Raw genomic sequence first — 72,089 nt, forward strand, 5'->3', positions numbered from 1 at the left:
ATTGGGCTGGACAAGGGCAGAAGTCACACGGCACCAGGTTAGAGTCCAACAGGTTTATTTGAACTCACGAGATTTCGGAGCACTGCTCCTTTGTCAGTGAAGTGACGAAGAAGCAGCATTGAAGAAGGAGCAATGCTCCTAAAGCTTGTAATTTCAAATAAACCTGTTGGTCTGTAAGCTGGTGTTGTGTGACTTCTGATGTCTTCATCTGTGGGTTTGTGTTGAACGTAATGGGATATTTTGTCCAACACGGCATTTTTAAACAGTATCACTTGGAGGGATTCATTTGAAACCTTTCAAGAGGTGAGTTCAACAAGACTGAAATTTTCAAAGTTACTTGGACTCCATTTTAAAACTTACATCAGGACCGGTAGACATAGAGATATACTGCACGGAAACAGACCCTTTGGTCCAACTCATCGATGCTGACAAGACATCCTAAATTAATTTGGTCCCATGTGTCAGTATTTGGTCCATTATCTTTCTAAACCCTTCCTGTTCATGTTGGAAACCAGATGCCTTCTAAGTGGTATAATTGAACCAGCCTCCACTTTCTCTGGAAACTCATTCCATACACGCACTACCCTCTGCGTGAAAACATTGCCCCTTACGTCCGGTTTAAATCTCTCACCCAGCCAAATAACCTCTCCCTGCAGCTCAAACTCTCCAACCCCCGGCAACATCCTGGTAAATTGTTTCTCATACAGAAGTCAATGTTTTGGGAAGAACCCTTCTTCAGTCCTGAAGGAGGGTTAATACCCGAAACGCTAACTTCACCTCTTAATGCTACCTGGCTTGCTGCATTCTCCCAGCCTCCTGCTTGCCGACTTTGGATTCCAGCAACCTCAATTTTTTTTGTTTCTAACAAATGGCGGAGCAGACTCAATGGGCTGAATGACCTAATGTCTGCTCCAGTGGTCTTAGCTTTCTGCGGATTGTTTCAATGGGAACGTGCAGTCCCGGACTCCGAGTAGTGTCGCAAAGTTTATGGAATCACAGAAATTCTACACACTGTAAACAGGCCCTTTGGCCCAACAAGGCAACACCAACCCTCCGCAGAGTTACCCACCCAGACCCATTCTCTTAACCCTATTACTTTACATTTACTTGGAGAAAGTGAGGACTGCAGATGCTGGAGTTCAGAGTCGGGTGTGTGGTGCTGGAAAAGCACAGCAGATCAGGCAGCATCCGAAGACCAGGAGAATCAACGTTTCAGGCATCATTCCTGATGAAGGACTTCTTCCCAAAACATCGATTCTCCTGCGCCTCAGATGCTGCCTGACCTGCTATGATTTTCCAGCACCACACTCTTGACGAGTCTACATTTACCCCTGACTACTGCACCACACTTACACATCCCTGAACACTATGGACAATTGAGCTAGGCTAACTCACCCTAACTTGTGCATCTTTGTAGTGTGGGAGCAAAACCGGAACACCCGGAGCAAATCTTTGCAGACACGGGAGAATCAAACAGTAGAATCAAACCCGGGTCCATGGCTCTATGAGGCAGCTGTGCTAACCACTGACCACCACGTCGCCCCGAACCACTTTAGGATTGCACTTGGGGGTGCAAGGCGGTGTGCAGTCCAGAAAACGTTTTTAAAAGCCCACCAACTTTCCCACTGCACCCATTGTCAGAGTGGGGCACAAGGTTTCGTCCACAGTAGCGTCACTGGCAGTATCTGATTGTTGGGAGCACTGGTGCCCCCGCTGGTGTCTTCGCAAGTTGCTGGAAAATGTGAACCTCTTGCCGCACTCAGGGCAGCTGAATGGCCTCTCCCCTGTGTGGACCCACCGTTAGGTCAGCAAGTTTGAGGAATTGCTGAAGCCCTTCCTGCACTCAGGGCAGTAGACCGGCTACACTCCCGTGTGGACCCACTGGTGGGCCAGTAGGTTGGAGGAGCAGTTAAAGCATTTCTCGCTCTCTGGGCAGGAGAATGGCTTCTCCCCGGTGTGAACCTGCTCGTGCCTCAGCTGGTGGGAGGAATTGCTGAAAGCCTTCCCGCACTCGGGACAGCTGAAGGGCCTCTCCCCCGTGTGGACCAGCTGGTGGGCCATGAGGTTGGAGGAGACCGCAAAGCCTTTCCTGCACACTGAGCAGGAGAATGGCCTCTCTTCAGTGTGGAGCCGCTGATGTGTCAGCCGGGAGGAGGAACTGCTGAAGACCTTCCCACACACAGGGCAGGCTCTTTCCAGGCTGTATAATTGTTACAGGCTGCATACTCAATGCGCTGCCACAGAAGCGTCTCTCACTGATGCTGAAAACGTACTGAAACAGAAAGCAAAGAGTTTTGCTCCTTCTCACAGAATCATATTCGAAGATCGTTACAGTCCCAATGGATTGATTGATTGTCTGTCATTGACGTGAAAATGAGGACTACAGACGCTGGAGAGTCTGTCAAAATGTGTGGTGCTGGAAATACACAGCAGGTCAGGCAGCATCCAAGGAGCATGAGAATTGCTGTTTCGGGCATAAGCCCTTCAACTATTGAATTTGAAACTTCAGTCTTCAGATCTTCAAATGCACTGGAAAAAAATGATAATGAAAGCCATCACTGGCAGTCAGGGTAGAAATTCAGAACAAGCAATTCTACTTTATGCGGAACATTCTTTTCTTTTGTAATTCCATGAAATTGAAAGCACCATTACCCTACTCCGATTGCTCTACATTTACAACTGATTAATGCATCTAACCTATACATCCTGGACAATTTAACATGGTTAATTCACCCAAACCTGCACATCTTTGGATAGTGAGAAGAAACAGGTGCACTGGAAGAAATCCACTGCAAACACCAGTTGGAGAATGTGCAATATCCACACAGACAACGGCCCCGAGGCTGGAATTGGACCTGGGGCCCTGGTGCCGTGAGGAAGCAGCACTAACCACTCAGACACCGTACCTTCCTTTCCCAGTCCCGACACCAAGTCACTCAGCTTGAGCTCAAGCCAAGCACTACGTTTAATTTTCGCTTCACATTCACTGAACTTTCAGCCCGTCCCCACTTCCCCTCCGGGAAATGCAAAGAGCTGGGGGTTGCCACTTAGAATCCCTACAGTGCAGAATGAGGCCATTTGGCCCAACAAGTACATACCAACACTCCGAAGAGTAACCCACCCACACCGATTTCCCTACTCCTATCACTCTCCATTTACCTCCGACTAATATACCTAACCCACACATCTCTGAATACTATGGGGCAATTTAGCATGGCCAATTCACCCTAACCTGCACATATTTGGACTGTGGGAGGAAACCGGAGCACCTGGATGAAACCCACACAGCCACCAGGCGGGGGGGGGGGGGGGGGGGGGGGCGGAGGGGAAGGACAATGTGCAAACTCCACACAGACACAGTCACCTGAAGCTGGAGTCAAATCCTTATCCCTGGTGCTGTGAGGCAGCAGTGCTAACCAGTGAGCCACGTGCTGCCCCTGTGTGCTGAAAGAGATGCAATATGGAACTTTATTGACTGCACCGCACAGTGGATTGTTGAGTAAGGTCGAGTCTCAAAGGATCTGGGAAGAGGTAGCCAACATTTAGGAGCGCATTGCGACAGATGCTGGAATCCGTCCTGTAAACGACAAATGCTGGAGATCACAGCTGGTCAGGCAGCGTCCACAGAGAGAGAGCAAGCTAACATTTCAGGTCTTCTTCGAGATTTATAAAATCTTGCTGGATACAGAGAAGACGAATCTCAGGAGTCATTTCCCTGGAATGAGAGGCTCAGGGTGAAGGAATGCCCTTCAGAACTGAGTGGAGGTCGAATTTCTTCAGCCAGAGGGTGGTGAATCTGTGGACTCATTGCTGCAGAGCGCTGTGGAGGCCAAGTCATTGAGGGTATTTAAGACAGGGATAGATAGGTCTTTAATAAATAAGGGGATCAAGGGTTATGAGGAGAAGGCAACAGAATGGGTTTGAGAAACATATCGGCCATGATCGACTGGTGGAGCAGACTCAGTGGGCCAAATGGCTTCATTCTGCTCCTGTATATTGTAGTCTTAAAACTGGGCAGATTACTGAAGTGGTTTTCATGAACAGTTTCAAAGTCCTGAAGTAAAGTCGTAGAGGTGTACAGCATGGAAACAGACCCTTTAGTCCAACTCGTCCATGCCGACCAGTTATCCTAATCTAATCTCGTCCCATTTGCCAGGACTTGGCCACTATTGCTCTAAACCCTTCCTATTCATATACCCATCCAGATGCCTTTTAAATGCAGTAATTGTACCATCCTCCATCACCTACATCCCATACATGCACCACCCTCTGCATGAAACACTTGTCCCTGAGGTCCCTTTTAAAATCTTTCCCCTCTCACTCTAAACCGATGCCCTCTAATTCTGGACTCCACAACCCAGGGAAAAGACCTTGTCTGTTTATAAAATCATGAGGATTATGGATAGAATAAACGTGTGGAAGGACACCACCACCACCTCAAAAGCCACTTACGCTCCGGTAAATCAGCCCGAGTCTATTCTGCCTCTCCAGATAGCTAAAATCCTCCAAACATGGCAACATTCTTGTAAATCTTTTCTGAACCCTTTCAAGTTTCACAGCATCCTCCTGATAGGATGAAGACCAGAATTGCACATAATATTCCGAAAGTGGCCTAACCAGTGTCCTATACAGCTGCAACGTGACCTCTCAACTTTACCACCCAATGCTCTGACCGATAAGGGAAGGCATACCAAATGCCTCCCTCACTGTTCTATCTACCTACGACTCTACTGTTAAGGAGCTATGAACCTGCACTCCAAGGTCTCTTTGATCAGCAACACTCCCTCGGACCTTAACTGATTTGCTTTTCCAAACTGTAGTACCTCTCATTTATCTAAATGAAACTCCATCTGTCATTCCTTAGCCCATTGGCCCATCGGATCAAGATCCTGTTGTGATCTGAGGTAACCTTACTTGCTGTACACTACACCTCCAATTTTGGTTTTATCTACAAACTTACTAATATACCTCTTCTGCTCACATCCAAATCATTCATATAAATGATGAAAAGTAGTGGAACCAGCACCAATCCTTGTGGTACAACACTGGTCACAGGCCTCCAGTCTGAAAATCAACCCTTCACCACCACCCTCTGTCTTCTACCTTCAAGCCAGATCTGTATCCAAATGGCTAGTTCTCCCTGTATTTCTCGAGATCTAACCTTGCTAACCAGTCTGTCACGAGGAACCGTGTTAAATGCCTTTCTGAAGTCCATGGAGATCATGTCAACTGCTCTGCCCTCGTCAATCCCTTGTTACTTCTTCAAAAAACTCAAACAAGTACGTGAGACATGATTTCTCACGCACAAAGCCATGCTGACTATCCCTAATCAGTCTTTGCCTTTCCAAATACATGTAAATCCCGTCCCTCAGGATTACCTCCAACAACTTGCCCTCCGGCAATGTCAGGCTCACTGGGTTGATAGTTCCCTGGCTTTTCTTTGCAATCTTTCTTAAATATTGGTACCACGTTAGACAACCTCCAGTCTTTCATCACCTCACTTGTGACTATCAATGATACAAATATCTCAGCAAGGGACCCAACAATCGCTTCTCTAGATTCCCACAGAGTTCTAGGGTACACCTGATCAAATCCTGGGGATTTATCCACTTGCATGCATTTCAAGACATCCAGCACCACCTCCTTTGTAGTATGGACATTTTTACATTTTTCAAGATATCATCATCTGTTTCCACACATTCTATTTCTTCCATGTCCTTCCCTACAGTCAACACTGATGCAAAATACTTGTTTATTATCTACCCCAACTCCTGCAGCTCCACACATAGGCTGTCTTGCTGATCTTTGAGGTGCCCTGTTCTCTCCCTAGTTACCCTTTTCTCCTTAATGTATTTATAAAAACCCTTTGGATTCTCCTTAACTCTACTTGTCGAAGCTATCTCATGGTCCCTTTTTGCCCTCCTTAGTTTACTCTTAAGTATACTCCAACTGCCTTTGTACTGTCAGGATTCACTCGATCTCTCCTGTCTATACTTGTCATATGCTTCCTTCCTTTGCTGAGCCAAAAGCTCAATCCCTCGAGTCATTCAGCATTCACTACACATACCAACCTCCCCTTTCACCCTAGGTTCTAGATTAGAGTGCTGCTGGAAAAATACAGCAGTTCAGGCAGCATCCGAGGAGCAGGAAAATCGATGTTTTAGCAAAAGCCCTTCATCTAATCTAGAATCTGGTTTCCAGCATCTGCAGTCCTTGTTTTTACTTAGTTTTTCCCCTTTCACCCTAACAGGAATATACTGTCTCTGGACTCTCAGTTTCTTATTTTTGAAGGTTTCCCATTTTCTAGCCATCCCCTTACCTGCGAACATCTGCTCCCAGTTAGCTTTTGAAAGATCGTGTCTAATACCAAGTGAGCCATCCTCCAATTTAGAGCTGGTCTATACTTTATCATCATTCTTTTATAGCTCATAGAATTATGGTCACTGGCCCCAAAGTGATCCTCCACTGCCAGCTCAGTCACCTGCCCTGCCTTATTTCCTTAGAGTAGGTCACGTTTTGTACCTTCACTGGTCAGAACATCCATTTACTGAATCAGAAAATTTTCTTGTACACATTTAAATTCCTCTTCATCTAAACCCTTAACACTATGGCAGTCCCAGTCTATGTTTGGAAAGTTAAAATCCCTGACCATAAAACACCCTATTATTATTACAGATAACTGAAAGCTCCTCAATTTTTTTCTCAATTTCCCTCTGATTATTAGGGAGTCTGTAATAAAATCCCAATAAGGTGATCATCAGTTTTCTTATTTCTCAGTTCCAACCAAATAAGCTTCCTGCATGTATTCCCAGAAATATCCTCCCTAAGCACAGTAATATTTCCCTTCTCAAAAAAGCCACTCTCCCTCCTCTCCTGCCCCCCCCCCCCCCTTTCTACCCTTCCAATACCATGTGTGTTCTGGAACATTAAGCTGCCAGTCCTTTCCATCCTTGAGCTATGTTTCTGTAACTGCCATGATATCTCAGTCCCCCAAGTTCCTAACCATCATCTGCCTTCCCTGTTCGGCCTCTTGCAATTGAAATAAATGCAGTTTAAATTTACCAGTCCTACCTTGTTCTCTGCTTTGTTACTTCCTGCTCTGATTGTTTGACTCAATCCCTTTCCCATCTGGACCAGTCACTGATTGATCTCTTTCCTCACTATTTCTCTGGGTCCCAGCAATCCCTGCCCCCCACCCACCCCCACCTTACTAGTTTAAATCCTCCTGAGGAGCTCTCACAAATCTCCCAGCAATATATTAGTCCCCTTCCAATTTGGGTGCGATCCATCCTTCTTGTACAGGTCTTTTCTACCCCAGAAGAGATTCCAATACTCACATTTTTGGACCCTTTCTCCCATGCACCAGTTCCTCAGCCACACATTCATCTGCCCTGTCCACCTATTCTCACCCTCACTAGCAACATTCCCTATTAACTGGTTAAGTCTTGGATTGCTTTCCTAAAATGAAACACCTCACGTTCGGCTAAAGTAAACTCCATCTGCGAATCCTCGGTCCGTTATCCCGTCCGTTCGATTATAATTTATAGAAAACTCTCTTTCCTCCCTTATTCCCTAAAAGCTGAAAATCTCCATCCCACACACTCTCCTTTCCTTCTCATTTTACTGAACCTAATCCCTGCTCTGCCTCATCCTGAAAAGTCTGGTTCATGCTGATTAACAGGCTAACACTCGGGGTGGGGGGGGGGGGGGGGATTTAATTGAAACATAAGAATGCTGAATGGCTTGGACAGAGTGCATGTTGGGGGAGATGTTTCCAGTGGTAGGAGAGATGAGGACTCGAGGGCACCGCCTTCGAGTAAACGAAAAATCCTTTCAAACCAAGATAAGGAGAAACTTCTTCAGCCAGACAGTGGCGAATCTATGAAATTTACTGCCACAGAAAGCTGCGGTAGCCAAGTCTCTGAGTATATTTAAGACTGAAACAGACAGGTTCTTGAGTATCAAGGGGAGAAAGCTGGAGAATGGGGTTGAGAAACTTATCAGCCATGATTGAATGGTGGACCAGACCCAGTGGACTGATTGGCCTAATTTCTGCTCCTGTGTCCTATAGTACAGTAGAGGGCTGAGTATGCACCCCTGGAGGGCTCCAGTGTTGAGTGTTAGTGAGGATCAAATATTGTCCGCAGTCTTCACTGATTGTGAAGACTGTACAGTGAGAGAAACTTGGGAGCAGGAGTAGGCCATTTGGTCTTTCAAGCCTGCACCAGCATTCAACAGATCATGACTGGATATTAATCTACCTACATCTAGGTGGATAAACTGGGATTTTTTTATTCACTGGAGCACAGGATATTGAGAGGTGACCTTACAGAGGACTATAAAATCATGAAGGATAGAGATGTCCTTTCACTCAGATGTGAGCTTCAAGATAAGGGAGAAAATTTTTAAGGTTAGAGGAGAAAGATTTTAAAAAGACATCAGAAGCACCCTTTTTTTTAAAAAAAGAGTAGTTTGCGTGTGGAATGAATGTCCAGAGAAAGTCCAGAGGTCAGATCAGTTTTCCTTCGTGTGAATCCAAGGAAAGCGATGGGATCAGACGTAGGACCAGGCCATGCACTCAGAGCATGTGCAGATCAACTGGCAGAGGTCTTCTCAGATATCTTCAACCTCTTCCTGCAGCAGGCCATTGTCCCTGCCTGTTTCAAGAGGGCCAACATCATCCCTGTGCCTCAGAAGACTCATGCAACACGTCTCAATGACTACCGCCCAGTTGCCCTAACTTCGGTGGTCATGAATTGCTTTGAAAAGCTGGTCATGGCATTAATCAACTCCAGCCTTCCCACTACTCTTGCCCCACTCCAGTTTGCCTATCGGAAAATTGGGATCCATGTCAAATGCCATATCATTTGCCCTTCCCTCCTCCCTACAACATCTTGACACCAAGAACAGCTACGTAAGAATCCTACTTGACTACAGTTCAGCCTTCAACACTATTATCCCCTCGAGACTGATTACTAAACTTCGTGATCTCGGACGAAGCCCCACTCTCTGCAACTGGATCTTCAGTTTCCTGACCCACCGGTCACAATCAGTGAAGACTGCGGACAATATTTGATCCTCACTAACACTCAACACTGGAGCCCTCCAGGAGTGCATACTAAGCCCTCTACTGTACTCACTGTATACCCATGGCCACGTCACCAAATACAAGACTACTGCCATTTACAAGTTCACTGGCGTCACCATAGTCTGTCAAATCTCAGATGGCAACAAAACAGACTGCAGACGGGAGGTGGAAGACCTGGTAAAATGATGCACTGAAAACAAACTAGATCTCAATGCTCGCAAAACCAAGAAACTCGTTATTGACTTTTGACTCATGCCCCCATACCCATTAACAGCACAGAGGTGGAATGAGAGGAGGGTGTCAAGCTCCTGGGAGTGGTCATCCACAACAAGCTGTCTTGGATGTATCACTATCTGGTATGGCAACTGGACCATTCACGCTTGGAGACGGTTACAAAAGTGGTGAACTCAGCCCGGACAATCACAAAGGCCAACCTCCCATTTATAGAATCCATCTACCAGGCCTGCTGTCAAGGGAAGCCGCCCAGCATTCTTAAAGATCCATCCCACTCTGGCAATGTTTGTCTACAACCTCTACCATCAGGGAGAAGGTACAGAAGCCTGAACACACGCACCAGCCAGTTTTGTAACAGTTTCTACCCTATTGTTAGAACGCTGAATGGACTCTCAAACTCTCAGGATTTGCCTGAACTTGTGTTTTTGTTTTTGCCGCTGTTTACCTATTATTTATTATGCTACTTAACTATGTGATCTGCCTTTTTGATCGCAAGACAACGCTTTTCACTGTGCCTCAGTACATGTGACAATGAATAAATTAAATACAGTTCAAGTGGTGGATGTAGTCCAGTTAAAAGGGTTAAAAAGCATTTGGATCAGCACATGAATAAGAATGGTTCAGAGGGATATGGGCCAAACACTGGCAAGTGCAACTAGTTGAGTTTGAGAACATAGTCAGCATGGACTAGTTGGACAGAACAGTCTGTTTCTGCACTGTCTGATTGTCTAACTGTTCTATACTGGTCTTAACCCCATTTTCTTGCTTCCCCAAATAACCATCCACTTCCTTGTTGTCGAAAATTCAAATGAACTCAGCCTTGAATATATTCAATGACACCCCTCTCTCCCCCCATCCCCCCACCCCCCATCCCCAACTGCAGGAAGATATTGCCACCTCTGAACTCAATTCCTCTTGCTAATGTACCACTTGCCTTGCTCATTGCTTGCTGATATAGAAGGACGCTGAGGTGTGTTTGTCCATCAACACATCATTCCTGATGAAGGGCTCGTGCCTGAAATGTCGAATCTCCTGCTTCGCTTTTCCATCCCTACACTTTTCGACTCTGATCTCCAGCATATGCAGTCCTCACTTTCTTCACATCCCAATATATCACTATTTAAGGAATGCGTCTCCTTTCTGCTTTTTTTAAAAACAGCAAATGCGATAACTTCACACTGTGCTACTACATTTGCCATGTGTTTGCTAACTGAGACACAATCTTGGACCAACTTTTCCAGAGTCTCTCCCCTCGCCGGGATTCACTTCCTTTCCTTTCAATTGCTGCAAAACAAAAATTGAACCCCAGAATGAAAAAAAATGGAATAGGGGGTGAGAAAAGAAAGTGCCATACTCACAGATGTTGGACAGAGGAAGAAAGTTGCAGTCTGGGGTGAAGCTCAATCTTTATTCAGAGAGGAACAACAGCATGAGCAGCTTCAGAAGCTCATGGTCGAACTTCCGTATTCAGACAATAGCAAGGCTCTGATTGACAAAAGAACCAGGCTCCTTCCGGTCATCCCGAGTTCCCCATTGGTCCATCAAAAGAAGGTCGCGGAACGTAATTGCGGACAGCGCAGAGCATGCGCCGTTCTTGTGAACACCGCTGAACATGCGCAGTACTTACTGACACCGAGGAGTATGCGCAGTGTGGTCTTTGGCGACGCCGGTGTTGCTGACAAGGTTTTGAACCCGAATGTCAAATGTCAACAGCAGTTTAAAAAAAGGCTGAAGCCACATTTTTTTTAACGTGAAGCTCGACATTTTATTGCGTTTGCATTTTGTGTGACTCCTCAACTTTTGAATGTCTTTTCCCCAGGGTAGGGGAATCCCAAGCTAGAGGGCATAGATTTCGGTTGAGAGGGAAAAGATTTAAAAGGGACCTCAGGGTCAGAAAAAAACAGTTCGAAAGTTAATGCCCCTCAACAAATGCCCCCTCTTATGCCCTGAACAAGATAGATTGTTCACAGCCTATTAATCATGAGTAGCAATGATGTTGTGAAACTTAGGGTTCAAAAACGATTTATAAATATGTTGCGAAGGTTGGAGGGGTTCAGCTGCAGGGAGAGGCTGAATTGGCTGGGGTTGTTTTTCATACAGCGTTGGATGCTGAGGGTTTATAAAACCTTATAGAGATTTATAAAATCATGAGGGACATTGATATGCTAAATACACAAGGTCATTTCGCTAGGTGGGAGAGTCCAGAACTAGAGGGCATTCATTTTGGGTTAGAGGGGAAAAATATAAAAAGGACCTAAGGGGCAAATTTTTCACGCAAAGGGTGGTGCATGTATTGAATTAGCTGCCAGAAGGTGGAGGCTGGTACAATTACAAAATTTAAAAGACATTTGGATGGGTATCTGGGCCAAGATTAATTTAGGATACCTTGTCAGCATGAACCGACGGGTTTGTTTCCATACTGTACAACTCTATGGTTCTATTTCTGCATAGTCAGAATCAATTTCACAAGACTAGGAATAGGCCATCCACAACTTACACCCTGTCCTCAACTGTGGACTAACTGGACATATTTGAGTGCAAGTTTCAGAAAGATGTCTGCAGCTTTTCTATAAAGTTGAACATGCTTTCATGATATTTCTGAATATATCATTTTAGCTATTCTCAATTTTAATGATCAGTCATTTCTCGTGCAGCTGTGTCTACCAGGTAGAGTCATCAACATCCATTCTCTGTCTCTCTTCCTAGAAGGGTTTGATACAGCGATCGAAGAGGGTTTGAGGCATCCACAAGTACAGGGAGTGGATGGAAGAGAAGGAGAGAGAATGGATGGCGGGACAGAGTGTCAGGGGGTGAGAGAGATCATTGACAGGGGGACAGAGAGTGGGGGGATGAGAACACTGGGGGGAACAGAGGGTGATGGGAATGGAGAAGATTGTGGGGACCGATGGTGAGGGAGAAGGGAAACACTGGTGGGCAGAGGTGGGGAGGAAGAGAATGCAGGGCAGAAGGGTGGGGGTTGAGAGAGAATGGATGGGGAGAGATTGGAAATGGGTAAGAGGGTTGGGGGGGGAGAGACTGCCCAAATCCCACCTTCCCAGGGCTGGTGTTGATATCTCATGAACTGGAACCCACTCCTCCCACAGCAGACTTGGGTCAATCATTTCTCAATATATACGTGGCGAAAGCAGTAAAATTATAATTCTGACAGGCCATTCGGCCCATCAAATTCACACTGACATTCCAAATAGCATTCCATTCAGACCCATCTGCTGACCTTACAGCCCTGCAGTTCCTCATGGCTAACCCACTCTAATCTGTACAGTTAAGCATGGCCAATCCACCCTAAACTGCAGATCTTTGGACTGTGGGAGGAAACCAGAGCACTCGCAGTTAACCCACACAGAGACAAGGAGGAGGACGTGCTAAAGTCCACACAGACAGTTGCCCAAGGAAGGAATCAAACATGGATCCCTGGCACTCTGAGGCAGCGGTACTAACCACTGAGCCACTGTGCCATCCAGAGTTAGCTTCTAACTTTTCACACACCCGCAGCAGAGGCTCTCTCCTGACATTTGTGGACCACACCTGCTGTAACCTCCCTTTCCCACATCTTCAGCCCTGAGCACATTGGTTCCCGAATCCTGGCACCAGATAGACACCGATGTCATCTGGCCTCCTGCTACCAACTGCGGAGACTGGAGACAATCCCTATCACTATTCTGTCCCTTACCACCACCTCCCCAATGTTGTTCGTACTCCCAGCACACAGCCAGTTCGCTCCTCCACTCCCTTGCAGCCCTCTCTCAGATCCCCTTTACCTGCCTGATCCACGCTCACACCTCCTGACCCTGTCCACTCACTCAATCAGAAGGGTCTGTCCGGAGAGGAATGGCCAACTCCTGGAATAAAATGCCTGGTTATCTTTTTCATCAAAGGTCTGCAGCCTGGCTTTCAGCTCCATCTCTCTGAGCCGAATGTCCACCAGCATGTGTTTGCCCTGAATCACAGCATCCAGAGCCTCCCACCTTCTGCAAATCAAAAGACAAGTCCCACCTTACACGCTCCAACGTGTGTTGTGTAACTGCTTAATCATTTCTGGTGGCCGAGCAGAGGCTAAGTTCAACTTGGATTCCAAACTTGGGTATCAATAGCCATGAGGATGGCTTCAAATGGACCTTGGGTTGATGTCGCACTACATGTGACTCCACTACACTATACAGTCTCTCTCTCTCACACACACACACTCATACACACACACATGCACGTAAGTAAATAGGGTGAATTTGCGGAATTATATTTGCAAATACATTGTACTTTGCTCAAAAAGTGCACAATCTGCAGGCAGTCAATGCATGGAATATTTTATAAATTCCTACTTTGGAAATAGAACCAGTCTGACTCAAGATTGGGATACTGACAGTCTTGAACCTCACACCTTCCATGCATTGTCTGAGCTATCACTTCTTTTTATAAAATAGAGTCATAGAGTCTTAGAGATGTAAAGCATGGAAACAGACCCTACGGTCCAATCTGTCTACGACGACCAGACATCCCAACCCAATCTAATCCCACTTGCTAGCACCCAGCCCATATCCCTCCAAACCCTTCCTATTCATATACCCATCCAAATGCCTCTTAAATGTTACAATTGTACCAGCCTCCACCACATCCTCTGGCAGCTCATTCCATACACGTATCACCCTCTGCGTGAAAAAGTTGCCCCTTAGGTCTCTTTTATATCTTTCCCTCTCACCCAAAAGGAATGCCCTCTAGTTCTGGACTCCCCGATCCCAGGGAAAATACTTTGTCTATTTATCCTATCCATGCCCCTCATAATTTTGTAAACGTCTATAAGGTCACACCTCAGCCTCCAACGCTCCAGGCAAAATAGCCCCAGCCTGTTCAGCCTCTCTCTATCGCTCAAATCCTCCAACCCTGGCAACATCCTTGTAAATGTTTTATGAACCCTTTCAAGTTTCACAACATCTTTCCGAGAGGAAGGAGACCAGAATTGCACGCAATATACCAACAGTGGCCAAACCAATGTCCTAATCAGCTGCAACATGACCTCCCAACTCCTGTATTCAATACTCTGACCAATAAAGGAAAGCATACCAAACGCCTTCTTCACTATCCGAATTACCTTCAGTTATCTCGAGGATATGACTTAAAAGAAGTTCTAGGATTTGCATATTAATGAACTGAAACCTGCAATCCATTCTAAAAGATGAAAGACTCAACAGCAATCTTGGTTTGTTCAATATATCATTTCAGTTGCATGACACTGATCCTCTGCTAGGAATTCTGTGTCTTATGATCCTGATCCACAGCTACCTGATGAAGGAGCAGCGGTTCGAAAGCTAGTGCTTCCAAATGAACCTGTTGGACTATATTCTGGTGTTATGTGATTTTTAACGTTGTTTCTCATGAACACAGCCACAACACTTCCTGCTGGTGCCAGTAAACATGACGATGTTGATGAAACAATGCAGTACCTGCAGAGATCTTAACAGTCTCTAACAATACTTGCTACTGATTCACTACTTCTTTTGATTCAAGACTTTGGCAACGTAGTGCTGGGAGCTGAGTGAGCAGCCTTAAAACAGAAGCCCGTTCGATTTTAAATCTTTCAATGTCTGAGTCCGAATTTAGGCAACCTTTATTGCGACCCAACTTTGTTACAGTTTCATGATCTCCCCAGCAAAAAAAATTACAAAAAGTAGCTTTCCTTTTCTTCAACAGCTGAAGCTCAAAGCACACACACACATCCCTGACCTCCCCTGCTGTCCCAGTTGCTTTACCATTGGTTACCCACACACTATATTTAAGTAAATTTCTCCCCACTCAGTTTCCAGGGGCAGGGGTTTAAAGTCGACCATATTGCAGAGAGTCTGGAGTCATGTGTAAGCCAGACCGGGTAAAGGATGCATCTGGGACGACTGAGTGAATCCTTTCCCACAACAGCAGTTTCCTTCCCTAAAAAAAAACCATGAGTGAATTAGATGAGGATGTTTTCCCCCTGAAAATAGTTTCATCATTAGATTCTGAACTCCAGATTTCTGACTAAATTTCAACCTACCGTGGTAGGATACAAACCTGGGAGCTCCCAGAGTTGAGTGGGTAATTCAGTTGACAATACCACTTGGCCATTGCTCCTTCAATCACAGTGATGGCACATGAACTCACTAGTGCCTCGGGAAGTTGTCCACCTAACCAAATCCCTTCCTGCAGTCAGAGCAGGAGAACAGCCTCTCCCAGTGTGGACCCACTGGTATGTCTGCAGGGTGGATGAACTCATGAACCCCTTCCTGCAGTTACAGTAGGTGAACGGCCTCTCCCCAGTGCGGACGCAAGAATGTTTCAGCAGGCCGGGAGAATTGACGAATGTATTCCTGTACTTGGAGCAAGTGAATGGCTTCTCCCCGATGTGAACATGCCAGTGCATCAGCTGGTTGCACAACCAACTGAATCTCTTCCCACACACAGAGCAGGAGAATGGCCTCGCCCCTGTGTGAATGCATCACTGAGTCTCCAGCACTGACGGGAAAGGGAACCCTTTCCCACAGTCCGCACATTTCCACAGTTTCCCCATGGGGAGAGCTTTCCTTGTGTCGCTCTGGATTTGAAATTACCAACAGAATGGGTACACAGTCTCACTCCACCGTGAGGGGTGAGACTTTGATTCCCCAAACTGAGTAACTGATTCAAGCACCTTTCACAGTCAGTGCACTGAATCTCCCTCACTCGGGTGTCTCCGTATTCTTCCTGCTTAAGTGTCCAAAATCTCTCAAGCAGACAAAAGCAAACGTTTCTTCTCGATTTGAATGGTTGCTGATATTCAAGTTCCAATGAATCAAGTGGCTCTGTCAGAAGTTTATGTACCATTTGCTTTCAGATTTCTTTCTATATGTCTTCCTGCAAAAATAAATTCACAAAATACGTGATCACAGACAGTGCTGTTAAATGAACATTACATAGGTGACAATTCCTGTAGTTTGTCAGATGCCTGTTCGCATATTATCCAGGACACAGAAACCCGAAAACCCTCATGCAGCCAGATAGCCGTAAGTGTGTATGGAGGAAATCTTCATTTCGGTGACAATAACCTGGAACAAGCTGCCTACAAAGGCGCTGGAAATGGAGCTGAATCAAGGACAATGTAAATGAAATGTCAAGGCTTCTTGAGAAAAACAAACCAGTAAAGTTGCTGAATGACTTTCTGCTGTCCTATTCAATAAAAAAGATAACAAGAAATACAGAGTATAACTTCAATGCTAGATTAGAATGTGAAAAATAATAGCCACAAAGCTTTTATAACAGCGAATAATCAGATATACACTATATGAAGCAACATATGTCTACATTTTATATCAACGTGCCAATCCCTTAGATTCTGCTCAATCCCACGATTAACTACCCTTTTCATTCTGAACACGAGGAAAGAAGTGATCTTTTTCCACAATGCAAATTGTATTTAAATAAACGTGTCAAACTGAGGGGAAAAAAAATTATATACCGTTAAGAAGAACAGAGAGCATCTGACACCTTTGCAGAGTCTGCTCCCTCCCTCGATTCACTTCAGTTGCGACAAGTGAATAGTGTTTCCTCCCTCTCTCTCTCCATCCCAGGATGAGGAATGGAAAGGGCGAAGATATTACTTTGCTCCCACGATTTCCCCATGATGTGGGAATCCTTGTCTCTCTCCAGCTTTGACAATCAGTTGAAAGACCACTCATGGACGGAATGTGTTCCATCTATTACTGCTGCGACTGGGATGTTGCTATTTCAGGCTGTGTAGCCGCTTAAAGCTCTTCCCACAGTCAGTTCATTGGAACACTCTCACTCAGGTATGCATTCCTCAGTCTCACTGATGTTTGAAACCTTGTGAAGCAGACAGGACAGGAGAGAAACAAAAATCTTCTAGATTCAAAGGCCGATGATATTCCCGTGTCAATAAATTGATTGTCTCTATCAGATCTTGTTTTGAGATTTCTGGCTGTTAATCCACCCTTTCTCGTATCCTGTAAAAGGAGATTACAGAAGACATTGCTGTCTAGACAGTATAGAAATTCAAAACAGACAATTCTGGTTTCTGTGGAACATTCTTTCGTTTCTCCTTCCCTCAAAAATGTGAATCTTAATGCTACAGTCACCCTCCATTCTTACTCTGCTGTAGCTATTATCACCCTCATTCCCGTTCTCCTAAAAATGCTGAAAAATTTTGACTGACAGACCTATGCTCGCCTTCTCCTGTCCTGGACACGGGCTGTAAGAGACTGGGCTAGGAGTGGGCCATTCAGCTCATGGGGCTTGCTCTGCAATTCCACAAGATCATGTCTGTGCTGCTGTGGCCTTATCTCCATTTCCTGCCTGCTGTCTATAACCTTTCAAATACCTGTCACTCAAAATGATGTTCAATTCAGCCTTGAAGACATTCCATGGGCCAGAATCCATTATTCTCTGTGGGGAAGCATTACACAAATTAACGAGAGAATAAATTCATCATTTCTGCCTGATATTGGGAGAGCCCTGATTTGTAATCTGTGTCAGTGAGCTCTAGACTTTCTGACTGGGAAGCATTTTATCAGAACCTGTGTTCATGAGAACCCTCAGAGTTTTATTGGTTTAAAATGACGTCACCCCTCATTTTTCTCAAAGCCAGTGACTGCTAACCCAATCTGCTCAACCTCTCCTCATAAGACAATCCTCTTCATGACAGGAATCAGTCGAGTGAACCTTCTCTGAACTGCTTCCAATACAAGTACATCCCTCCTTAAGGAAATGACCCAGAAATTCACAGAATATATTTGAGCTGTGGTCTCACCAATACCATGAGCAGCTGGAACAAGCCCTCTCATCCTATAAACTCTACCCCACTTTCATCTCCTGCAAAGTCAACAAGTTAACCTCAGAATGAGAAAATAAATGGAAAAGGAGAGGGTGAGAAAAGAGTGTGTGGTACTCACAGATATCATATAGAGGAAGGAAGTTGCAGTCTGGGGTGAAGCTCAATCTTCGTTCAGAGAGAGAGGCGCAACAGCTTCAGGAACTCATGGTCCAACTTCTGCAATCAGACATAGGGGGTTCTGATTGACAGGATGACCTAACAGCCTTCCGGTCCTCCAGAAATTCCAATTGGTCAATCTCCAGGCACATGCGAGGGCAGTTGACCAATGCGAGACAGGCAGTTTAAAACACATGGACATCACTGGATGGCACTGTGGCTCCAAGGCCTTCAAATTTCTTCCTCTCCTGGGGTCCCCAATGGTACCCCTCCAATGATGCACTGATTCATTTGGCTGAACTGGTTCTCACCCTCAATAATTTCTCCTTTGAATCCTCCCACTTCTGCCAGACCAAAGGGGTAGCCATGGGCACAGGCGTAGGCACCAGCTATGCCTGTCTCTTCATTAGGTACATAGAAAAGTCAGTCTTCCGCAGCTACACCGGGGCCATTCCCCACCTTTTCCTCCGTTACATTGATGGCTGTATCGGTGCCACCTTGTGCTCCCACGTGGAGGTTGGACACTTCATCAATTTAACCAATACATTACACCTTGACTTTAAGTCCACCTAGACCATTTCAGACACTTCCCTCCCTTTCCTGGACCTCTCCCTCTAACAGAGACCGATGCAACACGGACATCTTCTACAAACCCACCAACTCCCACAGCTCCCTGGACTACAGCTCCTCCCATCCTGCCTCGTGTAAAAACGCTATCCCTGATTCCCAATTCTTCCGCCTCCACCACATCTGCTCCCAGGAGGACCAGTTCCACCACAGAACACATCAGATGGCCTCTTTCTTCAAAGACCACAATTTCCACTCCAATATGGTCGATGATGGCCTCCAAGCGCATCTAATCTGCTCCCCAACCCAACCCACTCTCCAATCTTGGCACCTTCCCTCACCACTGCAAGAATTGGAAAACCTGCGCCCACAATTCCCCTCTTACCTCTGTCCAATGCCTTAAAGGAGCCTTCTACGTCCAACATAGATTCACCTGCACTTCTTCACACATCATTTACTGTATCCATTGCTGCTGATGCGGTCTCCACTACCTTGGGGAGATAGGATAACTACTTGCAGAACACTTCAGAGAACATCTCCAGGACAGATGCACAAAGCAACCCCACTGCCCAGTGTTTGAATGCTTTAACTCCTCCTCCCATTTCGCCAAGGACATGCAGGTCCTGGGACTCCTCAATCGTCAAAACCTAACCACCCCATGCCTGGAGGAAGAACGCCTCATCTTCCACCTTGGGACCCTCCACCCAGACGGGAGTGGTATGGATTTCGCCAGTTTCTTCATTTGCCCTCCCCCCACCTTATCCCAGACCCAACCTTCTAACTCAGCACCGCTCTCATGACCTGTCCATCTTCCTTCCCACTTATCCGCTCCAAACTCCTCTCTGATCTATCGCCATTACCCCACCTTCACTACCTGTCACAGTCTCAGCCAACTTCCCCCACCCACCCGCATCTCCACCCCCCTCTCATTTATTTCTCTACCCCCTGGGCTCACAAGCCTCATTCCTGAAACACCAATTCTCCTGCTCCTCGGATGCTACCTGACCTGCTGTGCTTTATCAGCACCACACTCTCAACTCGGCGGTCCGATTGGCTCCTCCAAGAATTCTCTGCCATGATTGTGGACGTCACAATGCAGAAACAGCCCTATCAGTTTCAGAGCGAAACTCCGTACCTCTGCGCGAAATCTGGGAGAAAAACAGCATTTCTCCCTTCCCATTCCTCATCCTGGGAGAGAAAGAAGTGGGGGGGGGGGGGGGGGCGAAAAACCACTGTTCACTTGTAGCAACTGGAGGCCGAGGCTGTGAATCCAAGGGTAGGAATTTCACATTCTGTCTCTCCACGCTTTCAGATCCTCATGGCACTTATCAGTATTGGAACGTAAAAAGGGACACAGATCTGTCTGGTGTTACTGAAGCATTTAATGCACTATCTGTGATTCTCTAAGATTAGATGATAATTATTTGTTGTAATATTGTGTTTTAGATATGTCAATATACTTCCAATTATACTGTTATTGAAGGGGACAGTAAGTGAGCATTGGACGGAGAGTCACAAAGATGTACAGCACGGAAATAGTCCATTCAGTCCAACACATTCATGACCAGCAGCTATCCTGGACAAACCTAGTCCCATTTGCCAGCATTTGACCCATATCCCTCTAAAGCCTTCCTGTTAATGTCCTCATCCAGACGTTTTTGAAGTGTAGTAATTTTACTAGCGTTTACCACTTCCGCTGGCAGCACACACCACCCTCTGCGTGAAAAGGTTACCTCTTTATGCCCCTTTTAAATCTTCTCCCTCTCACCTGAAACTTCTGCCCTTGGACAGGTTTGGACACCCCACTCTGGGAAAACACCTTGTCTAATTACCCTACCCATGCCCCTCATGATTTTATAAACCTCTATTAGGTCACCCTTCAGCCTCTGATACGCCAGAAAAACAGCCCCAGCTCATTCTGCCTCTCTCCATAACTCAAACACTCCAACCCTGGCAAGATCCTTGTTAATCTTTTCTGAGTCGTTTTAAGTTTAAAACCCTTCCTAAATCAGGGAGACCCGAACTGAACATAGTATTCCGCAAGCGGCCTGACCAATTTGGGATGTCTGATCGGCATGGACATGTTGGAATTGAAAGGCCTGTTTCTCTGCTGTCGAGCTCTATGACTCTATCATGGGGATGTAACCCAAGTCCACATTCCTTTCTCCATCCTGCCACCTGTTGTGTGGCTCAGACCCTGGAAACCTCAGTTGGTAACCAAACCCTGACAATGTCCAAAAACCTCTTGGCGTTTCTCACAAAAGCCACCAGGATTGTAAGCTTCCGTCAGAAACATTTTTTTTCCTATTTGTGCAACCTGAAACAATGGATGAGAATTCCCTGTTTCACATGCGTGGTCTTCTCCTGTTCTCTGTATCCGATGTTCAGGAGGGCAATACTTATCACTGGCCGCTCGTGTGTCAGAGAAAAGTTTCGAAACAAAATGGTTGAATTATCTGCCAGTGGAGAGAGCCCGGTTCCGAGGGACGGGACAAAGAGCAGCAGGGAGACTGGATGAGAAGCAGTTGTTCGGGAAAGTCTTTGTCGCTTGCAATTCTTTGAGCAATCTCAAACGTATTTCATGCTGAGCATGTCTTAGCTCGCTCAAGAGGTGTGGGGCGTTACGGGCGTACGTGCTTTCTGGCTTGTTGGTCCAGGCGCATGATTCTCGCTCAGGGTCTGATAGTATGCCGACTTGCGAGAGGTCACGGGTTCAAAACCCGGACGAGCCCGCAGTTTTTTTAACTTGACTTGTGCAAAACTGCCTGATTAACTTTCTCAAAAAGCACCTTCGTGAAACGAGCGTGGGCTGCCTGGAGTACGAATGAGGCAGAAAACAGAGAAGTGAAATGGTTGGAGATCGTGTTCAACAAGCTACTTGGATGCTGCCTGAACTGCTGTGCTCTTCCAGCACCACTAATCCAGAATCTGGTTTCCAGCATCTGCAGTCATTGTTTTTACCATAGTGTTCAACAGGTTGACGTGAGTGGTGCAGTGTTTGAGGAATGTCAGCAATCATGGTAGATTGGAAAATTGGGACAGCTCTCCTCGGAGAACCGAACTTTTCCAAGTCATGAGGGACCTAGAAACAGGAAATAATGTTGTGAAAACGTTCCCACGTCTGAAAGGATCCATAACGATTCGGCATAATTTTAAAGTCACAAGGAAAAGAAGTAAAAGTGACATTAGGAAGAACGTTTTCGTACAGGGAGTGGTGAGGGTCAGTAAGTCCCTGTCTGACATTGACAAAGAGGAAGATTCAATGGACCCAAAAGGGAATTCGGTGGTCACGTTCAGATGTGCAGATTTACGCTAAGAAAGCGAGAGAATGAAACGACTAGAGTCACACGTTTACTTAAGTGTAGAACCAGCAGAGCGAAGGTGGGCCGCATAGCCTCCGTCTGCGCTGTGACACATGTTGTGATTCAGTGTGAAATCACAGTTCGACCGACAGAATGTGGGAATTTAGAAAAAAGTTTATATTTACACAGCCTCCATACGTCTGCGAAACAGCATATCACACGACAGCAGTGGAGGTCTTTGACATCAGGCTCGAAGGTGCCTGCCACGTGCCAGACAAAAACCTGAAGTGTTCTGTGCAACGAGCTCCCCAAGCGGCAGCAGAGTGGCGCAGCGGGAGCGTGCTGGGCCCATAACCCAGAGGTCGATGGATCGAAACCATCCTCTGCTATCGTTCACTGTCACCTTGATCTGCTTTCTTCAGCCAGCGGCCTTCGCATCTACTTGCCGAGTGTCCAAATGCGACGCGCTCGCCAAATCCTCTCCATTCTAGGGATGTGGTTTTAGAGGTCTCAGTGATATTCTGTTCTTGGTCGGTTTCCTCTGAACTGAATCGCAAAACCAGTTCTCTGCGATGCTCATGAGCTGGTAAAGTTGAAACCCATTCACGTCTGGTTCAGACGTGAATGACAAGCATGTCAGAAACCGCATCACGACTCAGACATCGTCCCCCACTATTAGGACGGATACCACCGATTGGGAATAACGTCAGAGAGAGAGAGACAAGTGACAGTTAAGGGCCTGTTTGGGAACACTCGGCCGCCTGGGTGGTGGAGTTCTGCTGGTCGTGGGGCGGCCCCTGTGTCAACTATGGGGTCACCTGGAAGGTACTGGGTCCGGGAGGTGAAAGGTGAGGCAGGTTGGGGGGTGGCACGGAGGGGAAGTAAATGTGGGGCCTGTCCTGTCATAGTGACATTTTACATTCACTTTCCATCTGCTTTTACTGGGCCTTGTGATTTTTACCCTCACTTTTTTAAAATCCTTCTGCTGTTTACTCTTGCTGTTACTTGTGCAATTCCCTAGGATAGTGTGGAGATACTAGTGAAGGAGATTATGCACCAGCATGTATATGTTATTCAGCCATTGAAGGGGCAGGACCTGTGGAGAATGGTTAGTAAAGCATGTGGTGTACTAAGCCTTGTTAACAAGGACATACAATAGTTTGTAATTTGTCAAAGTATGCTTCTCATAGAGTTGTACAGACCATTTGGTCCAACCTGCCATGCTGACCAGATATCCAAAATTAGTGTTGACAGTGTAGTGCTGGAAAAACACAGCAGCTCAGGCAGCATCCAAGAAGCAGGAGAATCGATGTTTCGGGCATAAGCCATTCATCAGGCGGGTGTATGCCCGAAAGGAATCAAAAGATTCCTCATGAAGTGCTTCTGCCCGAAACGTCGATTCTCCTGCTCCTCGGGTACTGCCTGACCTGCTGTGCTTTTACAGCACTACATTCTCTCTCCTCTGATCTCCAGCATCTGCAGTCCCGTGACCCGGGTTCGATTTCCGGGCAGGGAAGCAATTTTCAGTAGAGCTGTCAAACTTCGCCAATATCTCCCTGGTGGTCTAGTGGTTAGGATTCGGCGCTTTCACCGCTGCGGCCCGGGTTCTATCCCCGGTCAGGGAAGCAATTTGCAGTGTGTTGTTTTGGCTGCCCATTCTCCTTAAATGCGCTGTACAGTTACTTATCAGTCTTCGTAGTCACTGGGTGCTGCAGTGTGTAGTGGTCCGTTGAAATAGTGCCCTCGTTCAGATTTGTTTGTAGGTGTAGGGATGATTACTTTTGTAGCTAAGTACTTGGTTCGCGTGTGCTGTTTTTCGGTAGAGGCTGTTTTGAATTTATCATTGATTGTTCGGTCTACTGTGACATCGAGAAATGGCAATTTGTTGTTGTTCTCCTCTTTTGGGAATTTTATGCCAGTAAGGAGATTGTTGATGGTGTTGTAGGTTTCCTCTAATTTGTTTCATTTTTTGATGACAGAAGTGTTTCATGAATATTTCGTTGATTTGTTTGTAGGGCTTGTTACTGAATATAAAGTGGGTGGTAACCACGAGGTTGACAGTTATCTTTGCTGATGAAGTTGGTGCTGTGTTTCTGTCTTTGGTTCTTCGGGTAGTGTCTTCAGTTTTCTTTGGCCATGTTGATGTTAATGGATGTGAACAGGGCTGTTATGTCAAAGAACAACATTATTCCATCCTCTTCTATCTTCGTGTCTTTGGTGTTCAGGAATTCTTGCATGGAGTAAATGGAGTGGAGTGAATCTTCGACTTGGTGTTTTAGTCCTCAGTGGAGGCCTTTGACTAGTCTGTATATTGGTGTTCCAAGTAGTGAGACTATGGCCTGAGGGGGGCTCCGAGTTTGAAAAAGAGGAGAACAACACTAAACTTCCAATCTTAGATGTTACAGTAGAGTGAACAGTCAATGGGTAACTTCAAACTATCATCTACAGAAAAACAGCACACACAAACCAAATACTTAACCACAGAAGCAATCATCCCAACACCCACAAACGAAGCTGCATCAGGACATTATTTCAACGAGCCACTACACACTGCAACACAGAGAAACTACGAAGACCACAAGAGAAATACGTATATAGTGTATTTAAGGAGAACGTGTCCCCAATAAACCCATTCCGCCGATTTCTCAGTGATGCTTCCAAGCTTACTCTCAAAAATTCGGTTTTTCCCTCCATTCTTTCCTGTTTGTTTTTTGTGAGTTTTGAAAGCTTTCCCAATCCTCTGACTGAGTATTGGAGTTGGGAAGTTATGTTGTGGCTGTCCAGGACATTGGTGAGACCACTTTTAGAATATTGTGTGCAATTCTGGTCTCCCTCCAATCAGAAGGGTATTGTGAAATTTGAAAGGGTTTTGAAGCACCAATGGGTCCACAGAGGGGAAGAGGCCCTTCTGCTGCCCTGAGTGTGGGAAGGCCTTCAGTGATTCCTCTGCCCTGCTGACGACCAGTTGGTCCACACCGGGGAAGCCTGTTCTCCGGCTCCAAGTGTGAGATGGCCTTCAGCAGGTCTTCCCACCTGCTGAGTCACCAGTGGGTCTACACTGAGAGGCCGTTCTTGTGCCCCGAGTGCAGGAGGGGCATTGCTCTTTCCTCCGACCTACTGGCCCATTGGTGTGTCCAAATGGTAGAAAGGTCGTTCAGTTGCCCTTTGTGCAGGAAGGCATTTAGCAATTCCTCTGCCCTGCTGAGGCACCAGTCTATCCACACCAGGGAGAAACCGTTCTCCTGCCTTGAACGTGGGAAGGTCTTTACCTGCTCCTCCACACTGCTGAATCACCAGCTGGACCACACGGGGGTGTTGGGGGTGGTGGGGGGGACAGTGGCGGAGGGGGGGGGGGAGGCCATTCTGCTGCCCTAATTGCGGGAAGGCCTTCAGCAATTCCTCCGCCCTACTGAAGATCCAATGTATCCACACCAGCTGGACCGAGTGTTGGAAGAGGTTCATGTTTTCCTACAACTTGCGGAAGCACCAGCGGGGGCACCAGTGCTCCCAGCAATCAGATCCTACCATTGATGCTGCCTTCGGTCACCTCCCAGGACTGAACCTCCTGCCATTTCTGACAGTGGGTGCAGTGGCAGAGTAGGTGGGCTGTTTTAGTCTTCTGCTGGACTACAATTGCCTTCCCGACACCCCACAATCACAACTCCATGGTGGCTCAGGGTTAGCATTGCTGCCTAATGGCACCAGGAACCCAGGAATAATTCCACGCTTTGGGGTCTGTGTGCAAGTTATGGAGGGTAGGAAAATGGATCTGAGTGGGTTAGTCTTCGGAAGATCAGTGCAGATGTGTTCGGCTGAAGGACTTGTTTCCACATTGTGGGAGTTCTACGATCCAATGAGCTTTGCCTTCAGTGGACACTGTTGCTCATTGAGCCCGGGACTGCACATTGCCAATGAAATGATCCAGAGAAACCGAAGACCGCAAGACCATTGGAGAAGAAGTTCGGCCTACTCTGCCATTCGTTCGTAACAAAAGTATTGGATGAGATTAGCTACACTGTGGAAACAGGCCATTCGTCCGACAAGGCCACACCGACCCTCCGAAGTGTAACCCATCCAGACCCATTTCCCTCTGACTAATGTACCTACCTCTATGGGCAATTAAGCATGGCCCATCCACATGACCTGCATATCTTTAGTTTATGGAAGAAAACAGGACCACGCAGAGAAAACCCATGCAGACATTGGGAGAAAGTGCAAATTCCTCACAGACCGTCACCCAAGGCTGGAATCAAACCTGGGACCCTGGCGCTGTGAGGCTGCAGTGGTAACCACTGAGTCACTACATATTGCAACCCGAAGTTGGCAAGTAGGAGGTTGGGAGAATACAGCAAGCCAGGCAGCACCAGGATGTGGAGTAGTCAGCGTTTTGGGTATTAACCCTTCTTCAGGACTGAAACGTTGACTTCTCTGTGAGAAACGATTTACAGGAATGTTGCTGGGGGTTGGAGGGTTTGAGCTACAGGGAGAGGCTGAATAGCGTGGGGCTGTTTTCACTGGAGCATCGGAGGCAGAGACGGGACCTAATAGAGGTTACAGAATCATGAGGGGCATTGACAGTGTAATAGACAATGTCCTTTCCTTGGGGTGGGGGAGTCCAGAACTAGAGGGCATAAGTTTAGGGTAAGAGGCAAAATATATTAAAGGGACAACTTCTTCATGCAGAGGGTGGTATATATATGAAATAAGCGGCCAGAGTATATGGGTCAGGTGCTGTCAAATGGGAGTAGATTAATTTAGGATATCAGGTCAGCATGGAATAGTTGGACCGAAGGGTCTGTTTCCATGCTGTTCGTGTCTCTGACTACCATTCCTGATGTAAGTTTAAAATAGAGTCCAAGTAACTTTGAATAGTTCAATCTTGTTGTGCTCACCTCCTGAAAAGTTTCAGATGAATCCCTCTGAGAGATACTGTTTAAACATGCTGAGTTGGACAAAGTATCCCATCAAGTTCAACACAAACCCAGTGTTGAAGAAGTCAGAAGTCAGAACACCAAGGGGACCAAAACTGATCACAATATTCCAGGTGCGGCCTCATCAACGTCCTGTATAACTACAACATAACTTGCCAACATCTATACTCAATTCCCGAACTGATGAAGGCCAGTGTGCTGAAACCTTTCTTCACTGTCTTGTGTACCGATGTAATCAGAGATATAGGACCTACTTTAAACTGATCCACAATCCAGCTGCTGGGAGCACAGAAGTAGAGTGGTGCTGCATGAGTGTGCTGGGTAGATAACCAATAGGTCGATGGGTACAAAACATGTGATGCTACTGCTCAATGTCTCTGAAAGCTGCTTTCATATCCAAAGGTTCTCTGTTCTGTATCTTGCCTTTGCATCTGCTTCCTAAAGCTTCTTCAGTGGAGGCGTGGCCGCTGGAGCCCAGGAGTTCAACAACCCCCCGGTGCTGGAGGAAGGTCCAAGCTCCAAGAAGCGGTGGTGTAAGGCTGGAAGCTGGATTTGCTCAAGGCTGGTATTTTTAACTCATTTTGATGGTACCTACTGTATGGGGCTATGGTTTACATTAAAACCGGAGGATCATATCAGAGTGTTTATATTTTGCAGTGGTCGTTGATAAAACGCACTCGCTGGATGAGCACTTTCTATGATGCTGTATTTCTTGCCTTCTGCCCTTACCCCATTTCTTATCTCCCGTCTTGATTTTATACTTTTTTGGTCAAATTTAATTTCTTATTAATCAGACTTGCTATTTACGGTGTGCTATTAATTTGTTTGTTCGAATATTGTAAGTCAAAATTTATGCTGTAATTTCATTTCTGATGTCAGAGTTTGACATTGAATGTGCAGGTGTGAATACCAGTAAGTTGTGAAAACAAATCAAGAACTTGTAGTTTTTAACAAAAAGAGCAGTTCACTGATATTCATGGCATCGTCTCATTTGGGAGTGATGATTCAAATCTGACCAACAAACCGTTTCATGCAGTCATCCAATTGAATAAAAAATTCTTTCATTTAATTAAAGAAAAAAACTCTGGCAGGCTAAGATTTATGCAATCTATTTATACGATTATGTCCATTGCTCGCAATATGGTCTCATCCACATTGGGGAAACTGGGTGCCAACTAGCGCAACATTTCAGGGAACAACTCTGGGACTCTAAATCTAAACGACACACCGCCCTGTGCAGGAAGACTTTAACTCCCCCTCCCATTCCACCAAGGACATGCAAGTCCTGGGCCTCCTCCACTGCCAAACTCTTGCTACCCGACACTTATAGGAAAAACACCTCAACTTCTGCTTTAAGACCCTCCAACCACATGGTATCAATGCAGATTTCATCAGTTTCCTTATTTCCTCTCCCCCACCTTGTCCCAGATCCAACCTTCCAATTCGACACCAACCTCTTGACCTGTCATACCTGTCCACCTTGCTTCTCACCTATTTGCTCCACCGTCATCTCTGACCTATCACCATCAATCCCTACCTCCATCTACCTATTGCACTCCCAGCTGCCTTCCCTCCGGCCTCACTTCCTTCCCATTTATCTCTCAGCCCCCTTGGGACACCCTTTATTCCTGATGAAGAGCTTATGCTCTAAACCAAGACTGTGATGAAGCAACATCCTCAACAAATAAGAAATAGCTCCCAAGTCAGATTTCATTCCCTCTTCTGTTTCCCAGTTCTTTTAGAAATAAGGAATGTATTTTTCTTCCACTAGAAAGTGGTCTTCCCCTTTGCGTTGTCTGAAGTGTTATCCCTCACCACTACTTCAGACACCTTTTAAGAATCCTTTCAACCTGTTTTTCTAACAATTGTGGAGGTGACCAAAAGCAAACATTTCACTCCTCCTCAATGCCGCATTTCTCCTCCTATGAGCCATTTTGCCATATTGTCTATGTTACAAGCAGCCAAGTGCACTTGGTTTCTGAATTGAAATTTGGCCATTGAAGTGAACAGGATTAATATTTATCGATGGCTCGCTGTGTTTGCACTAATTGTAATTATCCACCAATACGATGTCTTTTGTTCCACCAAAACTGCAAACAATGATCTGTGTTTATATTGCAGTCGGATGTAGAAAATCATTCCAGCGATCTTCACGTTATGAGGAGAAACTACTTCACCCAGAGAGTGGTGGCTGTGTGGAATGATCTGCCCCAGAGGGCAGTGGAGGCCCAGTCTCTGGATTCATTTAAGAAAGAATTGGATAGAGCTCTTAAATATAGTGGACTCAAGGGTTATGGAGATAAGGCTGGAACAGGATACTGCTTGGGAATGATCAGCCATGATCATGTTGAATGGCGGTGCAGGCTCGAAGGGCTGAATGGCCTACTCCTGCATCTATTGTCTATTGTCTATTATAGTTTCCTGAGGCCATAACATCATTGCGTGGCAGTTTGATGTAACTAATTCCTGGATGGCAATCTCTAGATTATGTTGTAAAAATATCGGTATAATGTTCTTCACACCCCGCGGTCACCAACTGAACGAACAGTTTGTGTTTCACTTCTCACATTGCGCGGAGCTGAGCATTTACCCAACCAATGGGCACACCACCTCCCTAACACAGTGTTTACAAATCAAACTGACAGCAAAGCTTCACGTGTGATGGAAAGTTTCCGCAAAGAAGATTTGACACAACCGATATACGGAGTGAACGTACTTCTTTCTTGATTTGAAATGTAAGAAGCCGATTTCAGTGAACCTGACGTGATTTGAACACGCAACCTTCTGATCTGGAGTCAGACGCGTTACAAACTCACGGACGACTGAAAACCTCTATTCATGCTTAAGGGAAGTGATCGCACTACAATGATTTCACGTTCATGTCTGTTCTGTTTCTCCCCCTTCTCTTCCAAGGGTTGGGCTTGTCTTTCGATTTGCTGAAGTTGAAATGCTCTGGATGCTGTGATCCAGGGCAAACACAGGCTGGAGAACCTTCGGCTCAGAAAGATGCAGCTGGAAGCCGGGCTGCAGACACGTTGGGGGAAAAGGGGAAAGTTAACTGGACACTTTATTCTGGGAGATGGTCATTCCTCTACAGACAAAGCCTTCTGACTGGGTCAGTGGACAGGGTCAGGAGGGTGTCAGCACAGGTCAAACAGATAAAGGGGATCTGAGAGAGGTCTGCACGAGTGAGAAGTTAACTGGCTGTGTGGTGGGAGTAAGAACAATGTTGGGCAGGGGGCAGTGGTGGTCAGGGAAAGAATAGTGGCAGGGATTGTTACCATTCTCTGCAGTTGGCAGCAGAAGACCAGATTGCATCAGTGTCTGCCTGGCGCCAGGATTTAGGAACCAGTGTGCTCAGGGCTGGAGAATTGGAAAAGCGAAGTTGTAGCAGGCGTGGTCTAACAATGTCAGGAGGAGAGAGCCTCTGCTGAAGGCTCATGACAAATCAGAAGCTACAAAGACAAAGCAGAGCTTCAAAGCTCTGGGTGCCATGGTGGCTCAGTGGTTAGCACCACTGCCTCACAGTACCACGGACTTGGGTTCAATTCCACTTTCATGCAGCTCGCTGTGTGGACTTTGGCATGTTCTCACCTTTGTGTCCAGTTTCCTCTGACAGTCTAACCATCTGAAGTTTAGGGTGGATTGGCCATGCTGAAGTGTCGAGAGATCTGCAAGGTAGGGTGGGTTAACTATGGGGAACAGCAGGGAAAGTGGGTGGTCGGAAGGTCAGTCTGAATTTTATGGCCCGTAGGGATTATATGAATCTACCGTCTTAGCCATGTGTCTATTGAGAAACGATTGCCCCCAAGTCTGCTGTTGATGGAGTGGGTTCCAGTTCATGGAACACTGACACCATTCCTGGGTAAGGTGGGATTTGTGCTGTCACTTCCCCAACCCACTGTCCCCATGCATTCTCTCTCTCCTTACAGTCTGCACTCACCAAATCTCTCTGCCCAGCCATTCTCTCTCTCTCCCCATCATTTTCTGCCCCCCATTCTCTGTCCCCACGTCTCTCTCCTCCCCTCCACTCTCTGTCCCCTGTCCATTTTCTCTTTCTTTCCACCCAACCCTTTACTCCCATATCCATTCTCTCTCTCTCTCCTCCCCCAGCCTCTGCGCCCCTGTCCATCCCCGCCCCCATCCTTTCTCGTACCATGAGCCCGCTTTGATTGCTGGATCAAGCCCTTCTCGGGAAAGAGAGAGAATGGATGGTGATGAATCAACCTGGAAGACAGGGACGCACAAGAAATGGCTGATTTTAAAATTGAGAACAGCTGAAATGATAAATTCTGAAACATTGTTAATGTCTAAAAGCATAAAGCTGCAGACATGTTTCTGAAACTTGCATTGAATTAGGCGGGTAACGTCATACAGCACAGAAATCAGACTCTGCAGTCCAGCTCACCCATGCTGACTGGATATCCTAAATTAATCTCGTGACCCATTTGCCAGTATTTGACCCATATCTCTCTCAACCCTTCCAATACATATACCCAACCAGATGCCTTTTAAATGTTATAATGGTACCAGCTTCCATCATTTCCTCTGGCAGCCCATTCCACACACGCACCACCCTCTGTATGAAAAAAAAATCTATGCCTTCCTCATTCCCTAGTTTTATCTGTACTGATACCTTCGGGGATCTCTAGACTTGGACAGCAAGGTTCCTTTGTTCCTCAGCACTCTGTAGGGACCTACTATTTATTGATTACTTTCCTCCATTATTACATTTCCCAGAATGCCTGGAGATTAAATTCCATCTCTCTGCCCCATTTACCAACTGATTGGTATCAAACTGTGGCCAGAGACCATCCTCCTCACTATCAAAACCACCACCTTTCTAGAGTTTACTCCTAAACAGAGGGGGGCAGCACTGTCTCCATCTAAGCAGAGGGAATTGTGTGTGCGTGTTGTGGGGGCTTGGAAACTTTGCAAGCTCCCTTTCCTTCATTTTTTAATCTCACCAAATCCATGTGGTTTGAGTTTTTATAACAGAAAACAGCACAGGGTTTAATTTTAACTTCCCACTGGCTGAAACTTTGTCCTGCCCTCTAACATCTGAGAGTAAAACACTTTACTTCCCCTCCCTTCCCTCCATGTGTCACACAGAGTGTGGGAGTGGCACCTGTTGTTATTTTGTGATCTATTCCAAATGAAATTTTATCTCTGCGCAGGCGCAAGTGAACAGTCTGTTTTTGTGCTTTCTGCGAGATCAGGCGAGCAGCTTTTAAATCCTTATGTTAAGCAGCAGAAGTCAACAGTAGATCAGCAATTGTATTTTGAGAGTGGTAATTCTAGCCCTGGTAATCCCGTCGGGTCAACAGAGAGAGAGAGGGAGAGGATGCCACATCTAAAGTGCATACAGAAGAGTTGTTACACTTGTTCAGTCAGTTGAGTTGGTTCTGCCCTCAGATGTGACTGGATGTTGCTTTTCATGGATCATAATTAAACTACAACAGAACACATTAAATTCAAGGAATTCAATTGAAAGGGCAATTTGAGTGAATGAATGGAAAACTGCTTAAAGATTGGCTCCTGGTCTTTTACTTCACCAATTAGAAGTTGTTGGTTTGACAGCTCTCCTAATCATAGAATCCCTACATTGTGGGAGCAGGCCATTTGGCCCATCGAGTCAACACTGACCCTCCAAACAGAATCCCATCCAGACTCACAAAAATGTGCACCGCATGTGTGCAGAGAAGGGGATGCTGGGAGTGAGTGGGATGCTTTCACCACCACCATCTCTCTCCAAGACCCAAACAACCCCACAGCACCACCTGTCCATTCCTCCACCACCACAGTGCCTCTGGCCTTAACCCCTGCCAACCACAGTGCCACTGTCCATTCTCCCCGCCACCCACAGCATCCCCTTACATTCTACTCGCCACCCACAGTGCCCCCTGTCCATTCTCCCCACCACACACTGCATCCCTGTCCATTCTCCCCCACCAACCACTGCACGACTTGCCCATTCTCCCCTGTAGCACCCACAGCACCTCCATCCATTCTCCCCCGCCATTCATGGCTCTGCCCTCTCCATTCCCCCGTGCCACCCATGGCACCCTTGGCCAATCCCTCGCCACCTCCGGCACACCGTCCATTCTCTTTCTCTTTCTTTCTCTCACCCCCATCCCTGCATCCACCCTCTTCCCATCTTCTGACTCCCCATGCGTTTTCTCTCTCCCCCACACCCTCTGCTCTCCATCCCTCTGTTCCCCCATCTATTCTCTTTCTCAGCCCACGTTGCCGAGTTTCCTTGCCCAGCTTAGCAGCGCCGGGCCGGCCGGCCGTCAGCTCTGGCTATTGCAGGCCCCGACCTCTTGCAGTGGTCCGCTCGCCGACACTCCGCCATGTGCACGGGTCAGTGACGCTGCCGAACCGATTGCTGGTCCCGTATCCGCCTCTGCTTTTCCTCGGGCAAAGCTGCTGCATGCCTCGTGACACTCAGCGAACAACATGGTGGAGGAGATCTTGCCTCCGTCGCTGCGGTGCGTGGGGGCACGCATCGCCTCTTGGGCGCCCTTTTTTCCCAATAGACATATGTTTCCGCGGGCCGCACCAGGCTGGTGCTCCCCACAGCTTCACGCCACCCTGCTACGCGCTCACACCGGCGTGCAGGTGGGTGCTGCTAATGTGGGAAGTGTATGTGCGGTCCGGGTCGCTTTCCTCTGGCGAGGGAGAGACCGAAAACAAACTCAGACAACTCTTAACGGTGGCTCACTCGGCTCGTGCGTTGATGAAGATCGCAGCTTGCTGCGAGAATTAATGTGAATTGCAGGACACATTGATCATCGACACTTTGAATGCACTTTGCGGCCAGGGTTCTTCCTGGGGCCACGCCTGTCTGAGGGTCATTTGGCATTTAATTGCACTCGTATTGGCTGGCGAGAGCGCGGCTGGGGTGTCGCAGAGGACCCGTCCTCTTTGTCCCCCTAAGTTCAGACTCCAGAGCCCTCCGGCATCAGAGCACTAGACCTTTTCCCGCACCCTGCACATTCCATTCGTCAGGCTCGACGCCATCCCCCCGCCGGGCAGCGTGGCCTGGCGTCCGTCTGCGTCGTGGCAGTGGGGCCAGTACGGCTGTTCCCGGTCCCAGAATGGCCGTCGGTGGTTCACACGGCGACGTGCACCGCTTCGTCTTTGGGACACGGAGCTGCCTCAAAATGTTGAGCTTCCTGTGGGGTCTGCCTAGGCTCTGCACGTCCGCACTGGGTCCGACTCTCGGTTGGCTGGCAGTAGAAACAGTGAAGGGAGCCGCGGAGGTCTGGTGCTGGTGCGCTGCCGGACTCACCGTGGAGCTCACCTGTTTGACACGCTGACCCGACTCGATGGTTGATCGATTGAGAGTGATGAGAGGCACAGACCGTATCTGGGAGCTGCAGGCCGCCCGTTGCTGCAGCCGCCCGTCTCGTGGTTCGTCCTCGGCCTTAAGTGGCCGGTGGGGCGTCTGATCCTGTCTCCCCAGCTGGCGCTGAGTGCCTGGCTGAGGGAGGAGGTTTTCGTCGAACGCTGTGACTTCGACGGTCGCACGTGCAAGGAGCACTGGCTTTTGGCTCTCCCGTTCAGTCCGCAAGTTTCTGCTCGGTCCTGCCACCAGTCTCGGGAGGCACGGAGGGGTTGGCGGCCGTGGTGTGCGCACGGTCACCATGCAGGCACACCTATCATGCCACCGGCCAACCATCGGGAGGACGGCGGAACGTTGGGCTGTCTGGGGCCAAGTCGCCAGAAGGCCACCGCTGTGTCTTCCGCACTCTGTGACCATCGGCGTGCCTTCCTCAACTCGTCTGGCTCGGGGCCGCTGGGTTTAGGAGCGGCGTCGCCCGCTGGCCCCACTGAAGGCCGTGCCATTCTGCGGCTGGTGATCGATGTGCATGCCGTGCCTGTGCGACCAATCACCACTTGTGTCTCAGCACTTCTCTCTCCCTCTCTCTGACCATCGGGCAGTCTCTGTCGGCTGGCGCCTCGCACGTCCTCGGCGGCGAGTCATCACCATCGTGCCTGGGCCTCTGGCAAGGCAGGAATCGAGCTGAACCTTCCGCTCGAGTAACCTGCCGGCACTTCCAAGATTCGCCTCCTGCCGTGGATGGGGGAGGGTCTCCGGTCCCGTGAATTTGCGCCGAGCACGTCCCCGTGCGTCGTTGGTGGCATGGGCGGCCACTCGTCGACACCATTGCTGGCAAGGGTGGTGAACGACGTGCGGGTGGCTGGTTCTCTGACCGTCGCAGCATCGGCCAAACCCCCCCTGCGGTGAGACGTTGCCCGCCCACTAAGAGGTGAATGCGTGCACGCTGGCAGTGCGGTCTGGCCATCCTCTGACTCTGGGTACGACCTCAGATCAGACTCGACAACCCGCTGAATTTAAGCACATTACTAAGCGGTGGAAAAGAAACTAACCAGGATTCCCTTAGTAACTGTGAGTGAACAGGGAGAGCCCAGCGCCGAATCCCCGCTTGCCTGACGGGCGAGGGAAATGTGGCGTATAGAAGCGCTTTCTCTGACGGTGCCCAGATGCCTAAGTCCTCCTGATCGAGGCCTAACCTGAGGACGGTGTGAGGCCGGTGGCGGTGCGAGGCTCGTCTAGATTGTGTCTTCTTGGAGTCGGGTTGCTTGTGAATGCAGCCCAAAGTGGGTGGTAAACTCCATCTAAGGCTAAATACTGGCACGAGACCGATAGTCAACAAGTACTGTAAGGGAAAGTTGAAAAGAATTTTGAAGAAAGAGGTCAAGAGGGTGTGAAACCGTTAAGAGGTAAACGGGTGTGGCCCGCGCAGTCTGCCAGGAGGATTCAACTCGGCGGCTCCAATCGGTCACGTTGGGGTCTGGCGGATCTCCTCTGCTGGGACTGCTCCCGGCATGGGTACAGCTGTCGCCGGGCGCATTTCCTCCGCTGGTGGTGCGCCACAACTGGCTTCGGGTCAGCTTGGAAGGCCGGTGGATTTGGAAGGTGGCCCACTGCTCCTTGGGGCGAGTGTTACAGGCCCCAGGCATTATCCATCGCCGCACCCCCGGAGTCGAGGGAAGGGACCACTGCCACGCCCTCCCGCCCCCCTCGGGGGGTGCGTGGAACCGCGTGTGGCGAGCGGGCTCGCCATGCTCCCGGTGGGTCTGTCGACCGGAGTGCAATGTCCTCAGTGTGCCCCAACCACGTGCTGCCGCCGAGTCGGGTCGAGCCATGCTGAGCTGGCGCCAGAGGGCCCTTCTTGTGGATCGCCCCAGCTGCGGTGCTCGTCGTCCTACCATCGCAGACGGGTGGCCTTGGCCAGCGCCTAGCAGCTGACGTAGCACTGCTGCGGACGAGGGGAATCTGACTGTTTAATTAAAACAAAGCATCGTGAAGGCCGCAGGTCGGTGTTGACGCGATGTGATTTCTGCCAAATATTCTGAATGTCAAAGTGCAGAAATTTAGTGAAGCGTGGGTAAACGGCGGGAGTAACTATGACTCTCTAATCCCCTCTCTTGGGGGATGTGACTACAGTGTTTTTAAGGTTGTTGGTCTCCGACCGGTGGCTGCGTCGTCACCTTTGTGATTTGTTTATACGTATTTTGTCGATCACAAAGTAAGGTCGAACCTCCACGTGGTTCCCCCTGGTAACGGCCTGTATGAGGAAGCTTTTGCCGGGAAGGTGATTTTAAATTGTTTTGTGGTTGTTTTAGTCTGGTCTTATCAGTGTTTTTACCATCGTTTTTATCTTTGGTCTGAACTTGATTTCACCAGAGCTATACGCCACTGGCTGTTTTTATTTTTTTCTCCATCGTTTGAGCATTACGCAGACCAGGCCGGCTAATACGACCTCCAGAAAAGATACGAGACGGCTGGTGACCATTCAGTCCGGTTGAAACCAAATTTGGCAGAGGTGATTATGGCCGATTCCAAAATTTCCAGTTGAGTGGGAGACCGGGAAAATAACCGCTCCCCACGGTTGCTTTTGGCGGCTCCGTGCGCTAAATGTATGAGCCAAAAACGGACTGGGCAATCCGTCTTGACTCAGACTCAGACGGAAGAGACCATAAGAATTATTCCAGCAAGGCTGTCCTCGGGCAGGCACGAGGGAGCTGTTAACATTGTCCAGAATAATCAGGACAGAAATCGAAGGGAAGGGAATGTAGAGGAGTCCCCTCGACAGCCAAGTCCATTTAACAGCCGGATGATTTTAAATTCAAATTTTAAAGGGCCATTTGTTTTTAGTCGATGTGGAGATTTAGAGAGCAATGAGGAGAGGTACAAAGGAAGAATTATTCAACCGGTAATTAAAGAAACAGATAAACTAGAGTTAATAATTAAATACCCTAAAAAAGATTTTAAATGTAATTATTGTAATAATATCTACAATACCACAGGGGTGTTTAGGAAACACTTGAAAATATGCAAGGGAATTAAATCAGTGAGGATTAGGTGCAGTAAATGCGATTGGGAAGGGAACTATCAGGCGGTAGCGTGCCAATATCCAAAATGTAAGATGAGTGATAATGTTAGTAGTAGTAGTAATAGTACCAGTAATAGTAATGAAGGAGGTGGATTAGAAAAATCATACCAGCGTGAAGAATGCCCGTTAAAATTTAAATCAGCCAGAGGGTTGGGGCAACACGAAAGACATGCTCAACCCATCTTGAGAAATGAGAGAAGGAAAGAAGGGAAGACGAAGAGTAAGGATAAGATAGATAAGAGAGAGGGAAACAAGAGGGGAGTATGGTGTAAGGAAGAGGTGGAAAAGTTGCAACAACTAGAAGTAGAATTTAGTGGCTGTAAGAATATTAATAAAAGTATTGCAGAGAGAATCGGTTCCAAAACCGCTAAACAAATTTCGGATAAAAGGAGATTATTGAATAAGAAGAATAAAACCAGCGATAATAATAAGGGTATAGAATTAGAAATGATCTTTAATAGTAATGACAATAATGAAATGCAAGATAGCGATCTGGGGGTCAGATAGGTTGTTGGTGGAAGAAAGATTGAATGAACAGAGGGACCAGGAGAACGCTAATATTATGGATTGTCAAGATTATAATGGTAGGTCGATATTAGAATTGATAAAAATAATTGAAGATGACCTGGGTAAGAATAAAGGTGTTAATAAGGATCAGGAGAATATTATGGGTGTAAGAATGAATAAATTAAGAAAGAAAATGGACGATGGGACAGGTAAGAAGGTAACTCATATTAAAAGAGTAAGTTTTAAGCTAAGGGATAGTGGGCAAAGAAAGAAGAAGGAAAACAAAGCTAAGAAAAGATATAGTAAAAAGAAGGGAGAATTTAAACAAATGCAAGTTCTATATAAAACTAAGAGGCAGTATTTAGCAAGAACCCTGATGGGGGGCCCCAGTTAAGAGTGAATGCCCCCTGAGCAAGGTAGAGTTAGAGGAATATTTTAAGGAAAGACTAACAAATTTGAATGAAAATAATAATTTAAGGGGTTTTGCTAAATATAAAAATCAAAGTGAGGGATCCTTGAGTGCCATTCTGACTGGTCCTGTGACGGTGGAAGACGTGGATCTGGCCATGAACGTGAAAACCGCTGCAGGGCCGGACAGGGTAACACAAAGAAATAATTAAGATATTTAATAAGGATAATTTATTATTTCCTCGACTATTTACAATTTGGATAAAAACCAGTAAAATTGCAGATCAGTTAAAAATAAGCAGAACGGTTCTGATCCCAAAGGTGAGCACAGAAGATGAGATAAAAGATAAAAGATATAATTGGAGGCCGATTATTATAGGGCCAATTATGCTTAGAATTTTTACAAAAATCGTTGCGAATAGACTTAGTAAAATCATAAATCTGAATAAAAGGCTGAAAGGATTTATGACTGGCCTAGCAGGATGTGAGGAGAACATAAAAATCCTGGAAAATATTATGAAAGGTCTAAAAAGAATAAGAGGAATTTAGCTGTGGTTTTTGTAGATTTAGTGAAGGCCTTTGATACCGTCGGTCATAGATTAATTATAACAGCATTGAAAAGATTCCAGCTCCCGAAAATTTTTATTATACGAATTGCAAACTTATCTGAGAATAATTTTACTCAGGTGGAAGGTTTTAAATGCAAAACCGGAAACATTGAAATTTTAAGAGGAGTAAAGCAAGGTGACGCATTGTCACCGATCCTTTTTAACATTGTAATGGACCCATTAATTAGTACTATCGAGGAGAAGCAGAGGGGGATATTCTTAGGATTAGACGGAAACAGTTTTCATTGCGCAACATTAGCGTTTGCTGATGACACAGCGTTAATTAGTCAATCTTATGAGGGTATGGTTTACAATTTAAAATTGGTCGAAAAGTTTTGTAATAACACGGGAATGGAAGTGTACATAAAGAAAACTAAAGGATTTTATCTTACTTATAGAAATAAGTCTTTTATATTTAACGATGAAATTAATTGGAAGTTAAATGAAGGGGTTATACAATTCATAGAACTGGGCAACACGGATAAATACTTGGGTGCTAAAATAGATCCGTGGATTGGAGTTAGTAAAGTGGACTGGGAGAGCCAATTGGATACATGGATAAGGAATTTTTAAAAATCTCCTCTTAAACCGGTACAGAACATAGAACTTTTAAAACTTATTTTATTCCTAGACGGTATTTTTATTTTAACTTTATCAGAAGTTTCTATTAATTACCTAACTAAATTGGATAATATTATTAAAAGCGCAGCGAAAGAGATCTTACACCTTCCCCAATCCATCACAGACGGAGTGCGCCATGCTAAAGCCCGTGATGGAGGCCTGGCGTTAAGTAGACTGTCAAACTTTTATTCCAATATCGATTGTGAAGAAATATGAGACGCTCCATAAATCTGATGACGAAATATTGCACGCCTCGTTTAGGTTTGAGGGTGAGAGTGTAGCGGAGAAAATGCATAAATGGAGTAAATTAAGGGTTATGGAAAAGATCTGGAATCCTAACATTAATCGACAATTGGATGAAGCAGATACCATCATACCATCATCCCTTGTTGCGTGTAGCGTGCACTTTAATTAATTAATACCTAAAATTACCCACCACCAATTAACCTAAGTGATCTAAAACGGTACAATTTTATTAATAAAATCTTAAAATGTAACTCTAAATTCAAATCAGCGATTAAAACTATTTAAAATACTATTTAAACTACTAAAACATATATAAAAAAATTAAAACCACACTATTTAAACTATTTTTAAAAATACGTCGATCGGAGATATTAAGAGTCCATGAAAATCCTTAAAAGTTCGAGGGTCAAAGATAAAGTTAGGTTTATGATATTTTGTGCAAATGATTTAAATTTTACAATCCCGAGGCCTTTCAACTCCGAATTCTTCTCAAACCACTTCCCTCGAGCTCCTATCACAAACCCATAAAAATATATCTTTCCTCCACCAACGAGGTCCATTATCTCTTTACCTAAGTGACTATATTTCTTTATCTTCTCCCCCCATGCCAATTCGAGGGAGTTTATTTGAAGGTCCGTTCTGACTGACACGTCCACCACCACGATTTGCTGTTCCTTCTTAAAGATTAAGTCCAGTATCCACAGTTTTCCAGGCGTATCTTTAACTCGCGGCTCTATATATATAGTCCACCCGTTTATCCTAACAAAACTAACTAGCTCTTCGGCTAACCTATTGTGCCTTTTAACTCTCATTTTCTTGACGTAAGGGCACCATCCAGAAATATGCGCAAAAGTTTCCGAAATGTCATTCCAACTTCTGCAATTCTTAATGTTAAAAGGCCTGCCATAAGACAAAGACGCCCGCGTTGGAAATAAATTAGTTCGGAACAAAATAGAATTAATGACTTTCGACGTCTTCATAAAAGATAATTTTGTCAACCAATTATTTGATGCACTATCATTCTTATAATAATGGACACCTGCCCTTTGACAGGGGAGGGCCATCCATCTCTGTATCTCCACAGATCTCCAGTTTGCATAGTTAGTACTCGCAAACTCCTCCATCCCATCTTCACTATCTTCTGTGATGGTATCTGCTTCATCCAATTGTCGATTAATGTTAGGATTCCAGATCTTTTCCATAACCCTTAATTTACTCCATTTATGCATTTTCTCCACTACACTCTCACCCTCAAACCGAAACGAGGCGTGCAATATTTTGTCAACAGATTTATGTAGCGTCTCATATTTCCTCACAATCTATATTGGAATAAACGTTGACAGTCTATTTAACGCCAGGCCTCCATCACGGGCTTTAGCATAACGCACTCCGTCTGTGATGGATTGCGGAAGGTGTAAGATCTCTTTCGCTGCGCTTTTAATAATATTATCCAATTTGTTAAGGTAATTAATAGAAACGTCTGATAAAGTTAAATAAAAATACAGTCTAGGAATAAAATATATTTTTACAAGTTCTATTTTCTGTACTGGTTTAAGAGGTGATTTTTAAAAATTCCCTATCCATGTATCCAATTGGCTCTCACAGTCTGCTTTACTAACTCCAATCCACGGATCTATTTTAGCACCCAAGTATTTATCCGTGTTGCCTGGTTCTATGAATTGTATAACCACTTCATTTAACTTCCAATTAATTTTATCGTTAAATATAAAAGACTGATTTCTATAAGTAAGATAAAATCCTTTAGTTTTCTTTATGTACACTTCCATTCCCGTGTTATTACAAAACTTTTCGACCAATTTTAAATTGTAAACCATACCCTCATAAGATTGACTAATTAACGCTGTGTCATCAGCAAACGCTAATGTTGCGCAATGAAAACTGTTTCCGTCTAATCCTAAGTATATCCCCTTCTGCTTGTCTTCGATAGTACTAATTAATGGGTCCATTACAATGTTAAAAAGGATCGGTGATAACGCGTCACCTTGCTTTACTCCTCTTAAATTTCAATGTTTCTGGTTTTACATTTAAAACCTTCCACCTGAGTAAAATTATTCTCATATAAGTTTGTAATTAGTTTAATAAAAATTTTCGGGAGCTGGAATCTTTTCAATGCTGTTATAATTAATCTATGACTGATGGTATCAAAGGCTTTCGCTAAATCTACAAAAACCACAGCTAAATTCCTCTTATTCTTTTTAGCACCTTTCATAATAATTTTCAGGGTTTTTATGTTCTCCTCACATCCTGCTACGCCGGTCATAAATCCTTTCTGCCTTTTATTCAGATTTATCACTTTACTAAGTCTATTTGCAAGGATTTTTGTAAAAATTCTAAGCATAATTAGCCCTATAATAATCGGCCTCCAATTATTTATATCTTTTAACTCATCTTCTATGCTCACCTTAGGGATCAGAACCGTTCTACTTATTTTTAACTGATCTAGAATTTTACTGGTTTTTATCCAAATTGTAAATAGTCTAGGAAATAATAAATTATCCTTATTAAATATCTTAATTATTTCTTTGTGTTACCCTGTCCGGCCCTGCAGCAGTTTTCACGTTCATGGCCAGTCAAGACGGATTGCCCAGTCCGTTTTTGGCTCATACATTTAGCACACGGAGCCGCCAAAAGCAACCGTGGGGGGCGGTTATTTTCCCGGTCTCCCACCCAACCGGAAATTTTGGAATCGGCCATAATCGCCTCTGCCAAATTTGGTTTCAACCGGACTGAATGGTCACCAGCCGTCTCTTATCTCTTCTGCAGGTCGTATTAGCCGGCCTGGTCTGAGTAATGCTCAAACGATGGAGAATACAATAAAAACAGCCAGTGGCGTATAGCTCTGGTGAAATCAAGTTCAGACCAAAGATAAAAACGATGGTAAAAACACTGATAAGACCAGACTAAAACAACCACAAAACAATTTAAAATCACCTTCCCGGCAAGAGCTTCCTCATACAGGCCGTTACCAGGGGGAACCACGTGGAGGTTCGACCTTACTTTGTGATCGACAAAATACGTATAAACGAATCACAAAGGTGACTACGCAGGCACTGGTCGGAGACCAACAACCTTAAAAACACTGTAGTCACATCCCCCAAGAGAGGGGATAAGAGAGTCATAGTTACTCCCGCCGTTTACCCACGCTTGATTAAATTTGTTCACTTTGACGTTCAGAGCACTGGGCAGAAATCACATCGCCTCAACACCGACCTGTGGCCTTCGTGATGCTTTGTTCTCATTAAACAGTCGGATTGCCCTGGTCCGCACCAGTTCTATTTCAGCTGCTAGGCGCCAGCCAAGGCCACCCGCCTGCCATGGAAGGACGACGGGCACCGCAGCTGGGGCAATCCACAGGAAGGGCCCTCTGGCGCCAGCTCAGCATGGCTCGACCCGACTCGGCGGCAGGACGCGGTTGGGGTGCACTGAGGACATTACACACCGGTCGACAGACCCACCGGGAGCATGGCAAGCCCACTCGCCACACGTGGTTCCACGCACCCCCCGAGGGGGGCGGGAGGGCGCGGCAGTGGTCGCTTCCCTCGACTCCAGGGGTGCGGCGAAGGATATTGCCTGGGGGCTATAACACTCGCTACAAGGAGCGGCGAGCCACCTTCCAAAGCAACCGTCCTTCCCAGCCGACCCGAAGCCAGTTGTGGCGCACCACCAGCGGAGGAAATGCGCCCAGCGACAGCCGTGCCCATGCCGGGAGCGGTCCCTGCTGAGGAGATCCGCCAGACCCCAACGTGACTGACTGGAGCCGCCGAGTTGAATCCTCCGGGCAGACTGCGCGGACCACACCCGTTTACCTCTTAACGGTTTCACACCCTCTTGAACTCTCTCTTCAAAACTCTTTTGAACTTTCCCTTATGGTACTTGTTGACTATCGGTCTCGTGCTAGTATTTAGCCTTAGATGGAGTTTACCACCCGCTTTGGGCTGCATTCACAAGCAACCCGACTCCAAGAAGACACAATCTCGATGAGCCTCGCACCGCCACCAGCCTCACACTGTCCTCAGGCTAGGCCTCGATCAGGAGGACTTTGGCGTCTGGGCACCGTCGAAGAACGCGCTTCTATACGCCACATTTCCCTCGCCCATCAGGCAAGCGGGGATTCGGCGCTGGGCTCTTCCCTGTTCACTCGCAGTTACGAAGGGAATCCTGGTTAGTTTATTTTCCACCGCTTAGTAATGTGCTTAAATTCAGCGGGTTGTCGCGTCTGATCTGAGGTCGTACACAGAGTCAGAGGATGGCCAGGCCGCACCGCCAGCGTGCATGCCCCCACCTCTTAGTGGGCGGGCAACATCTCACCGCAGAGGGGGGGTTGGCCGATGCTGCGACGGTCAGAGAGCCAGCCACCCGCACGTCGCTCACCACCCTTGCCAGCAATGGTGTCGACGAGTGGCCGCCCCTGCCACCAAAGACGCGCGGGGACGTGCTCGGCGCAAATTCACGGGACCGGAGACCATCCCCCATCCACGGCAGGAGGCGAATCTTGGAAGTGCCGGCAGCTTACTCGAGCGGAAGATTCAGCCCGATTCCTGCCTTGCCAGAGGCCCGGGCACGGCGGTGACGACTCGCCGCCGAGGACGTGCGAGGCGCCAGCCGACAGAGACTGACCGATGGTCAGAGAGAGGGAGAGAGAAGCGCTGAGACACAAGGGGTAAATGGTCGCACAGGCACGGCATGCACATCAATCACCAGCCGTGGAACGCCACGGCCTTCAGTGGGGCCGGCGGGCGACGCCGCTCCTGAACCCAGCGGCCCCGAGCCAGACGAGTTGAGGAAGGCACGCTGACGGTGACAGGGTACGGAAGACACAGCGGTGGCCTTCTGGCGACTTGGCCCCCGATAGCCCGACGTTCCGCCGTCCTCCAGATGGTTGGCCGGTGGCATGATAGGTGTGCCTGCACGGTGACCGTGCGCACACCACGGCCGCCAACCCCTCCGTGCCTCCCGAGACCGGTGGCAGGACCGAGCAGAAACTTGCGGACTGAACGGGAGAGCCAAAAGCCAGCGATCCACGCACGTGCGACCGTCGAAGTCACAGCGTTCGATGAAAACCTCCTCCCTCGGCCAGGCACTCAGCGCCAGCAGGGGAGACAGGATCAGACGCCCCACCGGCCACTTAAGTCTGAGGACGAACCACGAGACGGGCGGCTGCAGCAACGGGCGGCCTGCAGCTCCCAGATACGGTCTGTGCCTCTCATCACTCTCAATCGATCAACCATCGAGTCGGGTCAGCGTGTCGAACTGGCGAGCTCCACGGTGAGGCCGGCAGCGCACCAGCACCAGACCTCCGCGGCTCCCTTCACTGTTTCTACTGCCAGCCAACCGAGAGACGGACCCAGTGCGGACGTGCAGAGCCTAGGCAGACCCCACAGGAAGCTCAACATTTTGAGGCAGCTCCGTGTCCCAAAGACGAAGCGGTGCACGTCGCCGTGTGAACCACCGACGGCCATTCTGGGACCGGTAACAGCCGTACTGGCCCCACTGCCACGACACAGACGGACGCCAGGCCACGCTCCCCGGCGGGGGGATGGCGTCGAGCCTGACGAATGGAATGTGCAGGGTGCGGGAAAAGGCCAAGTGCTCTGATGCCAGAGGGCTCTGGAGTCTGAACTTAGGGGGACAAAGAGGACGGGTCCTCTGCGACACCCCAGCCGCTTTCGCCAGCCAATATGAGTGCGATTAAATGCCAAATGACCCTCAGACAGGCGTGGCCCCAGGAAGAACCCTGGCCGCAAAGTGCATTCAAAGTGTCGATGATCAATGTGTCCTGCAATTCACATTAATTCTCGCAGCTAGCTGCGATCTTCATCAACGCACGAGCCGAGTGATCCACCGTTAAGAGTTGTCTGAGTTTGTTTTCGGTCTCTCCCTCGCCAGAGGAAAGCGACCCAGACCGCACATGCACTTCCCACATTAGCAGCACCCACCTGCACGCTGGTGTGCGCGGGTCGCAGGGTGGCGTGAAGCTGTGGGGAGCACCAGCCTGGTGCAGCCCGCGGAAACATATGTCTATTGGGAAAAAAGGCCGCCCAAGAGGCGATGCGTGCCCCCACGCACCGCAGCGACCGAGGCAGGATCTCCTCCACCATATCGCCCGCTGAGTGTCACGAGGCATGCAGCAGCTTTGCCCGAGGAAAAGCAGAGGCGGAAACGGGACCAGCAATCGGTTCGGCAGCGTCACTGACCCGTGCACGTGGCGGGGTGTCGGCGAGCGGACCACTGCAAAGAGTCGGGATCTGCAATAGCCAGAGCTGACGGCCGCCCGGCCCGGCCACTGCCAAGGTGGGCTAGGAAACTCGGCAACGTGGGCTGAGAAAGAGAATAGATGGGGGAACAGAGGGATGGAGAGCAGAGGGTGTGGGGGAGAGAGAAAACGCATGGGGAGTCAGAAGATGGGAAGAGGGACTGGACAGGGATGCAGAGGGTGGGGGTGAGAGAAATAAAGAGAAAGAGAATGGACGGTGTGCCGGAGGTGGCGAGGGATTGGCCAAGGGTGCCGTGGGTGGCACGGGGGAATGGAGAGGGCAGAGCCATGAATGGCGGGGGAGAATGGATGGAGGTGCTGTGGGTGCTACAGGGGAGAATGGGCAGGTCGTGCAGTGGTTGGTGGGGGAGAATGGACAGGGGATGCAGTGTGTAGTGGGGAGAATGGACAGGGGCACTGTGTGTGGCAAGGAGAATGGTCAGGGGATGCTGTGGGTGGCTGGGAGAATGGACTGGGTGCTGTGGGTGGTGGGGAGAATGGACAGGGGGCACTGTGCGTGGCAAGGAGAATGGTCAGGGGATGCTGTGTGTGGTGGGGGAGAATGGACTGGGTGCTGTGGGTGGCGGGGAGAATGGACAGGGGGCACTGTGGGTGGCGAGTAGAATGTAAGGGGATGCTGTGGGTGGCGGGCAGAATGGACAATGGCACTGTGGTTGGCAGGGGTTAAGGCCAGAGGCACTGTGGTGGTGGAGGAATGGACAGGTGGTGCTGTGGGGTGTTTGGGTCTTGGAGGGAGATGGTGGTGGTGAAAGCATCCCACTCACTCCCAGCATCCCCTTCTCTGCACACATGCGGTGCACATTTTTCTGAGTCTGGATGGGATTCTGTTTGGAGGGTCAGTGTTGACTCGATGGGCCAAATGGCCTGCTCCCACAATGTAGGGATTCTATGATTAGGAGAGCTGTCAAACCAACAACTTCTAATTGGTGAAGTAAAAGACCAGGAGCCAATCTTTAAGCAGTTTTCCATTTATTCACTCAAATTGCCCTTTCAATTGAATTCCTTGAATTTAATGTGTTCCGTTGTAGTTTAATTATGATCCATGAAAAGCAACATCCAGTCACATCTGAGGGAAGAACCAACTCAACTGACTGAACAAGTGTAACAACTCTTCTGTATGCACTTTAGATGTGACATCCTCTCCCTCTCTCTCTGTTGACCCAACGGGATTACCAGGGCTAGAATTTCCACTCTCAAAATACAATTGCCGATGTACTGTTTGCTTCTGCTGCTTAACATAAGGATTTAAAAGCTGCTCGCCTGATTCGCAGAAAGCACAAAAACAGACTGTTCACTTGCACCTGCGCAGAGATAAAATTTCATTTGGAATAGATCACAAAATAACAACCGGTGCCAATCCCTCAACTCTGTGTTACACATGGAGGGAGGGGAGGGGAACTAAAGTGTTTTACTCTCCGAAGTTAGAGGGCAGGACAAAGTTTCAGCCAGTGGTAAGTTAAAATTCAACCCTGTGCTGTTTTCTGTTATAAAAACTCAAACCACATGGATTTGGTGGGATTAAAAAATGAAGGAAAGGGAGCTGGCAAAGTTTCCAAGCCCCCACAACACCCACACACAATTCCCTCTGCTTAGCTGGAGACAGTGCTGCCCTCCCCTGTTTAGGAGTAATCTCTGCAAAGGTGGTGGTATTGACAGTGAGGAGGATGGTCTCTGGCCACAGTTTGATACCAATCAGCTGGTAAATGGGGCAGAGAGATGGAATTTAATCTCCAGGCATTCTGGGAAATGTAATAATGGAGGAAAGTAATCAATAAATAGTAGGTCCCTACAGAGTGCTGAGGAACAAAGGAACCTTGCTGTCCAAGTCCAGAGATCCCCGAAGGTATCAGTACAGATAAAACTAGGGAGTGAGGAAGGCATAGATTTGTATTTTTTTCATACAGAGGGCGGTGCGTGTGTGGAATGGGCTCCCAGAGGAAGTGATGGAAGCTCGTACCATTATAACATTTAAAAGGCATCTGGTTGGGTATATGTATTGGAAGGGTTGAGAGAGATATGGGTCAAATCCTGGCAAATGGGTCACGAGATTAATCTAGGATATCCAGTCAGCATGGGTGAGCTGGACTGCAGAGTCTGTTTCTGTGCTGTATGACTTTACCCGCCTAATTCAATGCAAGTTTCAGCAACATGTCTGCAGCTTTATGCTTTTAGACATTAACAATGTTTCTGAGTATATCATTTCAGCTGTTCTCAATTTTAAAATCAGCCATTTCTTGTGCACCCCTGTCTTCCAGGTTGATTCATCACCATCCATTCTCTCTCTTTCCTGAGAAGGGCTTGATACAGCAATCAAAGAGGGCTCGAGGTCCGAGAAAGGATGGGGGGTGGGGTGGGGAATGGACAGGGGCACAGAGGCTGGGGGAGAAGAGAGAGAGAGAGAGAATGGATAGGGGAGCAAAGGGTAGGGAGAGAGAGAGAGAAAATGGACAGGGGACAGAGAGTGGAGGGGAGGAGAAAGACTTGGGGACAGAGAATGGGGGGCAGAAAATGAGGGGGAGAGAGAGAGAATGGCTGGGCAGAGAGATCTGGTGAGTCCAGACTGTGAGGAGAGAGAGAATGCATGGGGACAGTGGGTTGGGGAAGTGACAGCACAAATCCCACCTTACCCAGGAATGGTGTCAGTGTTCCATGAACTGGAACCCACTCCATTAACAGCAGACTTGGGGGCAATCGTTTCTCAATAGACACATGGCTAAGACGGTAGATTCATATAATCCCTACGGGCCATTCGGCCCATAAAGTTCAGACTGACCTTCCAAACACCCACTTTCCCCATAGTTAACCCACCCTAGGTTGCAGATCCCTGGACACGTCAGCATGGCCAATCCACTCTAAACTTCAGATGGTTAGACTGTCGGAGGAAACTGGACCACCCAGAGTCCACCCATGCAGTCACAAAGGTGAGAACATGCCAAAGTCCACACAGAGAGCTGCATGAGAGTGGAATTGAACCCAAGTCCGTGGTACTGTGAGGCAGAGTGCTAACCACTGAGCCACCATACCACCCAGAGCTTTGAAGTTCTGCTATGTCTTTGTAGCTTCTGACTTCTCATTAGCCTTCAGCAGAGGTTCTCTCCTCCTGACATTGTTAGACCACGCCTGCTGCAACCTCCCTTTTCCATGTCTCCAGCCCTGAGCATACCGGTTCCCAAATCCTGGCACCAGGCAATCTGGTCTTCTGCTGCCAACTGCAGAGAATGGTGACAATCCCTGCCACTATTCTCTCACTGACCACCACTGCCCCCTCCCCAACATTGTTCTTAATCCCACGACGCAGCCAGTTAGCTCCTCACTCATGCAGACCTCTCTCAGATCCCCTTTATCTGTCTGACCTGTGCTGACACCCTCCTGACCCTGTCCACTGACCCAGTCAGAAGGCTTTGTCTGTCGAGGAATGACCATCTCCCAGGATAAAGTGTCCAGTTAACTTTCCCCTTTACCCACCAACAGAACAGACATGAACGTGAAATTTTTGTAGTGCGATTACTTCCCTTAAGCATGAATAGAGGCTCTCAACCGTCCGTGGGCTTGTGGCGCAACGGTAGCGCGTCTGACTCCAGATCAGAAGGTTGTGTGTTCAAATCACGTCAGGCTCACTGCAATCAACTTCTTACATTTCAAATCTTTCCGTATATCGGTCGTGTCAAATCTTCTTTGCGGTAACTTTCGATCACACGTGAATCTTTGCTGTCAGTTTGATTTGTGAACACTGTGTCAGGGAGGTGGTGTGCCCATTGTTTGGGTAAATGCTCAGCTCCCCGCAATGTGAGAAGTAAAACACAGACTGTTCGTTCAGTTGGTGACGGCGGGGTGTGAATAACATTATACCGATATTTTTACAACATAATCTAGAGATTGCCATCCAGGTTTTAGTCACATCAAACTGCCACGCAATGCTGTTATGGCCTCAGTAAACTATAATAACGTGAAGATCGCTGGGATGATTTTCTACATCCGACTGCAATATAAACACAGATCATTGCTTCCAGTTTTGGTGGAACAAAAGACATCGTATTGGTGGATAATTACAGTTAGTGCAAACACAGCTAGCCATCGATAAATATTAATCCTGTTCACTTCAATGGCCAAATTTCAATTCAGAAACCAAGTGCACTTGGCTGTTTGTAACAGAGACAACATGACAAAATGGCTCATAGGAGGAGAAATGGGACATTGAGGAGAAGTGAAATGTTTGCTTTTGGTCACCTCCACAATTGTTAGAAAAACAGGTGAAAGAATTCTTAAAAGGTGTCTGAAGTAGTGGTGAGGCATAACACTTCAGACAGCGCAAAGGGGAAGACCACTTTCTAGTGGAAGAAAAAGACATTCCTTATTTCTGAAAGAACTGGGAAACAGAAGAGGGAATGAAATCTGACTTGGGAGCTATTTCCTATTTGTTGAGGATGTTGCTTCATCACAGTCTTGGTTTAGAGCATAAGCTCTTCATCAGGAATAAAGGGTGGCCCAAGGGGGCTGAGAGATAAATGGGAAGGAAGTGGGGCTGGAGGGAAGGCAGCTGGGAGTGCAATAGTTAGATGGAGGTAGGGATTGATGGTGATAGGTCAGAGATGAGGATGGAGCAAATAGGTGAGAAGCAAGGTGGACAGGTCAGAGATGAGGGTGGAGCAAATAGGTGAGAAGCAAGGTGGACAGGTATGACAGGTCAAGAGGTTGGTGTCGAATTGGAAGGTTGGATTTGGGACAAGGTGGGGGAGAGGAAATAAGGAAACTGATGAAAACTGCATTGATACCATGTGGTTGGAGGGTCCTAAAGCAGAAGTTGAGGTGTTTTTCCTACAAGTGTCGGGTAGCAAGAGGTTGGCAGTGGAGGAGGCCCAGGACTTGCATGTCCTTGGTGGAATGGAAGGGGGAGTTCAAGTGGTAAAAACAATGACTGCAGATGCTGAAAACCAAATACTGGAATAGTGGTGCTGGAAGAGCACAGCAGTTCAGACAGCATCCAACGAGCAGCGAAATCGACGTTTCGGGCAAAAGCCCTTCATCAGGAATAAGGCAGTGAGTCTGAAACGTGGAGAGATAAGCAAGAGGAGGGTGGGATAAAGTGTTCAGCCACAGGGCGGTGTGTCGGTTAGAATTAGAGTTCAAGAGTTGTTCCCTGAAATATTCGGTTAGTTGGCATCCAGTTTCCCCAATGTGGTTGAGACCATATTGCGAGCAATGGACATGATCTTATAAATAGATTGCATAAGTCTTAGCCTGCCAGAATTATTTTCTTTTATTAAATTAAAGAAAATTTTTATTCAATTGGATGACTGCATGAAACGGTTTGTTGGTCAGATTTGAATCATCACTCCCAAATGAGACGATGCCATGAATATCAGTGAACTGCTCTTTTTGTTAAAAACCACAAGTTCTTGATTTATTTTCACAACTTACTGGTATTCACACCTGCACATTCAATGTCAAACTCTGACATCAGAAATTAAATTACAGCATTAATTTTGACTTGAAATATTCGAACAAACAAATTAATAGCACACAGTGAATCGCAAGTCTGATTAATCTGAAATTAAATTTGACCAAAAAAATATAAAATCAAGATGGGAGATAAGAAATGGGGGAAGGGCAGAAGGCGAGAAATGCAGCATCATAGAAAGTGCTCCCCCAGAGTGTGCATTTTACCAACCACCACTGCTAAATATAAACACTCTGATATGATCCTTCGGTTTTAATGTAAACCATAGCCCCATACAGTAGGTACCATTTAAATGAGTTAAAAATACAAGCATTGAGCAAATCCAGCTTCCAGCCTTACCCCCCCCCCGCCCTCCCCGGCCCCTCTCGCTTCTTGGAGCTTGGACCATCCTCCAGCGCCGGGGGGTTGTTGAACTCCTGGGCTCCGGCGGCCACGCCTCCACTGAAGAAGCTTTGGGAAACAGATGCAAAGACAAGATGCAGAACAGAGAACCTTTGTATATGAAAGCAGCTTACAGAGACATTGAGCAATAGAATCACATGGTTTTTACCCATCGTCCTCTGGGTTATCTACCCAGCACACTCACGCAGCACTACTCTACTTCTGTGCTCCCAGCAACTGGATCGTGGATCAGTTTAAAGTAGGTCCTATATCTCTGATTACATCGGTACACAAGGCAGTGAAGAAAGGTTTCAGCACACTGGCCTTCATCAGTTCGGGAATTGAGTATAAATGTTGGCAAGTTATGTTGTAGTTATACAGGACGTTGATGAGGCCGCACCTGGAATATTGTGATCAGTTTTGGTCCCCTTGGTGTTCTGACTTCTGACTTCTTCAACTCTGGGTTTGTGTTGAACTTGATGGGATACTTTGTCCAACTCAGCATGTTTAAACAGTATCTCTCAGAGGGATTCATCTGAAACTTTTCAGGAGGTGAGCTCAACAAGATTGAACTATTCAAAGTTACTTGGACTCTATTTTAAACTTATATCAGGACCAGTAGTCAGAGACACGTACAGCATGGAAACAGACCCTTTGGTCCAAATTGTCCATGCTGACCTGATATCCTATATTAATCTAGTCCCATTTGACAGCACCTGAACCATATACTCTGGCAGCTCAGTTCATATATATACCACCCTCTGCATGAAGAAGTTGTCCCTTTAATTTGTTTCGCCTCTTACCCTAACCTTATGCCCTCTAGTTCTGGACTCCCCCACCCCAAGGAAAGGACATTGTCTATTACACTGTCCATGCCCCTCATGATTTTATAACCGCTATTAGGTCACTTCTCTGCCTCCGATGCTCCAGTGAAAACAACCCCATGCTATTCAGCCGCTCCCTGCAGCTCAAACCCTCCAGCCCCAGCAACATTCATGTAAATCCTTTCTCATAGATAAGTCACTCTTTCAGTCATGAAGAAGGGTTAATACCCAAAACGCTGACTACTCCACATCCTGGTGCTGCCTGGCTTGCTGTATTCTCCCAACCTCCTGCTTGCCGACTTCGGGTTGCAATATGTAGTGGCTCAGTGAATACCACTGCAGCCTCACAGTGCTGGGGACCCAGATTTGATTGCAGCCTTGGGTGGCTGTCTGTGAGGAATTTGCACTTTCCCCCAATGCCTGAGTGAGTTTTCTCTGGGTGGTCCTGTTTTCTTCCATAAACCAAAGATGTGCAGTTCATGTGGATGGGCCATGCTTAATTGCCCATAGAGTTAGGTACATTAGTCAGAGAGAAATGGGTCTGAGTGGGTTACACTTCGGAGGGTCGGTGTGGACTTGTTGGGACAAATGGCCTGTTTCCACACTGTAGCTAATCTCATCCAATACTTTTGTTACTAACGAATGGCAGAGTAGGCCAAACTTCTTCTCCGATGGTCTTGCTGTCTTAGGTTTCTCTGGTTCATTTCATTGGCAATGTGCAGTCCCGGGCTCAATGAGCAACAGTGTCCACTGAAGGCAAAGCTCATAGAATCATAGAACCCCCACAATGTGGAAACAGGTCCTTCAGCCGAACACATCTGCACTGATCTTCCGAAAACTAACCCACTCAGATCCATTTTCCTACCCTCCATAACTTGCACACAGACTCCCAAGGGTGGAATTATTCCTGGGTTCCTGGTGCCATGAGGCAGCAGTGCTAACCCTGAGCCATCATGGAGTTGTGATTGTGGGGTGTCGGGAAGGCAATTGCAGTCCAGCAGAAGACTAAAACAGCCCACCTACTCTCCCACTGCACCCACTGTCAGAACTGGCAGGAGGTTCAGACCTGTGAGGTGACTGAAGGCATCATCACTGGTAGGATCTAATTGCTGGGAGCGCTGGTGCTCCCGCTGGTGCTTCCGCAAGTTGAAGGAAAACATGAACCTCTTCCCACACTTGGTCCAGCTGGAGGGCATCTCCCAGGTGTGGGCACATTGGGCTTCAGTAGGGCAAAGGAATTGCTGAAGGCTTTCCCACACTTAGGGCAGCAGAATGGCCTCCCCTCCTCCGCCACTCTCCCCGCCCCCCCCCCAAACCCCCGTGTTGTCCAGCTGGTGATTCAGCAGTGTGGAGGAGCAGGTAAAGACCTTCCCACATCCGGGGCAGGAGAACGGCTTCTCCCCAGTGTGGATAGACTGGTGCCTCAGCAGGGCCGAGGAATTGCTGAAGGCCTTCCTGCACATAGGCAACTGAACGACCTCTCTACCATTTGGACACACCAATGGGCCAGTACGTCAGAGGAAAGAGCAATGCCCCTCCTGCAGTTGGGGCAGAAGAACGGCCTCTCAGTGTGGACCCACTGGTGTCTCAACAGGTGGGAAGAACTGCTGAAGGCCATCTCGCACTTGGGGCAGGAGAACAGCCTTCCCCGGTGTGGACCAACTGGTGCGTCAGCAGGGCATGGGAATCATTGAAGCCCTTCCTACACTCAGGGGAACAGAAGAGCCTCTTCCCCTCTGTGGGCCCATTGGTGCTTCAGACCCCTTTCAAATTTCACAAAATCCTTCTGATTGGAGGGACACCAGAATTGCACACAATATTCTAAAAGTGGTCTCACCAATGTCCTGTACAGCCACAACATAACTTCCCAACTCCAATTCAGGCAGCATTCAAGCAGCTTCGAAATCGACGTTTCGGGCAAAAGCCCTTCGTCAGGAATAAAGGCAGTGAGCCTGAAGCATGGAGAGATAAGCTTATCTCTCCATGCTTCAGGCTCACTGCCTTTATTCCTGACGAAGGGCTTTTGCCTGAAACGTCGATTTCGAAGCTACTTGGATGCTGCCTGAACTGCTGTGCTCTTCCAGCACCACTAATCCAGAATCTGGTTTCCAGCATCTGCAGTCATTGTTTTTACCTTCCCAACTCCAATACTCAGTCAGAGGATTGGGAACGCTTTCAAAACCCACAAAAAACAAACAGGAAAGAATGGACGGACAAACCGAATTTTTGAGAGTGAGCTTGGAAGCATCACTGAGAAATCGGCGGAGGGGGTTTTTTGGGGACGCGTTCTCCTTAAATACACTATATACGTATTTCTCTTGTGGTCTTCGTAGTTTCTCTGTGCTGCAGTGTGTAGTGGCTCGTTGAAATAATGTCCTGATGCAGCTTCGTTTGTGGGTGGTGGGATGATTGCTTCTGTGGTTAAGTATTTGGTTTGTGTGTGATGTTTTTATGTAGATGCTAGTTTGAAGTTCCCCATTGACTGTTCGCTCTACTGTGACATGTGTGCTTCAGATGCAGTTTATTGTTGTTCTCCTCTTTTTCAAACTAGGAGCCCCCCTCAGGCCATAGTCTCACGACTTGGAACACCAATGTACAGACTAGTCAAAGGCCTCCACTGAGGACTAAAACACCAAGTCGAAGATTCATGCCACTCCATTTACTCCATCCAAGAATTCCCGAACACCAAAGACACGAAGATAGAAGAGGATGGAATAATGTTGTCCTTTGACATAACACCCTTGTTCACATCCATTAACATCAACGTGGACAAAGAAAACTGAAGACACTACTCGAAGAACTAAAGACGAAAACACAGAACCAACTTCAGCAGCAAAGATAACACTGTCAACCTCGTAGAACTGTGCCTTACCACCCACTTCATATTCAGTAACAAGCCCTACAAACAAATCAACGAAACACCCATGAAACACTTCTGTCATCAAAAAATGAAACAAATTAGAGGAAACCTACAACACCATCAACAATCTCCTTACTGGCATAAAATTCACAAAAGAGGAGAACAACAACAAAGTGCCATTTCTAGATGTCACAGTCGACCGAACAATCAATGCTAAATTCAAAACAGCCTCTACAGGAAAACAGCACACGCGAACCAAGTACTTAGCTACAGAAGTAATCATCTCTACACATACAAACAAATCTGAACGAGGGCACTATTTCAACGAAACACGACACACTGCAGCACCCAGTGACTACGAAGACCAATAAGTAACTGTACAGCGCTTTTAAGGAGAATGGATAGCCAAGCAACACGCTGAAAATTGCTACCCTGACCGGGAATTGAACCCGGGCCGCAGCGGTGAAAGCGCCGAACCCTAACCACTAGACCACCAGCTAGACATAGGCAAAGTTTGACAGCTCTCCTGAAAATTGCTTCCCTGCCCGGAAGTCGAACCCGGGTCACCAAGTTAGAAGGCGAACACCAATGTCATTTCGTGTATCCATTGCTCCCGATGCGGTCTCTTCTACATTGGGGAGACTGGAGCCCCGCCACAGATTCAAGTCACAGCGTTTGAGGGAACATCTCCAGGACACCCGCAACAATCAACCCCATTGCCATGTGGCCCAACATTTCAACTTCCCCTTCCCACTCTGCCAGGGACATGCATGTCCTGGGCCTCCTCCATCGCCGCTCCCTCCCCACCCGATGCCTGGAGGAAGAACGTCCCAACTTCTGCCTCGGATACATTCATCCCCAGAGCATCAATGTGGTCTGCACCAGTTTCCTCATTTCCCCTGCCCCCACCTTACCTCAGTTCCAACCTTCCAGCTGAGCGCTGTCCTCATGACCTGTCCTACGTGCCAATCTCCCTCCCCACCTATCCGCTCCACCCTCCTCTCTAATCTGTCACCTCCATCCCCACCCCCATTCACCCATTGTACTTTTTCCTACCTTCGGCCCAGCACACCCCACCCCCAATTTATCTCTCCACTCAGGAGGGGTCCTGCCTCTATTCCTGATGAAGGGCTTTTGCCCGAAACATTGATTTTCCTCCTCCTCGGAAGCTGTCTGACCTGCTGTGCTTTTCCAGCACCACTCTGATCTAAACTCTGGTTTCCAACATCTGCAGTCCTCACTTTTGCCTACCCAATAAACTCAGTGTGACGATTTCACATCAACAAACTGACACAAGCAGACACAACGTCTGCAGAAACCTTAGCCACATTACTTTACATTAAAGACATCTGGGAAATGATGTCCAGACAATTCAACCCTCTCAGCATCATGGTCGCCCACAAACCTCCCAACACACTTAAACAGCGGCTAATGAACCTGAAAAACCCGATACACACAACCAGCAAACGAATGTTATTTACAAAATACCATACAAGGAAATATATACATGAACTCTGCCTCACAGTTCTCTGTGGCAAGAAATGCTGGGATAAGAAAAGGAAGATTTTTTTTAACCGAAACGAATCGGCACTGACTGGACAGCCATTTAAAATCAACGCTGTCAGCCCAGGATGGAAGACCCGAAGGGATGTACCGTGTTCTTATTTCCTGAAGATTTACAAAGCTGAGACTGGGTTTTGGTGTTTGTTCCCTTTCCACTCCCAAGAGCCGCAGTGTTGGGGCAGTGAGTTGGGAAAAGTGAAATGTGCCCGTGAGCAGCGTGTGGGACTATTTCAGCTTCCCCTCCTCTGACAGCGCTATGACTTGACTCTAATGTTCTCAGGGACACTTACTGACGCGAGACAGTGAAAAGAGTCTCGTTCCCGCAGATCAGGAATTCAAACCGTATGCCGGCTTCAGGACAATGAGAAAGATTAATTGGGGTGTGTGAAGAAGCTGTGAGCTGCATTTCAAACAGGTAGGTGGAGTCAGATGCGTCATCCATTGCGCCCCTGTCACTGTGCGGATCTGACGCCGCCATGCTGCAGAGTTCTGACGTTAACACGGACATGCGCAGCAATGGGAACATTCACAAGAGGAACAGCCAAAGATAATCACCGTCACTGCTTCCCTTCCATAATCCCAACTTTGTGAAGCAGTATCTTTCACTGGCAAATAAAACACCTTTGTCCTCAGGTGCCTGCTTAACTTCGATTACGACTTCACGCCCCTCACTGTTCTCTCTCATTTCCAAACTCTTGGCTCATCGCCTCAATAGCAGCTCTGTGGGTATCTGCTTGTTCCACCCTGACAGGCAGTGGGCTACAAATTCCCGACCAGTCCCAATGTGATTGAAATACTTCAACCCCTGCACTGATTTGCATCTTTAAAAAAACCGTGGAGCAATCTCCCTTTCTTTTTGACGTCGTTTCTCAACTGTAGTCGGCAGGGTTCACACCTGCGTGGGGAAACCGCAATGGATTTCATGTCCATCGCATTCACCACTCGGCCCACCAATACAGAACCACACTGACAGCTTCATTTCCCAGGTCTCTCTGCCTGTGGAGCTGAGAAAAAGTGAATCCTTGCAGAGTTTGTTTGAATTCAATCACTTCTCAGGTTTCGAAAGGGTTAAATTTCTGCAAATGGCGAGTCTGCGTGTTTCATCCCGGTAGATGAAATGGACGTTCAGTTAAAAACAAAAACAGAAATTGCAGGAGCAACTCCGCAGGTCAGGCAGCATCCGTGGAAAGAGAATCAGAGACAACATTTCAGAACTCGTTTTTTTCCTCATCCAGGTCCAGCCAAACCTGCTGAGTTTCTCCAGCAGTTTCGCTTTCTGTCTCAGATTCTCAGCATCCGCAGTCATTTATGTTAGAAATTCAATCAATTCAGAAACCCCTTTGTGCTACCTCAGTGGAATAGATTTCCGTTTGGGAAACATTTTCCTGACACCATTAAAAACGTGCACTTTCGCAGCCAAGAAAGCAGTAGGTGCGAGAATAAGAAACACTCCGTCCCTGGGTGGTCTCGAACCACCAACCTTTCGGTTAATAGCCGAACGCGCTGACCAATTGCGCCACAGAGACAGATCCAAGAGCTGCTTACACAGTGTCTTTGAGGAACTAATCAATTCATAATTCAACCCGCCCCGCCCAAAATTACCATTGTCTTCTATCAGTTTTACTTTTCCATAATAAAGCCTTGGACATTCATTGTGGAGACATGGGGACAGCCTGATCCCACCATCTGCAGGCACATCCATGTCACGAGGAACGAGCTCTCCACCACCGGGGCCATCGCCCTCCGAGCCTTTCAGTGTTTTGCCTCTTCCTGAATTTTCTCATTGGCCCCGAGCCGAGAATGGGTTTGAATTCCTGATGTGCAGAGAATTCTTTCAATGTCTCGCGTCAGTTCAGGTCCCGAGAATATCAGAGTCAATCAGACTCTTAAACAAGGGGATGGTGTCTGGACTGTCTCTGCTCTGTCGGACAGTTCATCCTTCATTCTCCTCTAATTCCACTTCCCAAAGAGTTTCTAAAGATTCACAAAGCTGGAGACTGGGATTTGTGTTTTACTTCCTGAACATTTTTCCACCTGCTAACTGACGATATTTTGACAAAACCTCTTCCCCATTGTAACATTTGCATCATGTCCAGGGATGAGCAATTTCCAATCCCAAGTTTGGGAATGTTCTCTTTGGAGCAAAGAAGGTTAACTGGAGATTTCCAGGGGCTGTTGGCAATGATGGGAGAAGACGTGGTGTGAATGGGCAGGTTAATGATCAGAAGAACCTATTGCCACTGACTAGGTTCAGTAACCAGAGGACAGGGATTGAAGTTCTTTAATGGAAAGCAGCATTTGTGTCGAACAAACACAGCGAATACTGCAGAAAGCCAACGGGTCGAGCAGCATCCGTGGAAAGGGAAACAGAGCTGACGTTTTGAGTGTGCTACGGTTTTTGTTCAGAACTCAGTCTTTTGCCTCTTCCCGAAGTTGGTCCAGGTCTGTGTCTCAATTGGCAAACACATGGCAAATGCAGTTCCGCAATGTGAAGTTATAGCCTTTGCTGTTTAAAAAAAAAACCAGTGCATTGTTAAAATGATTATATATTGGAATGTGGAGAAAGTGAGGACTAGAGGTGAAAGTCGAAAAATGTGGCACTGGAAAAGCACAACAGGTCAGGCAGCATCTGATGAACAGGACAGTGAACGTTTCGGGCACAAGCCCTTCATCAGGAATGATGTATGGATGTACTAAGGGGTCTCAGAGTCCCTCCACACCAGTCAATTCCAGCTGTCGGGCAGATGCAGCAGGCAATGAGCAAGGCAAGTGGTATATTACGAAGAGGAATTGAGTTCAGAAGTGGGGTCATTGAACATATTCAAGGCGAAGTTCATCTGAGTTTTGAACAACAAAGAAGTGGATGCTTATAGGGGGAGGTAAGAAAATGGTTTTAAGACCAGTACAGATCAGTCACAGAGTCAGACAGTACTGAACAGACCCTTCATCCAACTAGTCCATGCTGAGTATGTTCTCAAACTAAACTCGTCCCACCTACCAGTGTTTGGCCCATAACCCTTCCAACCTTTCGTATTCATGTACTTATCCAAATGTCTTTTGAACGTCGTAACTGTACGTGTATAAAATCATGAGGGGCATGGATAGGATTAATAAACAAAGTCGTTTCCTGGGGTGGGGGTGTCCAGAAGGAGAGGGCATGGGTTTCGCGTTAGAGGGGAAAGATACAAAAGAGATCTTAGGGGCAACTTTTTGACGCAGAGAATGGTACGTTTATTGAATGATCTGCCAGAGGAAGTGTTGAAGGCTAGTACGATTGCAACATTTAAAAGGCATTTGGGTAGGTGTATGAATAGGAAGGGTTTGGAGGGATATGGGGCCGTGTGCTGTCAGGTGGTACTAGATTGGGTTGGGATAGTTGGCCAGCATGGACAAGTTGGACCAAACAGTCTGTTTCTATGCTGTACATCTCTACCTCAATGTTCAACATACGCAGTGACCTGGCCTCCACAGTTTTCTGTGACAATGAATTCCATAGATTCACCACTCTCTGGCTAAAGAAGTTTCTCCTAATCTCCATTCTCCCTTTATGCTAAGGCTATGCCTATGGGTATTCGTCTCTCCTCCCAATGAAAACATCTTCCCAATGTCCACTCTGTCCAGGCCGTTCAATGTTCTGTACGTTTCAGTTAGATCTCCCTTGAATGTGGGCCTGTTAATCAGCATGAATCAAACCCTTCAGGATGAGGACATCCGCGATTAGACTCAACAAAGTGAGAATGGAGAGTGAGAGTGTGGGATGGAGATTTTCAGCTTTTAGGGAGTAAGGTAGGAAAGAAAGTTTAATATAAATTATAATTGATCAGATGAGCCGATGAGCCAAGGAGTAGTGGATGGAGTTTAATTTAGACAAATATGAGCTGTTGCATTTTGATGAGGCAACTCAGGGCAGGACCTATGCGGTTAATGGTAAATTAATGGAATTCTGTGCTCAAGGAGGCAGCAGAGGCAGCTTCATTAAGACACTGTTGGATGGGGTTTTTTTTGCGTGGTAAGGGAATTAAGGGAAGTTGGGATAATGCAATTAGGAGGAGCTGAGACGATTGATCGATCCGCCATGATTGTAATGAATGGCGGAGCAGGGTCGATGGGCCAAATGGCCTACTCCTTCTATTACTTTGAAACGATAACCCTGCGTTTCCCATGGTCAACCCACCTAACCTGCACATCCCTGGACACCAGGCAATTTAGCATAGCCAATCGAAATCAAGAGCAGTGAGGAATGTAGTGATGTGGAAACCAAACACCAGAGAATGATAGAAAGGGACAAGGAGAATAAATGTACTAGCAATCAAAACTGGATTCTCACCATCACAATAAATAAAACTAAAAGCTGCATTGTAAAAAAAGCGAATTAATTGACTGCACACATTGAAGAGAATAATTATGATCTGAGACTCCTTACAGAGATATGGCTTCAGAATGACAAGGATTGGATCCGGAATATCGAGGGGATACGTGGCATTCAAGTCGAGTGAGAGGCTCAGTAAAGGTAAAGGGTGGGCACTGCTAATCAAAGCACTGATAACATGGTAGTCTGGTGTCAGCTCGGATTTCAGGTCCTGATTTCTCTGTCCTCTGATCTCCCTGTTCCCACAGAGTTAAATGTTGTCTGTTCTCAGCTCTGCTCGATTTCTGTTGAAGCTTTGACCCCCTTTTACACCTTCTGGAGCAACAAAATATTCTGAGCCTCCTGGAAATGACACCTTATCTATACCCCTCCTGATTTTAAAAATCTCGATAAAGTTATCTGTCAACTTGCTCGGCTCTGTTGGAAAAATGTCCCAGCTTCTTCTTCATTCAAACCCTCCATTCCCAGCAACACGCTGGCAAAGTAAGGAATAGGGATTTGCATCAAATCACATAAATGTACTGTCTGAAATAATCTAGCTGTGCTCTGGCCTGAGATATTGAGAGTCCCTGGTGTAAGTAATTACGAATGCAATAATTTTGGTCACAGAATTGAACAGTCATTTTGCAACAAAGGGGTCTACTTTGATAAGGAGGTAGCGGTCATTTCTAGGGTAAGTGAACAGTTTGTAGATCAGGGAGATGAAGTTCCAGACACTTGTGAAGGGCTAGAATTGAATTTGATAAATAAGACAAAGAACTGTGGATGCTGGGAATCTGAAACAAAAACTGAGAACACTGGAAAAACTCTGCAGGACTGGAAGCATCTGTGGAGAGAAAGCAGAGTTAAAATTTCGAGTCCAACAACTCCTCTTCAGGATTCTGAAATAGTTTAAGCCTGGCAGTAAGTTTAGGTAACCTTTACTGCGACCCAACTTTGTTACAGCTTCAGATCTCCACATCACAAGGCGTACAAAAAGTAGCTTTTCTTAAAAAAAAAGCACCTCAAGCTCAAAGTGCGCACACTCACCCCCACTCCTCCCACCACACTTTCTTTATTATTGGTTCGTTGAGTTGTCCCTTTGTAACTGGATCCTTCGTACAGCCGGGTAAAGCATGCAGCTGGGACGACTGAGTGAATCCTTTCGCACAACGGCAGTTTCCATCACTGAAAAGGACATGACTGAATCAGATGGGTTTTTGCCCTCTAAAAACGGTTTCATCCTTAGATTCTGAAGTCCAGATTACTGACCGAATCCCAATTCTGCCATCTACCGCGACGGGATTCGAACCTGAGAGTCCCCAGAGCTGGGTTGTTAGCGGCGCTCGGCCATCGCCCCTTCCATCCCCCTGCAATGGCACGTGAACGCGCTGGTGCCTTTGCAGGTGGGAGGAGCAGGTGAAGCTCTTCCGGCACTGACAGCAGGTGAACGGCCTCACTCCGGTGTGGACCCACTGGTGGGTCAGCAGTGCAGCTGACTGAGTGAACCCCATCCCGTACATGGGGCACGTGAATGGCTTCTCTCACTTGTGGACCCACTGGTGCGTCTCCAGATGGCTGATCCGACTGAAGCCCTTCCTGCACACCGAGCAGGTGAATGGCCTCTTCCCGATGTGAATACGTCTGTGGGTTTCCAACACGGATGGGGAAGGGAATCCTTTCCCTCAGTCCCCACATTTCCACAGCTTCCCCATTGGGGGAGCTTTCCCTTGTGTTGGTCTGGGTTTGAAATTACAATCAGAACAGCGACATAGACAATACCCACCGTCAGGGATGAGACTTTGATTCCCCCAAGCTGAGTAAATGGTCTCAAGCACTTTTCACAGTCAGCGCACTGAATCTCCCTCACTCGGTGTCTCAGTATTCTTCCTGCCACACCAGTGTCCAAAATCTCTCAAGCAAACAAAAGCAACCATGTCTTCTTGATTGGAATGGTTGCTGATATTCAAGTCCCAATGAATCAAGCGGCTCTGTCAGAACTTGATGTATGATTTGTTTTCAGATTTCTTTCGGCACGTCTTCCTTGAAAAAAATCACAAAATAAGTGATCATTGGCAGTACACTTAAACGAACATAACATAGGTGGCAGTTCCTGTAGTTTTCCAGATGCCTGCTGATCACATAATACCCAGCACACAGAAACCTGAAATCCCTCATGCAGCCAGATAGGCTCAGGTGTGTTTAGAGGAAAAGTTAATTCAAATCTAATCTAATCTTAAACTAAATACGTGTACATATATATATCAATATGACAATCCTTTCAATGCGGCTCAGTTCCATGAGAAACTACACTTTTAATTGTGAACATGAGGAAAAAAGCAGTCATTTTCCAGGGTGCAAACTGCATACGTGCCAAACTGAGGGAATACACAAGGAAAATACCTAAAATAGAGATAGAAAGTATTTGAGCACCATTGCAGAATCTGCTCCCTCTCTGGATTCACTCCAGTTGCTATGAGTAAATCGCCTGGGGGTCAGGCACATCTTTGGACTGTGGGAGGAAACCGGAGCACCCGGAGGAAACCCACGCAGACACGGGGAGAACGTGCAAACTGCACACAGTTCGTCGCCTGAGGCGGGAATTGAACCCGGATCTCTGGCGTTGTGAGGCAGCAGTGCTAACCACTGTGCCACTGTGCTGCCCCTATGAGTAATTTGTTACAGATTGAATATTGCCAGTTTTGAAAATTAGTGATTCTGAGCGAAATAATCTTTCGAACAACAGAATGTGGGAATTTAGACAGAGTTTATTTTTGCACATCGACGATATGTCTGCACAACAACATATGACACGACAGCAGTGAAGATCTCCTGACGTCATTCTCAAACGTGCCTGCCACACGCCAGATGAAAAGCTGAATACTTCTCTGGAAAAACTGCCGGGCAATGCAGGAGAATGGCACAACGGGTGCGTGTTGGGACCATAACCCAAAAGAGAGACCATTCTCCCCTATTCATTCAACATCGTCTCTAGCAGCTTTCCCGTATAACGGCGCTCTGTTCTGCACCTTGCCTTCACATCCGCTTCCCAAAAAAAGCTTCGACATAAATATTTCACAATGATATACTGGCCCAATGTGCACAGTTGAGGTGACAACCTCTGAGGGGTCTCCTCTTCTCTTTATCCTATGTTGAGGAGGGCAATGCTTGTTACTGGCCACTCGGGTGTTAGAGAAAAGTTTCGAAACAGTGGAGGGAGCCCGGTTCCTGGGGACGGGACAAACAGCAGCAGGGAGACAGAATGAGAAGCAGCTGTTCTGGAAACTCTGTCACTTGCAATTCTGAGAGCAATGTCAAATGTATTTCACACTAAGCAAGTCTCAGCTGGCTCAAGAGGAGTGTGGTGGATGCAGAAAGAGCCGCTGTTTGGCTTGTTGGTCTGGGGGCATGATTCTCACATAGAGTCTTTAGTTGTGCAGACTTGTGCGCGGTCCGGGATTCAAATCCCAGACGAGGCTGCGTCTCTTAACTTGATTTGTGCAAAAATGCCCCATTAACCTTCTCAAAAAGCACCTTCGTGAAGCGAGGTTGGGCTGCCAGGAATACGAATGAGGCAGAAAACAGGGAAGTGAAATGGTTGGAGATCGCGTTGAACAGGTTGACGTCAGTGGTGCGGTATTTGACGAATAAGGTAAAAATGTCAGCAATCAAGGTAGGTTGAAAAATTGGGCCAGCTCTCCTCGGAGAACCAAAGTTGTCCAAGTCAGTAGGGGCCTAGAAACAGGAAATAATGCTGTGAAAATGCTCCCATGCCTGAAAGGATCTATAGTGATTCGGCATAGATTTAAACTCACGAGGACCGGCGAATGCAGGAGACTAGGTTGCGGTAAATGTGCAGGTAAAGTGCTGCTTCACCTGGAAGGTATGTTCGAGCCTGGAAGGATATTCAGGAGGGAGCAGGTAAATTGTGCTTCTGAGTGAAATCACGGTTCGTAAAAACAGAATGTGGCAATTTAGACAGAGTTAGTATTTGCTTGTCGGCGATATGTCTGCCGGTGCATGATGGGAGCAAAACCCAGAAGGGAAACCATCTTCCCTATTCACTCAATGTCGCCGTTAGCAGCTTTCCCGTAGAACGGCGCACTGTTGTGCAGCTCGCCTTCTCATCTGCTTCCTAAAAAATTTCGACGTAAACGATCGGCAACGATTCGGCAGAGTTTTAAAGGCATGAGGAAAAGAACCAAAAGTGACATTAGGAAGAATGCTTTCGTACAGGGAGTGGTTGGGGTCAGTAAATCCCTAACTGACACTGACAAAGAGGCAGATTCATTAGACGCAAACGGGAATTCGCTGATCATGTTTAAAGTAACAATGTGCAGAATTACATGGAGAAGGCAAGAGAATGATACGAATAGAGACCCACGTTTACTTACTGTGTCGACCCAGCAGATCGAAGGTGGGCCGCATGGCGTCTATTCAGAGTGAAATCACAAGAGAATGTGGGAAGTTAGAAAAAGTTGATATTTACACAGCCTCCATACGTCTGCGCAACACCATATAAGATGAGAGCAGTGAAGATCTTTGACATCAGTCTCGAACGTGCATGCCACGCGCCAGCCGAAAGGCTGAAGGGACCTGTGGAGCGGCACACTACGCGTGCGAACAGAGTGGCGCAGCGGGAGCATGCTGGGCCCATAACCCAGAGGTCGATGGATCGAAACCATCCTCTGCTCTTGTTCAGTGCCTCCATGAGCGACTTGCCTTTGCGATGGTACTCTGTTTAGCACCTTGCCTTTCAAACCGTTCAAGTAAGGTGCTTTTGGAGGTCTGAGTGGTCTTCTCCTGTTCTTCATCGGTTTCCTATGAACTGAATCGCAAAACCACTTCTCTGAGATGCCAATGAACTGATAAAATTGAAACGCATACCTTGTGGTTTCGTGCCTTCCCTGCAGTAGTTCGCCAAGTCCGTTCCGACGTGAATGACAAGACGATCCACAATTCGGAAACCGCATCCCGTGGACAGAATGACAAGCAGATGTTCTGCAAACTCTTTGCTGCTTGCAATTCTTGGAGCAAAGTGGAATGTATTTCACACTGAGCAAGTTTCAGCTGGCTCAGAGTCTCCAGTGTACATTGCTCTCTTTCCCGCCAGCTCAGAGAGAGAACAATAGGAGGGACAAAGGAGTAAATAACGAACCGTGTGGGAGGGTGAATAACTGTTAATGGAGACCGTTAGTGACTAACAATAAGTAGTGTGTCGTAGCAGACTATGTGATAACAAGGGCTCGTATGTGTGTGGTAGGGGTCAAGGACATTGGGGATTTCAGGCCCTAAAGTCATGGAACTCGATCTGGAAGACCGGAGGGCTGTAGGGTTTTGAAGTGGAATTTGAGGCGTTGTTCTTCCATCTGGAGCTGAGCTTTGCTGGAACACTGCTGCAAGCCTGAGACAAAGATGTTGGCCAGGGAACATGGTGGCGTGTTAAAGTCGCAGGAAAGCAGAAGCTCAGGGCCTTTTTTTGCGGGCAGAGCCGAGATGTTCTGCGAACCAGTCATCCAGTTTATACTTCGTGCTCCGTTGGGGAAACGACACTGTGAGCAGCGAATGCAGTAGACTAGGTTGCGGCAAACGTGCAGGTAAAGTGCTGCTTCACCTGGAAGGATATTCAGGGGGGAGCAGGTAAATTGTGCTTCTGAGTGAAATCACGGTTCGTAAAAACAGAGTGTGGCAATTTAGACAGAGTTAATATTTGCTCGTCGGCGATATGTCTGCCGGTGCGCGATGGGAGCATAACCCAGAAGGGAAACCATCTTCCCTCTTCACTCAATGTCGAGTTTAGCAGCTTTCCCGTATAACGGCGCACTGTTGTGCACCTCGCCTTCTCATCTACTTCCCAAAAAACTTCGACGTAAATATTTCACATTGATACACAGGCCCAGTATGCAGAGTTGAGATGACACACTCGTGGAGGTCTGCGGGGTCTTCTCCTGTTCTCTGTACCCTATGTTGAGGAGGGCAATACTTGTCACCGGTCACTCCGGTGTCAGAGAAAAGTTGAGAAAGAAAACGGTTTAATTTTCTGCCAGTAGAGAGGGCCCGGTTCCTGGGGACGGGCAAACGGCAGCAGAGAGACAGAATGAGAAGCAGCTGTTCATACAGTCATAGAGATGTACAGCATGGAAACAGACCCTTCGGTACAACCCGTCCATGCCGACCAGATATCCCAGCCCAATCTAGTCCCACCTGTCAGCACCCGGCCCATATACCTCCAAACCCTTCCTATTCATATATCCATCCAAACGCCTCTTAAATGTTGCAATTGTACCAGTCTCCACCATGTTGTCTGGCAGCTCATTCCATACACGCACCACCCCCTGCGTGAAAAGGTTGCCCCTTAGGTCTCTTTTATATCTTTCCCCTCTCACCCTAAACCCTGAAACCCTCTAGTTCTTGACTCCCCGACCCCAGGGAAAATACTTTGCCTATTTATCCTATCCATGCCCCTCATAATTTTGTAAACCTCCATAAAGTCACCCTTCAACCTCCGACGTTCCAGAGAAAACAGCCCCAGCCTGTTCAATGTCAACTGGACTTTACTCTGAGCAAGACTCAGCTGGTTCAAGAGGTAGGGCGGGGGCCGGGACGCCGGCGTGCCAACCGTGTGGCTCGTTGGTCTAGGGGTATGATTCTCGCTTTGGGTCTTCGTCGACGCAGACGTGCGAGAAATCCCGGGTTCAAATCCCGGACGAGCCCGAGTTTCTGGATTCGCGTCTAAGTGCTTGTTTAATTTTCTCAAAAAGCACCTTCGTAAAACGAGGTTGGGCTCCCTGGAGGACCAATGGGACAGAAAGCCGCGAAGTGAAATAATTGGAGATAGCGTTGAATAAGTTGACGTGAGTGGTGCAGTGTTTGAGGGATGTCAGCGATGAGGGTCGATTGGAAATTTGGGACAGCTCTCTTCGGAGTCCGGAAGTTTGAAATCTGGCCCGATTGAAGCTTTTCAAGTCATGAGAAGTCCAGACAGAGAAAGTAATGTAGTCAAAATGTTCCCACGCCTGAAAGGATCGGCACCACCCCCACATGAAAAAGTTGCCCCTTAGGTCTCTTTATAAATAGGCAAAGTCTTTTCCCCTGGTGTCGGGGAGTCAAGAACTAGAGGGCTTTATGTTTAGCGTGAGAAGGGAAAGATATAAAAGATATGCACCTTCAGGGTACAATCGCCTGAACGCCCAAATCTCTAACTCCCCCTCACGAGAACCAAGAGTCCTCAGTTCTATTGAGGGGGGGAAATTGGATGTCAGTCATCTCTGTATTAGAGAATGCATCATTTAAAAAAAACTGAGAAGGGCATTCCTGACAGAAGATTCAACAGAAGGCGGCACAGAATATTCCAACAGACACGTAACCTGGCTGTAATCTGAGAGACTAAATTTCATTTTTTGTTACGAGAGGGAATCATATTTATTGGATCTGCATATCACGAGAGTCTTGTTTTATTCCGGAACAGTCAGTCGTTAGAAGGGAGTTATTCAGTTTTTTAATAGTTTAGTTCATCTGTTCACCGTTACTGTTGGATAAATAAATGGATTTTTGTTGAGTGTTAGGGATTTATTTTTAAACATTAGAGCAGGTTACACCACTTTTCACATTAAATTGACAGATTATAGGGCGATGCGCTTCTCTTTGGGTGTTTCGGTTTGAGATCTCTGGTGTGGTGGGAGTTGGTGTCAGCTTTCCCTTTCTAACAGTATTGACGTGATGTCATGCTGAATGCAGAGGAGTCAATATTAATCCCAGCCTCTTGCTCTGGTTGTGGGTGAATCGCCATAATTTGGCCACTGACTCAGAAACAACACACAGAACCAACTGCTGAAACAATGATTCACACTTCATTACACGTAGCAACTGAAACTAAAAACGCTCAAGTAAGCAAGTTCAGTCTCACGGCTGCCACCCTCCCCCCACCCGGCTATCACCTGATTGCTGGCAGAATTTCACCGAGTTTCCATCGACAGTGCCCATCTCTGGAAGGGTCAAGGGGTTTGACGCAATATTGTTCATCCAATACTGCTGCTGCATCGTTCTGGAGTGAGAACGTAGAACAATACAGCACAGTTCAGACCCTTCAGCCCTCGATGTTGTACCAGCCTTTTATCCAACTTGAAGATGAGACTAGCCTGCACACCCCTCAATTTACTGCCATCCATGTGCTTGTTCAGCAGTTGCTTAAATGTCCTTAAATGTATCTGACTCTCATTCCAACCCTGGAAGTGCATTTCATGCACTCACCATTTGGAGTAAAAAACCTACCTCTGACATCTCCCCTAAACCTTCTTCCAATTACATTAAAATTATGCCCTGTCATTTCTGACCTGGGGAAAAAGTCTCTCGCTATTCATTCTATCTATGCCTCTCAACATATAGTACACCTCTATAAAGTCACCTCTCATCCTCCTTCGCTCCAATGAGAAAGGCCCTAGCTCCCCCAACCTAAGCCATGCCCTCCATTCCAGGCAGCATCGAGGTAAATCTCCTCTGTACCCTCTCTCAGCTTACACAGCTTCCTGTTGTGGGTCTGTTCGCCGAGCTGGGAATTTGTGTTGCAGATATTTCGTCCCCTGTCTAGGTGACATCCTCAGTGATTGGCAGCCTCCTGTGAAGCGATTCTGTGATGTTTCCTCTGGCATTTTCCCTACACATCTTCCCTAAGATTAGGTGACTAAAAGTGAACACAATATTCCAAGCGTGATCATACCAATACTCCATACAGCTGCAGCATAACCTTGCAGCTCTTAAGCTCAAACTCCCTGCTCATGAAAGCCAATACACTGTACACCTTCGTAACAACCTTATCAACCTGGGTGGCAACTTTGAGCGATCTATGGACCTGGACTCCAAGATCCCGCTGTTCCACCACATGGTCAAGAATCCTGCCTTTAACCCCATAGGTTGAACAAACAGAGGAGTTTGGTGAAATGAGAATCATTAGATAAATGCTATTGAGCGAACTGATGGTGCTATGGGCTGGCAAATCTCTGGGTACAGGTGGACTTCATCATAGAATTTTAAAAGGTGGCTAATGAGTTCATATTTGCATTAATGTTAATTTTCCAAGATTTATTAGATTCAGGCAAGTTTTCCTCAGACTGGAGAGTAACATATTTAATATTTCTGTTCTCGAAGGGAAAGATGTGGTCCCTTGAGTCTATGGCAATTTAACATTTGTTTTTGAATCAATTAAGGAGATTATAACCACCATGTCAAAAAGCTCGTGGTAATTGAAAAGAATCAGCATGCTAATATGAAAACGAAATGTTGTTTCACCAATTTATTCATAGAATTCAGAGAGTGTGGAAAGAGACTATTTGGCCGATCAAGTCCTGCACCAACCCTCAAGTGCATCCCACCCAGATCCAGACCGCCACTCTACTTCCGTAACCCTGCATTTAGCATGGCTAACTCACCTAGCTTGTACATCCAAGGACATTACGCAATCCAGCATGGCTAATCCACCCAACCTACACATCTTTGGACTGTGGAGCCCCCAGTGGAAACTCACAAAGACATAGACAGAACATGCAAACTCCAGATCGTCGACTCAAGGCTGAAATCAAGTAGGTGTCTCTGGCCATGAGAGGGAGCCACTGTGCCACCATGCTGTCCTCAAGGAATTATTTGAAAGAGTATGTAAATTGAAGCCTGTGGATATACTGAACTTGAATATCCTAAAGCTGTTTGACATGTTTTCACGAAAAGCATATTGCACAGAGGAGCTCATGGTGTAAAGTATAGTTATAGAACATCAACTGACTGGCAGAAAACAGAATATGCAAAAATGTTTCTTTTGTCAAATTGGTTGTAAACGACAATGTATGGTGGGGTTCCAACAGGCACCTCTGCTGGCTCCTCAACTTTCCACAATGACTTACAGGAGGGGATCAAAGGTATGTGGTTACATTTGCAGGCAACACAAAGATAGATGGAGATGTACATTGTGGGGATGACATATCAAGGATGCAGATTGTTAGATTGGTTAAATAAATAAGCAAAACTCTTGCAAGTGGTGTACAAAATGGTAAAATGCAATTTGTTACCTACTTGGAGAACAACTGCATAATTCTAAGATGCAGAGGGATCCGTGGGCCTTGCAAATAAGTCATAAGTTAGAATGCAAGCACAGCAAGTGATTAGAAAGGCCAATGACATAAATGTAAGGCGATTATGCCTCAGTTACAGAGAAATGGTGGGACTACATCTTGAACACGGTGCTCAGTTTTGATATCCTTACCTAAGGAAGAATGAAAATGCATTAAAGGCAATTCACAGAAGGTAAGCTAGATTGACACCCACAATGAACAGACTGTCTAATGGAAAATCATTAGACAGGCAGGTCTGACTTTCAACCAGAGTTTGGAATAGCAAGGGGTGATTTGATTGAAGTTTCTTTGAGCCTGAATGGTCTTCAAAAGATGGATGTTGAGGGATGTTTACTTCC

General features: G+C 47.0%; 6 non-coding genes across 6 annotated transcripts; 4 read left to right on the forward strand and 2 right to left on the reverse strand.

Annotated features, from left to right (window-relative positions):
• The first annotated feature begins 22,473 nt into the window (after nt 1–22,473).
• On the forward strand, nt 22,474–22,545 carry trnam-cau (transfer RNA methionine (anticodon CAU)). Its single transcript has one exon. It is a non-coding gene; the product is annotated as a tRNA-Met (tRNA).
• Nucleotides 22,546–23,709: 1,164 nt separating this feature from the next.
• Nucleotides 23,710–23,781, forward strand: trnae-uuc (transfer RNA glutamic acid (anticodon UUC)). The gene has a single exon. It is a non-coding gene; the product is annotated as a tRNA-Glu (tRNA).
• A 10,010-nt stretch (nt 23,782–33,791) lies between these two features.
• Nucleotides 33,792–33,944, forward strand: LOC140461182 (5.8S ribosomal RNA). Its single transcript, XR_011954502.1, has one exon. It is a non-coding gene; the product is annotated as a 5.8S ribosomal RNA (ribosomal RNA).
• Nucleotides 33,945–45,625: 11,681 nt separating this feature from the next.
• Nucleotides 45,626–45,778, reverse strand: LOC140461166 (5.8S ribosomal RNA). The gene has a single exon (XR_011954487.1). It is a non-coding gene; the product is annotated as a 5.8S ribosomal RNA (ribosomal RNA).
• Nucleotides 45,779–49,744: 3,966 nt separating this feature from the next.
• On the forward strand, nt 49,745–49,816 carry trnaw-cca (transfer RNA tryptophan (anticodon CCA)). The gene has a single exon. It is a non-coding gene; the product is annotated as a tRNA-Trp (tRNA).
• An 8,921-nt stretch (nt 49,817–58,737) lies between these two features.
• trnan-auu (transfer RNA asparagine (anticodon AUU)) lies at nt 58,738–58,811 on the reverse strand. Its single transcript has one exon. It is a non-coding gene; the product is annotated as a tRNA-Asn (tRNA).
• Between the last annotated feature and the right edge of the window lie 13,278 nt (nt 58,812–72,089).

The sequence above is a fragment of the Chiloscyllium punctatum genome, chromosome 36 (assembly GCF_047496795.1).
Source record: "Chiloscyllium punctatum isolate Juve2018m chromosome 36, sChiPun1.3, whole genome shotgun sequence".
Taxonomy (NCBI): Eukaryota; Metazoa; Chordata; class Chondrichthyes; order Orectolobiformes; family Hemiscylliidae; genus Chiloscyllium; species Chiloscyllium punctatum.